This window comes from Ranitomeya variabilis, chromosome 4 (genome assembly GCF_051348905.1).
Source record: "Ranitomeya variabilis isolate aRanVar5 chromosome 4, aRanVar5.hap1, whole genome shotgun sequence".
In the NCBI taxonomy this organism is placed as follows: Eukaryota; Metazoa; Chordata; class Amphibia; order Anura; family Dendrobatidae; genus Ranitomeya; species Ranitomeya variabilis.
Window position 1 is genome coordinate 472,945,720 of NC_135235.1, and position 72,089 is coordinate 473,017,808.

Sequence of the window (72,089 nt, forward strand, 5' to 3'; positions counted from 1 at the left end):
GGCAGTGCTGCACATCTCCTTATCTATACTGGCAGTGCTGCCCATCTCCTTATCTATACTGGCAGTGCTGCCCATCTCCTTATCTATGCTGGCAGTGCTGCACATCTCGTATACACTGGCAGTGCTGCCCATCTCCTTATCTATGCTGGCAGTGCTGCACATCTCCTTATCTATACTGGCAGTGCTGCACATCTCCTTATCTATGCTGGCAGTGCTGCACACCTCCTTATCTATGCTGGCAGTGCTGCACACCTCCTTATCTATACTGGCAGTGCTGCCCATCTCCTTATCTATACTGGCAGCGCTGCCCATCTCCTTATCTATACTGGCAGTGCTGCACATCTCCTTATCTATGCTGGCAGTGCTGCACACCTCCTTATCTATGCTGGCAGTGCTGCACACCTCCTTATCTATACTGGCAGTGCTGCCCATCTCCTTATCTATACTGGCAGCGCTGCACATCTCCTTATCTATGCTGGGAGTGCTGCACACCTCCTTATCTATACTGGCAGTGCTGCCCATCTCGTATACACTGGCAGTGCTGCCTGTTTGGATGGTTCTGCTCAGCTGAGCTCTCTGCTGACGCCCACCTTCCTCCTCTGCACGCCCCTTCCTGTTCGCACTTGTCAGCACAGAGGTTTCACTTTCTTTTCCAGGCTCTGGAGCTGCACCTGCAGTTACAATGGAGGCGGGCGAGAATTTCTCCCACCTACTGAACGAGCTTATCTGCAGCATCTGTTGGGAGCTGTTCGCCAACCCCCTCACTCTTTCGTGCGGGCACAGCTTCTGCCTGACATGCATTAATAAGTACTGGGACAAGGAGATGCCTTCCTACATCTGCCCGGAATGCCGGTTCCCCTTCCCCCAGCGGCCGGAGCCTCAGAAGAACGTCAACCTCAGTAAGGTGGTGGATGGCATGAAGGCACTGGAGCTTGGCAGAGCCATGGTGCCCCCTGTGCAGGCAAGCCCCGGTGCCGACAATACCGCGCCAACGCTGTGCCAGCGCCATCACCAGCCGCTGACCATGTACTGCGCCACCGACAGTCGCAGCATCTGCGGCAAGTGTCTGCTGACAGGCTGCCGGCAACACGACGTGCAGGACGTGGAGGAGCTGAGTGGGCAGAAGAAGGTGAGGAGGACCCCCATAGCCTGCTAATGCTGGCACTATAATGTCCTGTGGGTGTAGTGCCATGCATGGTCTGTATATACTGTACATAACTGGGCATGGATGTGTATCAGCACAGGCGGCTAAACCCCTTCACCCCCGGAGCTTTTTTCGCTCCCCTTATTTCCAGAGCCATAACTTTTTTTCTCCGCCAATATGGCCATGTGAGGGCTTATTTTTTGTGGGACGAGTTGTATTTTTGAACGATACCATTGGTTTTACCATGTCGTGTAACAAAAAAACGGGAAAAAAATTCCAAGTGCGATGAAATTGCAAAAAAGTGCAATCCCACACTTGTTTTTTGTTTGGCTTTCTTGCTAGGTTCACTAAATGCTAAAACTGACCTGCCATTATGATTCTCTAGGTCATTACGAGTTCATAGATACCTAACATGACTAGGTTCTCTTTTATCTAAGTGGTAAAAAAAAAATTCCAATGTTTGCTTAAAAGGGAAAAAAAATGCGCAATTTTCTGATACCCGTAGCGTCTCCATTTTTCGTGATCTCGGGTCGGGTGTGGGCTTATTTTTTGCGTGCCGAGCTGGCGTTTTTAATTATACCATGTTTGTGCAGATATGTTCTTTTGATCACCCGTTATTGCATTTTAATGTATTCTCGCAGCGACCAAAAAACCGTAATTTTGGCATTTTTTAATTTTTTTTTTTCACTACGCCGTTTAGCGATCAGGTTAATCCTTTTTTTTTATTGATAGATCGGGCGATTCTGAACTCGGCGATACCAAATATGTGTAGGTTTGAATTTTCTTTTGTTGTTTTATTTTGATTGGGGTGAAATGGGGGTGATTTGAACTTTTATATATTTTTTATTTTTTTTAATATTTTTAACCCCTTCATGACCTTGGGATTTTCCGTTTTTCCGTGTTCGTTTTTCACTCCCCTCCTTCCCAGAGCCATAACTTTTTTTTCCCCTCAATTTGGCCATGTGAGGGCTTATTTTTTGCGGGTCGAGTTGTACTTTTGAACTACATCATTGGTTTTAGCATGTCTTGTACTAGAAAACGGGAAAAAAATTCCAAGTGCAGTGAAATTGCAAAAAAAGTGCAATCCCACACTTGTTTTTTGGTTGGCTTTTTTGCTAGGTTCACTAAATGCTAAAACTGACCTGCCATTATGATTCTCCAGGTCAGTACTAGTTCATAGACACCTAACATGACTAGGTTATTTTTTACCTAAGTGGTGAAAAAAAATTCCAAAGTTTAAAAAAAAACAAAAAACGCGCCATTTTCCGATACTCGTAGCGTCTCCATTTTTCATGATCTGGTATCGGTTGAGGGCTTATTTTTTGCGTGCCGAGCTGACATTTTTAATGATAGCATTTTGGTGCAGATACGTTCTTTTGATCGCCCGTTATTACATTTTAATGCAATGTCGCGGCGACCAAAAAAACGTAATTCTGGGGTTTCTAATTTTTTTCTCGCTACGCCGTTTAGCGATCAGGTTAATGCTTTTTTTTATTGATAGATCGGGCGATTCTGAACGCGGCGATACCAAATATGTGTAGGTTTGATTTTTTTTTTATTGATTTATTTTGATTGGGGCGAAAGGGGGGTGATTTAAACTTTTATATTTTTAACTTTTTTTTTTTTTTACTTTTGCCATGCTTCAATAGCATGGCAAAGCAGGCCATTTAACTAGTTAATAGGCGCGGACAGATCGCGATTCTGCCCGCGCCTATTGCGGGCACATGTCAGCTGTTCAAAACACCGCCGGAGCCCGCATCAAAGCGGGGCTTCTGACCTCGGACGTACTATCCCGTCCGAGGTCTGAAAGGGGTTAAACACTTTTTTTTTATTTTGGCATGCTTCAATAGCCTCCATTGGATCATCTACTGCTCGATTGCCTCTGCTACATAGAGGTGATGCACAGATCACCTCTGTGCAGCAGAATTACAGGCTTGCTATGAGCGCCTACCACAGGGTGGCGCTCATAGCAATCTGCCATCAACAACCATAGAGGTCTTGAGGAGACCTCTGGTTGTTTTGGCAAAGCACCGATGACCCCCGATCACGTGACGGGGGTCAGCGGTGCGAGTACTTCTTATTAAATGCCGCCGTCAGAGTTTGACAGCAGCATTTAACTAGTTAATGGGCGCGGGCGGATCGCGATTCCGCTCACGCCCATTGCGGGCACATGTCAGGAGCCCACCTCAAAGCGGGGGATACTGCCAGCTAACATACTATTCAGCTGGCAGAAAGGTGTTAAAGGGTTGCATAAAGTTTCCATGGGGTAGGATACTTTCCTGACCGTTGGGACCCCCACCGATCTGGAGAACTTCAGCTAATGTAACAGTGATCGATCATGTGCACCTCCACCCCATTCATTATCAAAACTGATATATCTGCAGTCACTCTGTGTGACTGCAAACTTATGATTTCCCCCCAGCACAGAATTGGTGATTCGTCGGTTTCAGACTAGCAGCACTGGCTATCCATGTCACTGGTCGGGGCGCAGCCTTGGCTCTATACATGTGTATGTTGTAAGGCTGCAACTAGTGATGAGCGAGTATACTCGTTGCTCGGGTGATCTCCAAGTATTTGCTAGTGCTCAGAGATTTAGTTTTCCTTGCCGCAGCTGCATGATTTACGGCTGCTAGACAGGCTGAATACATGTAAGGAATGCCTGTTTGTTAGGGAATTCCCACATGTGTTCAGTTTGTCCAGCAGCCGTAAATCATGCAGCTGCGGCGAAGAAAACTAAATCTCCGAGCACTAACAAATACTCGGAGATCACCCGAGCGTGCTCGGGAAAACCCGGGTAACGAGTATAATCGCTCATCACTAGCTGCAACCATTGGCCGGGGGTATGTATAACTCATACATACCCTCTGGTCCCTGGCACTGTGCATAAGTCTTCAGTCACACAGAGTGACTGTAGACTTATCAGTTTTGAACAGACAACCCTTAGGGAGTGCTGTAGATCTGCAAAACGCTGAGTTCGCATTAAGAAAGAATGGAACGGTGGTGCGCATGATCGACCATGGCTCCCTTTGTCCCTGTTATCAGGAAAGTTAGGTTTCCCAGTGTTCGGTAGGGGATAGGCCCAAACTTGGTACAACCCCTTTAAGGACCAGGGGTAACCTTTACAATGAACAACCGTATAAAAATAGATAAAAAAAGTGGCAAAAAACTATGGAATAAGGCACAATTAAAAAGGCTTATGTAAATAAAAACGTCATCTTGTCTCGCAAAAAAACAAGACTCCATACAGCTGTGTGAGTGGAAAAATATATATAGCTCAGAACACAGATGCAAAAACAATATTTTTTAAATAAAATTATTTTATTGTGTAGAAGCGGCAAAATCTCAAAAATATAAAACTGGTATTGCTGTAATTGTACTGAACCAAAGAATAAAGTTGTCTAATTATTTTTATTATATTATATTATTTATTTATATAGCACCATTGATTCCATGGTGCTGTACATGAGAAGGGGTTACATACAAATTACAGATATCACTTACAGTAAGCAAACTAACAATCACGGACTGATACAGTGGGGCGAGGACCCTGCCCTTGCGGGCTTACATTCTACAGGATTATGGGGAAGGAGACAATAGGTTGGGGGTTGCAGGAGCTCCGGTGTTGGTGAGGCGGTAGCTCCGGTAGTGGTGAGGAGGCAGCGAGGTCAGTGCAGGCTGTAGGCTTTCCAGAAGAGATGGGTTTTCAGGTTCCGTTTGAAGGATCCGAATGTGGTTGATAGTCGGACATTTGGGGCAGAGAATTTCAGAGGATTGGGGATATTCTGGAGAAGTCTTGGAGGCGGTTGGATGAGGAGCGAATAAGTGTGGAGGAGAGAAGGAGGTCTTGGGAGGACCGGAGATTATGTGAGGGAAGATATCGGGAGATTAGTTCAGAGATATATGGAGGAGACAGGTTATGGATGGCTTTGTAGGTCAGTATTAGTAATTTGAACTGGATACGCTGAGGGAATGGGAGCCAGTGAACAGATTTGCAGAGGGGGGAAACGGACGAGTAGCGAGGAGAGAGATGAATTAGTCGGGCAGCAGAGTTAAGGATGGACTGGAGAGGTGCAAGGGTGTTAGCAGGTAGGCTGCAGAAAAGAATGTTGCAGTAGTCAAGGCGGGAGATGATGAGGGCATGCACAACCAGTTTAGTAGATTGACGGTTGAGGAAAGGACGGATTCTGGAGATATTTTTGAGCTGGAGGTGACAGGAGGTGGACTGTTGTGAATTTGCTTTTTGCTCCCTCTAGTGGTTACTAGTTTTTTGACTCTGGTTTTTCTGTCATTCCTTTTATCCGCACCTGGGTCGTTAGTTAGGGGTGTTGCTATATAAGCTCCCTGGACCTTCAGTTCAATGCCTGGCAACGTAGTTATCAGAGCTAGTCTGCTGTGCTCTTGTCTACTGATCCTGGTTCCAGTTATATCAGCTAAGTCTGCCTTTTGCTTTTTGCTATTTGTTTTGGTTTTGTATTTTTGTCCAGCTTGTTCCAAATCTATATCCTGACCTTTGCTGGAAGCTCTAGGGGGCTGGTGTTCTCCCCCCGGACCGTTAGACGGTTCGGGGGTTCTTGAATTTCCAGTGTGGATTTTGATAGGGTTTTTGTTGACCATATAAGTTACCTTTCTTTATTCTGCTATCAGTAAGCGGGCCTCTCTGTGCTAAACCTGGTTCATTTCTGTGTTTGTCATTTCCTCTTACCTCACCGTCATTATTTGTGGGGGGCTTCTATCCAGCTTTGGGGTCCCCTTCTCTGGAGGCAAGAAAGGTCTTTGTTTTCCTCTACTAGGGGTAGCTAGATTCTCCGGCTGGCGCGTGTCATCTAGAATCAACGTAGGAATGATCCCCGGCTACTTCTAGTGTTGGCGTTAGGAGTAGATATATGGTCAACCCAGTTACCACTGCCCTATGAGCTGGATTTTTGTATTCTGCAGACTTCCACGTTCCTCTGAGACCCTCGCCATTGGGGTCATAACAGTTTGCCAGGTCAGTATTAAATGTTTAATGCATTGCAGAAGAGGGATTATAAGAAAGAAGATTCTGAGTTTTTTTTTTTTTCTTTCTCTTCTTCCCCTTTACCTCAGAGTGGCTATGCTTGCTGCAGACATGAATGTCCAGACCTTGATTACAAGTTTGGACCAGCTGGCTACTCGTGTGCAGGGCATACAAGACTATGTTATCAGAAATCCTAGGTCAGAACCTAAAATACCGATTCCTGAACTGTTTTCCGGAGACAGGTTTAAGTTTAGGAATTTCGTGAATAATTGTAAATTGTTTTTGTCCCTGAGACCCTGTTCATCTGGAGATTCTGCTCAGCAAGTAAAAATTGTGATTTCGTTCTTACGGGACGACCCTCAGGATTGGGCTTTTTCGCTGGCGCCAGGAGATCCGGCATTGGCTGATCTTGATGCGTTTTTTCTGGCGCTCGGTTTACTTTATGAGGAACCCAATCTTGAGATTCAGGCAGAAAAGGCCTTGCTGGCTATGTCTCAGGGGCAGGACGAGGCTGAAGTGTATTGCCAAAAATTTCGGAAATGGTCCGTGCTGACACATTGGAACGAGTGTGCACTGGCCGCTAATTTTAGAAATGGCCTTTCTGAAGCCATTAAGAATGTTATGGTGGGTTTTCCCATTCCCACAGGTCTGAATGACACTATGGCACTGGCTATTCAAATTGACCGGCGGTTGCGGGAGCGCAAAACCGCAAATTCCCTCATGGTGTTGTCTGAACAGACACCTGATTTAATGCAATGTGATAGAATCCTGACTAGAAATGAGCGGAAAATTCATAGACGCCGGAATGGCTTGTGCTACTACTGTGGTGATTCTACACATGTTATCTCAGCATGCTCTAAACGTATAGCTAAGGTTGTTAGTCCTGTCACCGTTGGTAATTTGCAACCTAAATTTATTCTGTCTGTAACTTTGATTTGCTCACTGTCATCTTATCCTGTCATGGCGTTTGTAGATTCAGGTGCTGCCCTGAGTCTCATGGATCTCTCATTTGCTAAGCGCTGTGGTTTTACTCTTGAACCATTAGAAAATCCTATTCCTCTTAGGGGTATTGATGCTACACCATTGGCAGCAAATAAACCGCAGTATTGGACACAGGTTACCATGTGCATGACTCCTGAACACCGCGAGGTGATACGTTTCCTGGTTTTACATAAAATGCATGATTTGGTTGTTTTGGGGCTGCCATGGTTACAGACCCATAATCCAGTCCTGGACTGGAAGGCTATGTCAGTCTCAAGTTGGGGCTGTCGTGGTATTCATGGGGATTCCCTGCCTGTGTCTATTGCTTCTTCTACGCCTTCGGAAGTTCCGGAGTATTTGTCTGATTATCAGGATGTCTTCAGTGAGTCTGAGTCCAGTGCACTGCCTCCTCATAGGGACTGTGACTGTGCTATAGATTTGATCCCAGGCAGTAAATTTCCTAAGGGAAGACTGTTTAATCTGTCGGTACCTGAACATACCGCTATGCGTTCATATATCAAGGAGTCTCTGGAGAAAGGACATATTCGTCCGTCTTCTTCCCCTCTTGGTGCGGGATTCTTTTTTGTGGAAAAAAAAGACGGATCTTTGAGACCTTGTATTGATTATCGGCTTTTAAATAAGATCACTGTCAAATTTCAGTATCCTTTACCGCTGTTGTCTGACTTGTTTGCCCGGATTAAGGGTGCCAAGTGGTTCACCAAGATAGACCTTCGTGGTGCGTACAACCTTGTGCGCATTAAGCAAGGTGATGAATGGAAAACCGCATTCAATACGCCCGAAGGTCATTTTGAGTACTTGGTGATGCCTTTTGGGCTCTCCAATGCGCCTTCAGTTTTTCAGTCCTTTATGCATGACATTTTCCGGAAGTGTCTGGATAAATTTTTGATTGTTTATCTGGATGATATTTTGGTTTTTTCTGATAATTGGGATTCGCATGTGGAGCAGGTCAGGTTGGTCTTTAAAATTTTGCGTGAAAATTCTTTGTTTGTCAAGGGCTCAAAGTGTCTCTTTGGTGTACAGAAGGTTCCCTTTTTGGGGTTCATTTTTTCCCCTTCTGCTGTGGAGATGGACCCAGTCAAGGTCCGAGCTATTCTTGATTGGACTCAGCCCTCGTCAGTTAAGAGTCTTCAGAAGTTCTTGGGCTTCGCTAACTTCTACCGTCGTTTTATCGCTAATTTTTCTAGCATTGTGAAACCTTTGACGGATATGACCAAGAAGGGCTCCGATGTAGCTAACTGGGCTCCTGCTGCCGTGGAGGCTTTCCAGGAGTTGAAACGCCGGTTTACTTCGGCGCCTGTTTTGTGCCAGCCTGACGTCTCACTTCCCTTTCAGGTTGAGGTGGATGCTTCGGAGATTGGGGCAGGGGCCGTTTTGTCGCAGAGAGGCCCTGGTTGCTCTGTTATGAAACCTTGTGCCTTTTTCTCTAGGAAGTTTTCGCCTGCCGAGCGAAATTATGATGTGGGCAATCGGGAGTTGTTGGCCATGAAATGGGCATTTGAGGAGTGGCGTCATTGGCTCGAGGGTGCTAAGCATCGTGTGGTGGTCTTGACTGATCACAAAAATCTGATGTATCTCGAGTCTGCTAAACGCCTTAATCCGAGACAGGCCCGCTGGTCATTGTTTTTCTCCCGCTTTGATTTTGTTGTCTCGTATTTACCAGGTTCAAAGAATGTGAAGGCCGATGCTCTTTCTAGGAGCTTTGTGCCTGATGCTCCTGGAGTCGCTGATCCTGTTGGTATTCTTAAAGATGGAGTTATCTTGTCAGCTATTTCTCCGGATCTGCGACGTGTGTTGCAGAGATTTCAGGCTGATAGGCCTGAGTCTTGTCCACCTGACAGACTGTTTGTCCCGGATAAGTGGACCAGCAGAGTCATTTCCGAGGTTCATTCCTCGGTGTTGGCAGGTCACCCGGGAATTTTTGGCACCAGAGATCTGGTGGCCAGGTCCTTTTGGTGGCCTTCCTTGTCAAGGGATGTGCGGTCATTTGTGCAGTCCTGTGGGACTTGTGCTCGAGCTAAGCCTTGCTGTTCTCGTGCCAGCGGTTTGCTCTTGCCCTTGCCTGTCCCGAAGAGACCTTGGACACATATCTCCATGGATTTCATTTCTGATCTTCCGCTATCTCAGGGCATGTCCGTTATCTGGGTGATATGTGATCGCTTCTCCAAGATGGTCCATTTGGTTCCTTTGCCTAAGCTGCCTTCCTCTTCCGATCTGGTTCCTGTGTTTTTCCAGAACGTGGTTCGTTTGCACGGCATCCCTGAGAATATTGTGTCAGACAGAGGATCCCAGTTCGTTTCCAGGTTCTGGCGATCCTTTTGTAGTAGGATGGGCATTGATTTGTCGTTTTCGTCTGCTTTCCATCCTCAGACTAATGGACAGACGGAGCGAACCAATCAGACTTTGGAGGCTTATTTGAGGTGTTTTGTCTCTGCTGATCAGGACGATTGGGTGACATTCTTGCCGTTGGCTGAGTTTGCCCTTAATAATCGGGCTAGTTCCGCCACCTTGGTTTCGCCTTTTTTCTGCAACTCTGGTTTCCATCCTCGCTTTTCTTCGGGTCATGTGGAGCCTTCTGACTGTCCTGGGGTGGATTCTGTGGTGGATAGGTTGCAGCAGATCTGGAATCATGTGGTGGACAACTTGAAGTTGTCACAGGAGAAGGCTCAGCGCTTTGCCAACCGCCGCCGCGGTGTGGGTCCCCGACTACGCGTTGGGGATTTGGTATGGCTTTCTTCCCGCTTTGTTCCTATGAAGGTCTCCTCTCCCAAATTTAAACCTCGTTTTATTGGGCCTTACAAGATATTGGAAATCCTTAATCCTGTATCTTTTCGTCTGGATCTTCCTGTGTCGTTTGCTATTCACAATGTATTTCATAGGTCCTTGTTGCGGCGGTACATTGTGCCTGTAGTTCCTTCTGCTGAGCCTCCTGCTCCTGTGTTGGTTGAGGGCGAGTTGGAATACGTGGTGGAGAAGATCTTGGATTCTCGCCTCTCCAGGCGGAGGCTTCAGTACCTGGTCAAGTGGAAGGGCTATGGTCAGGAGGATAATTCCTGGGTGGTCGCCTCTGATGTTCATGCGGCCGATTTAGTTCGTGCCTTTCATGCCGCTCATCCTGATCGCCCTGGTGGTCGTGGTGAGGGTTCGGTGACCCCTCACTAAGGGGGGGGTACTGTTGTGAATTTGCTTTTTGCTCCCTCTAGTGGTTACTAGTTTTTTGACTCTGGTTTTTCTGTCATTCCTTTTATCCGCACCTGGGTCGTTAGTTAGGGGTGTTGCTATATAAGCTCCCTGGACCTTCAGTTCAATGCCTGGCAACGTAGTTATCAGAGCTAGTCTGCTGTGCTCTTGTCTACTGATCCTGGTTCCAGTTATATCAGCTAAGTCTGCCTTTTGCTTTTTGCTATTTGTTTTGGTTTTGTATTTTTGTCCAGCTTGTTCCAAATCTATATCCTGACCTTTGCTGGAAGCTCTAGGGGGCTGGTGTTCTCCCCCCGGACCGTTAGACGGTTCGGGGGTTCTTGAATTTCCAGTGTGGATTTTGATAGGGTTTTTGTTGACCATATAAGTTACCTTTCTTTATTCTGCTATCAGTAAGCGGGCCTCTCTGTGCTAAACCTGGTTCATTTCTGTGTTTGTCATTTCCTCTTACCTCACCGTCATTATTTGTGGGGGGCTTCTATCCAGCTTTGGGGTCCCCTTCTCTGGAGGCAAGAAAGGTCTTTGTTTTCCTCTACTAGGGGTAGCTAGATTCTCCGGCTGGCGCGTGTCATCTAGAATCAACGTAGGAATGATCCCCGGCTACTTCTAGTGTTGGCGTTAGGAGTAGATATATGGTCAACCCAGTTACCACTGCCCTATGAGCTGGATTTTTGTATTCTGCAGACTTCCACGTTCCTCTGAGACCCTCGCCATTGGGGTCATAACAGTGGACAGAGCTTGGATGTGCGGTTTGAATGACATGGTAGAGTCAAAGGTTACTCAGAGGCAGCGGACTTCCGGTACGGGGGAAAGCATGATGTCGTTGATTGCGATAGATAGGTCAGGTATGGAAGATCTATGGGATGGAGGAAAGATGATGAGTTCAGATTTGTCCACATTGAGTTTGAGGAAGCGAGAAGAGAAGAAGGAGGATATGGCTGATAGACGCTCTGGGATTCTGGGCAGCAGAGCGGTGACGTCTGGGCCAGAGAGGTAGATCTGAGTGTCATCAGCATAAAGGTGGTACTGGAGTCCATGGGACTTTATGAGTTGTCCCAGGCCAAGTGTATAGATTGAGAAGAGTAGGGGTCCTAGAACAGAGCCTTGGGGGACTCCAACAGAGAGAGGGTGGGATGAGGAGGTAGTGTGGGAGTGGGAGACGCTGAATGTGCGTTTGGAAATGTACGCGGAGATCCAGGATAGGGTCTTTGATGCCAAAGGAGGAGAGGATCTTTAGTAAGAGGCAGTGGTCAACTGTGTCGAAAGCAGGGGACAGGTCTAGGAGGAGGAGTACAGAGTATTGTCCGTTAGCTTTGGCGGTAAGTAGGTCGTTAGTGATTTTGGTCAGGGCTGTCTCAGTTGAGTGATGGGGGCGGAAACCAGATTGTAGATTGTCAAAGAGCAAGTTAGACTAGAGGTGGGAGGAAAGTTCAGAGTGGACATGCTGCTCCAGGAGTTTGGGAGCAGCGATATTGGGCGATAGCTGGACATAGCAGTTGTATCGAGGGTTGGCTTTTTAAGGATAGGCGTGATTGTGGCATGTTTGAAAGCAGAAGGGAAGGTGCCAGAAGTTAGTGATAGGTTGAAGAGGTGGGTTAGGGATGGGATAAGTGTGGTGGTGAGGTTAGGGAGGAGATGGGATGGGGTCAAGCGCACAGGTGGTGAGGTGCGATTTGGAGAGGAGACAATTAAGCCCCCCTTCAGTGATGTTGGATAGGGAGGTTATGGGGTCACTTATACCGCATGAGGAACGACGTAAAAAAAGCAATCTCTGAATTGCTGGTTTTTGTTTATTCTGCCACCCAAAAATTGGAATACAAAGCGATCAAAAAATATTCTGTTTCCAATAAGGGTTAAACTAAAAACTCCGACTCATCCTGTAAAAAACAAGCCCTCACATTACTGTTGGCAGAAACATAGGAAAAAAGGGGTCTTTTAGTGTGTGATATTAGCAAAACCTAAAAAAAACTTTATAAATCTAGTATTGCTGTAATCGCATAAAACCCGAAGAATAAAGTCAACTAATCGCTTATACTGCACGAGGAGCGGCGTAACAAATAAATAGAACCAATTCTTCACCTGCTGTTGATTTGTTCATTCTGCCTCCCAAAGATCGCAGTAAGGCTCAGCTCACATTTATCCTGCACTCTACACTGTGCGCTTATACCGGGGTTTCTGTGGAAATCTCTGAGATAAGTGATCCCCCAGCAGAAGATTCCCTATCATGAGGCAGGTGGAGGCACTGCGAACTTTGTCTGGCTTGTGATCTGTCGGTGTCTGACTTTTTAGTCGTGCGTAAAAGCACGGTCTTCCACAGTTTTCAGTTTTGTGCACTTCTGAAATGCCGAACAGAAGCCACACACAGTCCAGAGTAACTCTGCTGCCTCATTAGTGAATTGATCCCTCGGGAGTTGCATCCAAATCATGTATTTTGTAGCTTTAGATGAAAACCTTTATGTAAGTGCTCAATGTAGAACGCAAGATAAATGTAATCTGATCCAAAATACCACCAATAAAAGCTTCTACTCAATACACAAAAAACAAGTTCCTACTTAGGTCCGTCATCTGTTAACTGAAATATATGGGTGTCCACATTACTGGTATTACAAAGGCTTTGGAACACTTTACATGGCTCCCTCCAAAAAAAAATCCAGCAAAATCTTTGCTCCCAAATCCAAACGCCCCCTCCTCCTGAGCCCCACATGTGCCTAATCCACAGTTAGCATCCATATGTGTGGTATTACTGTAGCTATGAGAGCCCACTTCATTTAGGCCGGGTTCACACTTGCGTTTGGGTAGAGTGCGTAGGGCTGCGTACTTCCTCCCTTAAGCTCCGCCTACTTCTGCACTTCTTCCCTTAAGCTCCGCCTACTTCCGTATGCGTCCTGCGCACAGACATGTGTTGTATGCGGATGCGTCCGCATGAGTCGTTTTGACATGCACGAAGTTAAGGACTGGCTGGCGGCTCTCCTGACCTGAATGTGACAGCTTCATGTATTTCTATTCAGCTGTCATGCTCGGGTCAGGAGAGGTGATGGTCAGTCCGTGCACTGCTAAGCTATAATCGCCTGTGTTATATGGCCATCTGGCAGCTTGCAACTTTAGGGCGCAATTAGTTATACAGCTGTCTGACATATACACATTGTGCATGGAAAACTGACAATCAGTCGTGTGAGTGGGGTTGTAGAGAGCTCAGCTTTCAGAGCACTGTTAAATCTGCAGCAGAATAAAAAGTTATTTTATCAAAACTGCAGCAAGCAGCCCAGTAAGTGCTGTATCATTAGAATCAGGGTCTCTGCCTCTACATCATGCTGCTCGTAGGTGGGGTAGCTAAAACCTGGTGACAGATTCCTTCTAATGTGGATTTCTCAATAGATTGCACTATCGAAATTGTGTATGTTATTAAAATAGAAATGTTTGACCTGATGGGACAGGTGTACTCCCTGTCAGAATGTTTTTTTCCTGATATTAAGATGAGCATTTTATGATCTTAGCTATACAGTGAAATAGATCATGTGTACATGTGTATGCAGTCTCCACTCTCACCTGCAGCTTGTACTGAAATGTGTGAGATCTCAGCAAGAGGAACACTGAGGAGTTGCCAATCAGGCTAGGTAAGTTGAGATTGAGGTAAACTTTCAAAAAGGATTATACAGCCATTTTAACACCGATTTTTAAAGTAAGTACAGCATCCTTATGATGTCTAGGATCTATTTAAAAATATATGCAGTTTACATTTGGGGATTGGGTGACAGACCAGCTTTAAGGGGCATCTGTCAGTAGGATCAACCCTTGTAAGCCATTTATATGGGCATGCATCTCATAGAAAGTTTATACATGTAATGACTGACACTTTGCTCTCATAATCATACGCAGCGTTACAATGACATCAGATTTAACACAGTACAGCAGAGCTAACACAGTAGAACAGAAGTGAACTTTGTCTCATTACAAACATTTGCAGCAGCATTTGTCCTCTCATTGTGCTGTCAGCTCTGCTGCAGAGCTGTGTCTGATTATAACTAACACAGTGCAGCAGAGTTGAACCGTGTCTCATTACGAATAAGCACATTTGCAGCTGTCGGCTCTGCTGTGCTGCCCTTCCCCCACACTAGCTGCCTGTGAGAAGGAAGCTGAAGTACGGTACTGTGAGTGGACCGCAGCTGCAAATATTTTTCTATTGAGGCACAGTTCACTGCTGTTGTGCTGTGTTAGTTCTGATCTCACTGCAGAGCTGTGTATGATTATGAAAGCAAAGTGTCAGTAGTCATTACATGTCTCACTGGTAATGCTTTCTTTTATTTAAAATAACCTCTGGAGGCAGATTCTCAGGGAGATCTATGTCCGGCCCATAGCGCTGAACAGCTTATTTACATATAAGAAAAAGGGTGGATTACTGTGGAATAAGACATCAGATCGCAGATATCAGGGTGTCACTTTATTCAACTTCCTATGACCTACATGCCCATGTAGACAGCATGGGAGGGTTGATCCTATTCTTTTTAAGTCAACCCTATTGCTAGATGTGACAAGTGATCCATTCATCCTGTACCTGTATAATGCTGTTTTTTATTTCATACATTTTCTTTATTTCCACACAAATAGAAGAAACTCTCAAATGACTTGATAGCCAGCGTCCATCAACAGAAGCATACGGAAGAAGAGATTGAAAAATGGAAGTGTAAAATAGAAGGCATTAAGGTAGTATGCATGCAGCAGGGTTACTGTACCTGTTATTGTGCCAGGTGATTAGAAATGCTTTGCTGGAGATTTCTGGTGAATGGGGCACAGCAGTGCTGGGGGTTCTGTGCTTTTTAGAGCATTTTTGCTTCAGTGTGAGATCGAAGCTCAAAGACAATGTTATATGATTATTTTATATATGACGTGCTAGAAGGCTTCTACTTATAAGTGCCGTTTTAAGGTGGCTGTGCCGTGCCGTGCTTCTCAAACTCTGAGACATGTCTTGTCATCTGGTGTGGCACAGGTTCGTTCTTGTGTTAGGCTTTTCGAAAAGCAGGGACTCCAGAGCACAAACTACACATTTAGCAAGCAGGCAAAGGGAAGAAAGCCCCTCTGTCCTAGAATCGGAGACCCAGCAATGTCATCACGGGGTCCAGATCGTGGCCATGGTGACCTAATGTCATCATGACGACATCCGGGTCACCAAGCACTAGCAAGTTAGTTAGATCATGTGCTGTGCTAAGCAGTATTGTACAGCCACATATGGGGTATTTCTATATTCAGCAGAAATTGTAGGACAAATTTTGGTGCCATTTATACCCATTTCCCATTGTGAAAATGTCAAATCTGGGGCTAAAACAAAATTTGCGTGGTAAAAATGGAATTATTTTTTTCTTCATTGCCCAATGGTATAAAATTTTGTGGTGTCAATATGATCACTGCACCCCTAGATGAATTCATGGAGAGGTTTAGTTTGTAAAATGGGGTCACTTATGGGGGGGTTCTGCTGTTTTGGCACCTCAGGGGCTCTGCCAATGTGACTTGGCACGCAACTTCTCTTCTGAGCTTTGCACTGTGCCTCAAAAGAAAGTTTTCAACCACATGTGGGGTATTGGGACCCTGCCCTGTCCTTCATACCGCACATCCAAGCTCTTTCCACCTCCTGTCGCCTCCAGCTCAAAAATATCTCCAGAATCCGTCCTTTCCTCAACCGTCAATCTACTAAAATGTTTGTGCATGCCCTCATCATCTCCCGCCTTGACTACTGCAACATCCTTTTCTGCGGCCTCCCTGCTAACACCCTTGCACCTCTCCAGTCCATCCTTAACTCTGCTGCCCGACTAATTCATCTCTCTCCTCGCTACTCCTCCGCTTCTCCCCTCTGCAAATCTCTTCATTGGCTCCCATTCCCTCAGCATATCAAGTTTAAATTACTAGTACTGACCTACAAAGCCATCCATAACCTGTCTCCTCCATATATCTCTGAACTAATCTCCCGATATCTTCCCTCACATAATCTCCGGTCCTCCCAAGACCTCCTTCTCCTCCACACTTGTTTGCCCCTCACCCAACCACCTCCAAGACTTCTCCCGAAAATCCCCCATCCTCTGGAATTCTTTGCCCCAACACAACCGACTATAAACCACATTTGGATCCTTCAGACGGAACCTGAAAACCCACCTCTTCAGGAAAGCCTACAGCCTGCACTGACCCAACTGCCTCCTCATCACTACCGGAGCTACCGCCTCCCCAACACCGGAGCTCCTGCAACCATCAACCTATTGTCTCCTTCCCCATCATCCTGTAGACTGTAAGCTCGCAAGTTAGTGATAATCTCCTTCTGATAAAACACTCATCTTATTGAAACAAACACACAGCCCAGTAAGTGATCCATCCCTGTAACCAGGGTCCCATCACCTACATAATGCTGCTCTCAGATTACATAGTAAAAACCTGGTGACACATTCCCTTTAAAGCTATGTGCACATGGCGACTTATCGCTGAGTTCTATAGGAAGAAGTTATGGGAAGCATCTTCTTTGTGATTTTTTTATCATTGTGGCGGCTTGGCTGCTCAATTTGTTAACTACCGTATATACTCAAGTATAAGCCAACCCGAGTATAAGCCAAGGTTCCTAATTTTACCACAAAAAACTGGGAAAACTTATTGACTCGAGTCTAAGCCTGGTATGCATTGTCCCCTCATCCTCATCCTGGTATGCATGGCCTCCTCATCCCCATCCTGGTATGCATGGCTCCTCAGCCCTATCCTGGTATGCATGGCTCCTCATCCCCAACCTGGTATGCATTGTCCCCTCATCCCTATCCTGGTATGCATGGCTCCTCATCCCTTTCCTTGTCTGCATGGCTCCTCATCCCTATCCTTGTCTGCATGGCTCCCCATCCCTATCTTTGTATGCATGGCTCCTCATCCCTATCCTTGCATGCATGGCCCAATCCCTATCCTTGTTTGCATGGTCCCATCCACATCCTGGTATGATTGTCCTCCATCCCTATCCTTGTATACATGGCTCCATCCCTATCCTTGAATGCATGGCTCCATCCCTATCCTTGAATGCATGGCTCCATCCCTATTCTTGAATGCATGGTCCCATCCCTATCTTGGTATGATTGGCCTCCATCCCTATCCTTGTATGCATGGCTCCATCTCTGTCCTTGAATGCATGGCCCCATCCCTATCTTTGTATGCATGGCTCCATCCCTATCCTTGTATGCATGACCCCATCCTTATCCTGGTATGATTGGCCCACATCAAAAAATATAAAAAAAATAAACCATTATACTTATCTTCTTGTGCTCCCTCGCAGCGTCTTGTTCCAGTGCCAGCAGCTGCTGTATGCTTGTAAGCAGCACATGGCAGGGATGTCATGCGCTGCTCACAAGCAGAGCACAGCTGCCGGAATACTCACCGCTCCCCACTCAGGAACTATGTGTGTGGAGGGCAGTGAGTATTAAGTAGCGTGCACAGTGTCAGCCACTGAGCGGTCACGTGTGCTGCTACTTAAGAGAAATGAATATTCATTTATATCCATGCCCATGAGAGTGGAGAGAAATGAATATTGATTTATCTTAAGTAGCGGTCACACGTGACCACCGGGCAGCTGCAGGAGACGGTTGTGGCTGACACTGTGCGCGCTTTTACAGAGAACTACGTATTAATTGCCAGTGCAGTGAATATTCATTTCTCTTTAGCTTCTGGAACATGAGTGACCCACTGCTGCTGCTCCCCCTCCCATCTTGTGGACACCTCACTTGAGTATAACTCAAAAAATGTATAGAACAGACCAAGTCCTCCAACACAAATTCTCAAAATGAATAAGTAATTTTATTAATTTACATAATTTTAAGAACCATTAAAAAATTATGCACCCCTTCTGAGGAAGATTCAACATCGAAACGTGTGTCAAGGGGTACGCTTGACGTGACCACACACAGGGTATCTATACTGGCTCTTGGTATCTATATTGTTTATTGTCACTGTTGTATTTAGCTACCTTGGGCTATGGTGTGCACATTACTGTCTCTGTTTTCCCCTGGAAGCTGTGTACTTCTTATTGATACTCTGTGCTCCCAGGTGAAATCTGACACAGCTAATATAACATTATATAGATAGGTAGATATCACCCCTAATTGTGCTTGACCATCTCTTATAAACCTTGCATCCTTGTACACCATTCAACGATTTTGCATTATGCACCTTATTTTGCATGTAATCTATATATATAATTGTCTAAGGTCCATTTCCATCTGTTTGTCTGTAACGGAAATCCCCCGTCGCTGATTGGTCGCGCCCGGCCGGCCGCGACCAATCAGCGACAGGCTTTACTATTGATGCTACCTATGCAGCATCAATAGTAAAAAGGTATGTTAAAAATAATAATAAAAAAAAAAATCGTGCTTTTCTCACCTTCCGGCTGCCCCCGAGGCCTTCCCCATCCTCGCAGTGCTCTCGGCAGCTCCGTTCCCAGTAATGCTTTGCGAAATGACCCCAGATGACGTAGGATCACGCGAGACCGCTACGTCATCACGGGTTATTGCCGCAAAGCATCACTGGGAACGGACCTGGCGAGAGCATTGCTAACTCCTGGGCTGGAGCCGGGGGCCGCCGGAAGGTGAGTATATAACTATTTTTTAATTTTTTTAACAGGGATATGGTGCCCACACTGCTATATACTACGTGGGCTGTGCCATATACTACGTGGGCTGTGTTATATACTCTGTGGCTGTGCTATATACTACGTGGCTGCTATATACTATGTGGCTGTGCTATACACTATGTGGGCTGTACCTGTGCTATATACTACGTGGCTGTGCTATATACTACGTGCACTGTGCTATATACTACGTGGGCTGTGTTATATACTACGTGGACTGTACTATATACTACGTGAACTGTACTATATACTACATGGATTGTGCTATATACTATGTGGACTGTACCATATACTACGTGGCTGTATTATATACTACGTGGACTGTACTATATACTACGTGGGCTGTGTTATATGCTACGTGGGCTGTGTTAGATACTACATGGCTGTGCAATATGCTACGTGGGCTGTGTTATATGCTACGTGGCTGTGCTATATACTACGTGGGCTGTTATATGATATGTGGTTGTGCTATATGCTACGTGGCTGTGCTATATACTACGTGGGCTGTTATATGCTACGTAGGCTGTGTTATATATTACGTGGCTTTGCTATATGCTACGTGGCTGTGCTATATACTACTTGGCTGTGTTATATACTACATGGCTGTGCTATATACTGCGTGGGCTGTTATATGCTACATGGTTGTGTTATATGCTACGTGGCTGTGCTATATACTACGTGGCTGTGTTATATACTATGTGGCTGTGCTATATACTACGTGGCTGTGCTATATACTACGTGGGCTGTTATATGCTACATGGCTGTACTATATGCTATGTGGCTGTGTTATATACTACGTGGCTATGCTATATGCTACGTGGGCTGTGTTATATGCTACGTGGCTGTGCTATATGCTACGTGGGCTGTTATATGCTATGTTTACGTTTACTGAACAAGTTCTGTCATACATATTCTAGAATACCCGATGCGTTAGAATCGGGCCACCATCTAGTATTATATACAGTGGGGAAAAAAAGTATTTAGTCAGTCAGCAATAGTGCAAGTTCCACCACTTAAAAAGATGAGAGGCGTCTGTAATTTACATCATAGGTAGACCTCAACTATGGGAGACAAACTGAGAAAAAAAAATCCAGAAAATCACATTGTCTGTTTTTTTAACATTTAATTTGCATATTATGGTGGAAAATAAGTATTTGGTCAGAAACAAACAATCAAGATTTCTGGCTCTCACAGACCTGTAACTTCTTCTTTAAGAGTCTCCTCTTTCCTCCACTCATTACCTGTAGCAATGGCACCTGTTTAAACTTGTTATCAGTATAAAAAGACACCTGTGCACACCCTCAAACAGTCTGACTCCAAACTCCACTATGGTGAAGACCAAAGAGCTGTCAAAGGACACCAGAAACAAAATTGTAGCCCTGCACCAGGCTGGGAAGACTGAATCTGCAATAGCCAACCAGCTTGGAGTGAAGAAATCAACAGTGGGAGCAATAATTAGAAAATGGAAGACATACAAGACCACTGATAATCTCCCTCGATCTGGGGCTCCATGCAAAATCCCACCCCGTGGGGTCAGAATGATCACAAGAACGGTGAGCAAAAATCCCAGAACCACGCGGGGGGACCTAGTGAATGAACTGCAGAGAGCTGGGACCAATGTAACAAGGCCTACCATAAGTAACACACTACGCCACCATGGACTCAGATCCTGTAGTGCCAGACGTGTCCCACTGCTTAAGCCAGTACATGTCCGGGCCCATCTGAAGTTTGCTAGAGAGCATTTGGATGATCCAGAGGAGTTTTGGGAGAATGTCTGTTATGGTTCTCAATGGCAAGAGAACATAGCCCAGCAAACATAAGAACTAGCTCTTGGAAGGATGGAAACTAAACTGACCATGAACTAAACCTGCCGCACAACTAACAGTAGCCGGGTAGCGTAGCCTGCGTTTTATCCCTAGACGCCCAGCGCCGGCCGGAGGACTAACTAATCCTGGCAGAGGAAAATATAGTCCTGGCTCACCTCTAGAGAAATTTCCCCGAAAGGCAGACAGAGGCCCCCACAAATATTGGCGGTGATTTTAGATGAAATGACAAACGTAGTATGAAAATAGGTTTAGCAAAATTGAGGTCCGCTTACTAGATAGCAGGAAGACAGAAAGGGCACTTTCATGGTCAGCTGAAAACCCTATCAAAACACCATCCTGAAATTACTTTAAGACTCTAGTATTAACTCATAACATCAGAGTGGCAATTTCAGATCACAAGAGCTTTCCAGACACAGAAACGAAACTACAGCTGTGAACTGGAACAAAATGCAAAAACAAACAAGGACAAAGTCCAACTTAGCTGGGAGTTGTCTAGCAGCAGGAACATGCACAGAAAGGCTTCTGATTACAATGTTGACCGGCATGGAAGTGACAGAGGAGCAAGGCTAAATAGCGACTCCCACATCCTGATGGAAACAGGTGAACTGTCATGATCTCAATGGCAAGAGAACATAGCATAAGCATATATAGGAACTAGCTCTTGGAAGATGGGAACTGAGCTGACCATGAACTAAACCTAACGCACAACTAGCAGTGGCCGGGTAGCATGCCTACGTTGATTCTAGATGCCCAGCACCAGCCGGAGGACTAAATAATGCTAGCAGAGGAAAATATCAGTCCTAGCTCACCTCTAGAGAAATACCCCGAAAGGAGACAGAGGCCCCCCACATGTATTGGCGGTGAATAAAGATGAAATAACAAACGTAGTATGAAAATAGGTTTAGCAAATTTGAGGTCCACTTACTACATAGCAGAAGACAGAAAGGACACTTTCATGGTCAGCTGAAAACCCTATCAAAACACCATCCAGAAATTACTTTAAAACTCTGGCATTAACTCATAACACCAGAGTGGCAATTCCTGTTCACAAGAGCTTTCCAGACACAGTAACGAAACTACAGCTGTGAACTGGAACAAAAATGCAAAAACAAACATGGACAAGAGTCCAACTTATCTAGTAGTTGTCTAGGAGCAGGAACAAGCACAGAGAGGCTTCTGATAACATTGTTGACCGGCAAGCAACTAACAGAGCAGCAAGGTTATATAGCGACTCCCACATCTTGATGGAAACAGGTGAACAGAGAAGATGAAGACACCAGTTCAATTCCACCAGTAGCCACCGGGGGAGCCCAGAATCCAAATTCACAACAGTACCCCCCCCCTCAAGGAGGGGGCACCGAACCCTCACCAGAACCACCAGGGCGATCAGGATGGGCCCTATGAAAGGCACGAACCAGATCAGAGGCATGAACATCAGATGCATTCACCCAAGAATTATCCTCCTGGCCGTATCCCTTCCACTTGACCAGATACTGGAGTCTCCGTCTGGAAACACGAGAGTCCAAGATTTTCTCCACAACGTACTCCAACTCACCCTCAACCAACACCGGAGCAGGAGGCTCAACGGAAGGCACAACCGGTACCTCATACCTGCGCAATAATGACCGATGAAAAACGTTATGAATAGAAAAGGATGCAGGGAGGTCCAAACGGAAGGAAACAGGGTTAAGAATCTCCAATATCTTATACGGGCCGATGAACCGAGGCTTAAACTTAGGAGAAGAGACCCTCATAGGGACAAAACGAGAAGACAACCACACCAAATCCCCAACACAAAGCCGAGGACCAACACGACGGTGGCGGTTGGCAAAAAGCTGAGTCTTCTCCTGGGACAACCTCAAATTGTCCACCACCTGCCCCCAGATCTGATGCAATCTCTCCACCACAGCATCCACTCCAGGACAATCCGAAGATTCCACCTGACCAGAGGAAAATCGAGGATGAAACCCCGAATTACAGAAAAACGGGGACACCAAAGTGGCAGAGCTGGCCCGATTATTGAGAGCGAACTCCGCCAATGGCAAAAAAGCAACCCAATCATCCTGGTCAGCAGACACAAAACACCTCAGATATGTCTCCAGGGTCTGATTAATCCGCTCGGTCTGGCCATTCGTCTGAGGATGGAAAGCGGACGAAAAAGATAAATCTATGCCCATCCTAGCACAGAATGCCCGCCAAAATCTAGACACGAATTGGGTCCCTCTGTCAGAAACGATATTCTCAGGAATACCATGCAAACGAACAACATTTTGAAAAAACAGAGGAACCAACTCGGAAGAAGAAGGCAACTTGGGCAGAGGAACCAAATGGACCATCTTAGAGAAACGGTCACACACCACCCAGATGACAGACATCTTCTGAGAAACAGGCAGATCTGAAATAAAATCCATCGAGATGTGCGTCCAAGGCCTCTTAGGAATAGGCAAGGGCAACAATAATCCACTAGCCCGAGAACAACAAGGCTTGGCCCGAGCACAAACGTCACAAGACTGCACAAAGCCTCGCACATCTCGTGACAGGGAAGGCCACCAGAAGGACCTTGCCACCAAATCCCTGGTACCAAAAATGCCAGGATGACCTGCCAACGCAGAAGAATGAACCTCAGATATGACTCTACTGGTCCAATCATCAGGAACAAACAGTTTATCAGGTGGGCAACGATCAGGTCTATCCGCCTGAAACTCCTGCAAGGCCCGCCGCAGGTCTGGAGAAACGGCTGACAATACCACTCCATCCTTAAGGATACCTGTGGGCTCAGAGTTACCAGGCGAGTCAGGCTCAAAACTCCTAGAAAGGGCATCCGCCTTAACATTCTTAGAACCCGGTAGGTATGACACCACAAAATTAAACCGAGAGAAAAATAATGACCAGCGCGCCTGTCTAGGATTCAGGCGCCTGGCGGTCTCAAGATAAATCAAATTTTTGTGGTCAGTCAATACCACCACCTGATGTCTGGCCCCCTCAAGCCAATGGCGCCACTCCTCAAAAGCCCACTTCATGGCCAAAAGCTCCCGATTCCCAACATCATAATTCCGCTCAGCGGGCGAAAATTTGCGGGAAAAGAAGGCACAAGGCCTCATCACGGAGCAGTCAGAACTTTTCTGCGACAACACTGCCCCAGCTCCGATCTCAGAAGCGTCGACCTCAACCTGAAAAGGTAGAGCAACATCAGGCTGACGCAACACAGGGGCAGAGGAAAAACGGCGCTTAAGCTCCCGAAAGGCCTCCACAGCATCAGGGGACCAATCAGCAACATCAGCACCCTTCTTAGTCAAATCGGTCAATGGCTTAGCAATATCCGAAAAACCAGCAATAAATCGACGATAAAAGTTAGCAAAGCCCAAAAATTTCTGAAGACTCTTAAGAGAAGAGGGCTGCGTCCAATCACAAATAGCTTGAACCTTGACAGGATCCATTTCAATGGAAGAGGGGGAAAAAAAATATCCCAAAAAGGAAATCCTCTGTACCCCAAAAACACACTTAGAACCCTTCACACACAAAGAATTAGACCGCAAAACCTGAAAAACCCTCCTGACTTGCTGGACATGAGAGTCCCAGTCATCCGAAAAAATCAGAATATCATCCAGATACACAATCATAAATTTATCCAAATAATCACGAAAAATATCATGCATAAAGGACTGGAAAACTGACGGAGCATTTGAAAGACCAAAAGGCATCACTAAATACTCAAAGTGGCCCTCGGGCGTATTAAATGCGGTTTTCCACTCATCCCCCTGCCTGATTCGCACCAAATTATACGCCCCACGAAGGTCAATCTTAGAGAACCACTTGGCCCCCTTTATGTGAGCAAACAAATCAGTCAGCAACGGCAATGGGTATTGATATTTAACAGTGATTTTATTCAAAAGCCGATAATCAATACATGGTCTCAAAGAGCCGTCTTTTTTTGACACAAAGAAAAAACCGGCTCCTAAGGGAGATGACGATGGACGAATATGTCCCTTTTCCAAGGACTCCTTTATATATTCTCGCATAGCAGCATGTTCAGGCACAGACAGATTAAATAAACGACCCTTTGGGTATTTACTACCTGGGATTAAATCTATGGCACAATCGCACTCTCGGTGCAGAGGTAACGAACCAAGCTTGGATTCTTCAAAGACGTCACGATAGTCAGACAGGAACTCAGGAATTTCAGAGGGAATAGATGATGAAATGGAAACCACAGGTACATCCCCATGAGCCCCCTTACATCCCCAGCTCAACACAGACATAGCTCTCCAGTCGAGGACTGGGTTGTGAGATTGCAGCCAAGGCAATCCTAGCACCAAATCATCATGTAGATTATACAGCACCAGAAAGCGAATAATCTCCTGGTGATCCGGATTAATACGCATAGTTACTTGTGTCCAGTATTGTGGTTTTTTATTAGCCAATGGGGTGGAGTCAATCCCCTTCAGAGGAATAGGAGTCTCCAAAGGCTCTAAATCATACCCACAGCGTTTGGCAAAGGACCAATCCATAAGACTCAAAGCGGCGCCAGAGTCGACATAGGCGTCCGTGGTAATAGATGACAAAGAGCAAATCAGGGTCACAGATAGAATAAACTTAGACGGTAAGGTGCAAATGGAAACAGATTTACCAAGCTTTTTAGTGCGCTTAGAGCATGCTGATATAACATGAGTAGAATCACCACAATAGAAACACAACCCATTTTTCCGTCTAAAATTCTGCCGCTCGCTTCGGGACAGAATTCTATCACACTGCATACTCTCTGGCGACTTCTCAGTGGACACCGCCAGATGGTGCACTGGTTTGCGCTCCCGAAAACGCCTATCGATCTGAATAGCCATTGTCATGGACTCATTCAGACCCGCAGGCACAGGGAACCCCACCATAACATCCTTAATGGCATCAGAGAGACCCTCTCTGAAAGTCGCCGCCAGGGCGCACTCATTCCACTGAGTAAGCACAGACCATTTACGGAATCTTTGGCAGTAAATTTCCGCTTCATCTTGCCCCTGAGATAGGGACATCAAAGTTTTTTCTGCCTGAAGCTCCAAATGAGGTTCGTCATAAAGCAACCCCAAGGCCAGAAAAAACGCATCCACATTGAGCAACGCAGGATCCCCTGGTGTCAATGAAAAAGCCCAGTCTTGAGGGTCGCCCCGGAGCAAGGAAATCACAATCCTGACCTGCTGTGCAGGGTCTCCGGCAGAGCGAGATTTCAGGGACAAAAATAATTTGCAATTATTTCGAAAATTCTGAAACCCAGATCTATTCCCCGAGAAAAATTCCGGCAAAGGAATTCTCGGCTCAGATACAGGTGCATGACAAACAAAATCTTGCAAATTTTGTACCTTCGTGGCGAGATTATTCAAACCTGCAGTTACACTCTGAAGATCCATTACAAACAGGTGGACACAGAGCCATTCAAAGATTAGAAGGAGAGAAAAAAAAAAAAAAATTTCAGCAGACTACTTATTTCTCTCCTTTCTCAGCCAAGGATTTTAACCCTTTAGTGGGCCGGTCAAACTGTCATGATCTCAATGGCAAGAGAACATAGCATAAGCATATATAGGAACTAGCTCTTGGAAGATGGGAACTGAGCTGACCATGAACTAAACCTAACGCACAACTAGCAGTGGCCGGGTAGCATGCCTACGTTGATTCTAGATGCCCAGCACCAGCCGGAGGACTAAATAATGCTAGCAGAGGAAAATATCAGTCCTAGCTCACCTCTAGAGAAATACCCCGAAAGGAGACAGAGGCCCCCCACATGTATTGGCGGTGAATAAAGATGAAATAACAAACGTAGTATGAAAATAGGTTTAGCAAATTTGAGGTCCACTTACTACATAGCAGAAGACAGAAAGGACACTTTCATGGTCAGCTGAAAACCCTATCAAAACACCATCCAGAAATTACTTTAAAACTCTGGCATTAACTCATAACACCAGAGTGGCAATTCCTGTTCACAAGAGCTTTCCAGACACAGTAACGAAACTACAGCTGTGAACTGGAACAAAAATGCAAAAACAAACATGGACAAGAGTCCAACTTATCTAGTAGTTGTCTAGGAGCAGGAACAAGCACAGAGAGGCTTCTGATAACATTGTTGACCGGCAAGCAACTAACAGAGCAGCAAGGTTATATAGCGACTCCCACATCTTGATGGAAACAGGTGAACAGAGAAGATGAAGACACCAGTTCAATTCCACCAGTAGCCACCGGGGGAGCCCAGAATCCAAATTCACAACAGTGAACAGAGAGGATGATGCACACCAGTTCAATTCCACCAGTGGCCACCGGGGGAGCCCATAATCCAATTTCACAACAAATGTCCTATGGTCTGATGAAACCAAACTGGAACTGTTTGGTAGAAACACAACTTGTCGTGTTTGGAGGAAAAAGAATACTGAGTTGCATCCATCAAACACCATACCTACCGTAAAGCATGGTGGTGGAAACATCATGCTTTGGGGCTGTTTCTCTGCAAAGGGGCCAGGACGACTGATCCGGGTACATGAAAGAATGAATGGGGCCATGTATCGTGAGATTTTGAGTGCAAACCTCCTTCCATCAGCAAGGGCATTGAAGATGAAACGTGGCTGGGTCTTTCAACATGACAATGATCCAAAGCACACCGCCAGGGCAACGAAGGAGTGGCTTCGTAAGAAGCATTTCAAGGTCCTGGAGTGGCCTAGCCAGTCTCCAGATCTCAACCCTATAGAAAACCTTTGGAGGGAGTTGAAAGTCCATGTTGCCAAGCGAAAAGCCAAAAACATCACTGCTCTAGAGGAGATCTGCATGGAGGAATGGGCCAACATACCAACAACAGTGTGTGGCAACCTTGTGAAGACTTACAGAAAACGTTTGACCTCTGTCATTGCCAACAAAGGAAATATTACAAAGTATTGAGATGAAATTTTGTTTCTGACCAAATACTTATTTTCCACCATAATATGCAAATAAAATGATAAAAAAACAGACAATGTGATTTTCTGGATTTTTTTTTCTCAGTTTGTCTCCCATAGTTGAGGTCTACCTATGATGTAAATTACAGACGCCTCTCATCTTTTTAAGTGGTGGAACTTGCACTATTGCTGACTGACTAAATACTTTTTTTCCCCACTGTAAATAGGTAGATATACCTCTAATTGTGCATGACTATCTTTTATATACCTTGCATCCCTGTACACCATTCAACTATTTTGCATTATGCACTTTATTTTGTATGTATTGATCTTGTTTACCTATATTTCCAGATTGGTTGAAAAATGTCTTTCATGATGTGATATACTCTGTTAGGGCACAAATCTAGTATTCTTCATGTCCAGTGTTTGCTTTTTTCCATCACCTGTATGGTTAGCTTGCATTTCCAAATTTTTAATGGTTCTTAAAATTATGTAAATTAATAAAATTATTTACCTTCTGACAAGGGAGGTGCAATAGTCATGATGAACACATCAGACTATATGAAGGAAGCAAACAGACAACTTATGGACACACGCTACTACAAAAAATTGGAGTCGGATCCTACACAGGACTATTACAAGGAACTAAACAAGTTGGTATCTTGTCTGCCCGACGAATCCATAAGAGCCAATGACCTGATACCAGAAAGTCCAAGAACAGGGACATTCTACATGCTTCCCAAAATCCACAAATCTGGAAATCCAGGAAGACCAATTATTTCATGTGTGGGCACCCTTACTGAGCAGGTATCTGGATGGGTAGAGGGTGTTCTTAAACCCCTGGTAAAGGATACACCCAGCTTCATTCAGGACACAACTGACCTATTGAATAAACTATCAGCAATAGGTCCTCTACCAGAAGGAACCATCCTGGCCACCATGGATGTGGAATCTTTGTACTCCAATATCCCACACCAGGATGGATTAAATGCCTGCAAATTCTTCCTGGAAAACACAGGGACTGATGCAAATTCTGTGGTGAAACTTATAAAATTCATCCTCACCCACAATTACTTTGAATTTGACAAGAAGATCTATCTACAGGAGACTGGCACAGCAATGGGAAGTAAAATGGCAACACAGTATGCAAATCTTTTCATGGCCAAGCTTGAAAGCGACTTTTTGTCCTCATGTCCCATCAGGCCTCTGGCCAACTACCGCTACATTGATGACATTTTAATCATCTGGACGGAGTCTGAGCCACAGCTAAAGACGTTCCATGAACAGTTTAATCAATTTCATCCTACCATCAACTTGACACTCAACTACTCCTGCACTGAAATTAACTTTTTGGACACCATCATTAAGCTGCAGAACAATAAAATAGAGACATCCCTGTATCAGAAGCCAATCAACCGTCCAACATACCTTAAATGGGACAGTTTCCATCCAAAACACATCAAAAACTCTATTATCTACAGCCAAGCCATCAGATACAATCGTATATGTTCCAACCCAATGGATAGGGATGAACACCTTGGTCGCCTCAGAAAGACCTTTTTGAATCAGGGCTACCATCCAAGAACAATTGAAAACCAGATTACAAGAGCCACCAGAATATCAAGGAATCACCTGCTACATTACAAAGCTAAAGAAGAAAATAACTGGGTACCTCTAGTAGTTACCTACAATCCAAATCTGGAGGTGCTAAGGGGAGCTGCACAGAAATTACAACCTTTACTACAAAAAGATGCCCGACTACAAGCAATTTTTCCAGACCCCCCACTACTGTGTTTTAGGCAGCCCCCAAATCTAAGAAGCATCATTGTCAAGAGCTCCCTGTCTTCTCCAACAGCTGCAGGTACCTTTCCTTGCAACAAGAAAAAATGTAAAACCTGTCCATTTATAATGACTTCTAATGTGGTGTACCTAATTATTTGTACTAAATGTCCAACTGGAGGTCTGTATGTGGGGGAGACAGGGCAAAAGGTTAGAACAAGAATGAATTCTCACCACCACACAATAAGAGAAATGGATCTACCTGTGGTAATACATTTTTGTCTCCCAAATCATAACATTATGGACATGAAATTACTTGTGTTAAAAGGTAGCTTCAAATCTAAGAGAGACAGAAGAGTCTGGGAATATAAGCTGAGGACGACCTTTGACAGTCTCACTGCTGGAATGAATGTGTCGCATGGATTTATGTCTTTTTACATCAACTAAGGAACTTGCCCCTCAGACTATGAGGGGTCATCACAACAGAATCAGACCCCGATCAGAGGACAATAAAACAATCCTTATCTAAGAACTGGCCCAATATTTATGGACATAACTGTTTATCACTCATGGTAATTCTGCTTCATATCACCTGTCTTATCCATGTTTTTTTTTTTTTCACTGTTCTATGTTGTGCATAAATATGTGATTCTTCAGAATTTCTTTTAGTCTTTGCCTGATGAAGAGACTTGTGTAGTCTCGAAAGCTTGCAATTTGTTACCATCTTTTCAGTTAGCCATTAAAAGGTATCAACCACTGAGGACTCTCAATTCTAAATATTTTTAAAATTATTTATTCATTTTGAGAATTTGTGTTGGAGGACTTTGTCTGTTCTATAAATTTTTTTGAGTTGCATACGGTCCTCCGTATATATTTCAGGGCCATTCATTTGTAGTTCACTCGAGTATAAGCCAAGGGAGGCGTTTTCAGCACAAAAAAATTTGCTGAAAAACTCGGCTAATACGCGAGAATATACGGTATATATAAAGTAGTGTAAAGAATGATCAGGTCGCTTCTTTTTAGCCACTTCACAGCTTTCAAAGCCTGAATCAGTTAAAAAAAACTGAAAAGGACTGAACACAGCAAGTATTTTGACATTGCCGTGGATGTGTTCATTATTTTTAACGTTTATTGAGCACTTTTTCTGGCACATTTCAGGCAAAATCTGCCAGAAATAGGCATCATGTGCACATGCAGAAAAAAAGGTACGGTATATTCAGCTCACCCTTTAGATGAATTTCCTTATGAGTCCAGGAAATCTTGAGCACGGATTCATGTCTCTGCCAGACACGCAGATCTACCTATCCGGACCTGACCTCACCTCCTTACTTACCAAAATCCCGCACTGTCTGTCTGCCATTTCAGCCTTCTTTTCTGCTCGCTTTCTACAACTGAACATGGACAAAACAGAATTCATCATCTTTCCCCCATCTCACTCTACCCCTCCACCAGACCTATCCATCAATGTCAATGGCTGCTCACTTTCCCCAGTCCCACACGCCCGGTGCCTCGGGGTGATCCTCGACTCTGCCCTCTCTTTCAAGCCACATATCCAAGCCCTTGCCTCCTCCTGCCGCCTCAAACTCAAAAACATTTCCCGGATCCGCGCATTCCTTGACCGCGACACCGCAAAAACACTAGTGCATGCCCTTATCATCTCCCGCCTCGACTACTGCAACCTCCTACTCTCTGGACTCCCCGCTAGCACTCTGGCACCACTCCAATCCATCCTACACTCTGCTGCTCGACTAATCTACCTGTCTCCCCGCTATTCCCCAGCCTCTCCCCTATGCCAAGCCCTTCACTGGCTTCCTATCGCCCAGAGACTCCAGTTCAAAACCCTCACAATGACCTACAAAGCCATCCACAACCTATCTCCTCCATACATCTGTAACATGATCTCCCGATACCTACCAACACGCAACCTCCGATCCTCTCAAGACCTCCTTCTCTACTCCCCTCTCATCTCTTCTTCCCACAACCGCATCCAAGACTTCTCCCGTGCTTCCCCCACACTCTGGAACTCTCTAGCCCAGCACATCAGACTCTCGCCTACCATAGAAACTTTCAAAAAGAACCTGAAGACTCACCTCTTCCGACAAGCCTACAGCCTGCAGTGATCCTGAACCTACTGAACCGCCGCACAACCAGCTCTACCCTCTCCTAGTGTATCGTCACCCATCCCCTGCAGACTGTGAGCCCTCGCGGGCAGGGTCCTCCCTCCTTATGTACCCGTGTGCATTGTTTTTGCTCATGTTTAATGTATTTGTCTATATTTGCCCCGTATTTCACATGTAAAGCGCCATGGAATAAATGGTGCTATAAAAATGAATAATAATAATAATAATAAGATGCACATGTGGTAAAAAGGGAATCCAGTTCCAAGAGATAAAATCACTTAACTTTAAGGCCGGTATCACACATACGCGAGATACGGCCGTGTCTCGCAGGTGAAAACCCAGCTGTGGCGCCGGCACTCCGGAGCGGAACGTGCAGCCGCATAGCAATACATGGAGCCGCACGCTTCACTCCGGAGTGCTGGTGCCAGAGCTGGGTTTTAACCTGCGCGACTCGGCCGTATCTCGCGTATGTGTCATCCCGGCCTAATAGTATTCATTTAAAATAGAAATAGGCTATAAGACATACAAAAGCACAGGAGAGTGCCTGTGTAAACTGTACGCACTTGTGTGTTCGAAACGCATACAGTTTACACAGGCATGCTCCTTCCGGTATATCCGTTTTTTGTATGTCTTTTAGCCTATTTCTATTTTAAATGAATACTATTAGGCTGCCGTCAAACTAGCAGTATTTGGTCAGTATTTTACATCAGTATTTGTAAGCCAAAACCAGGAGTGGGTGATAAATGCCGAAGTGGTGCATATGTTTCTATTATGCTTTTCCTCTTGTTCCACTCCTGGTTTTGGCTTAGAAATACTGATGTAAAATACTGATCAAATACTGCTAGTGTGACGGCAACCTTAAAGTTGTGATTTTATCTCATGGAGCTGGATTTCCTTTTTTCCACATGTGCATCGTGTGCACGTACCTAATAGAGAGAGACACATCACCACTTCTGCATGTATCACCCACTCCTGGTTTTGGCTTACAAATACTGAGGTAAAAAACTCATCAAATACTTAAAGTTTCTACGTGACCTAATGGACATATGGAAAGGCATTATCTTGGTGGGATTTGCCTCAGGTTGTGGGAATTCACAGGGAGACTAAACATTAGAATTCAGATGGAAAATTTCACATGTGTCTGGAGATATGCTAGAAATCCAAAAGCTTTGCTAAACCCAGTGATGTCCGCCCTGCTTTTATAACCTTTTTCGTTTCACTACCCTGTAGGATTCTTATGAAAAGATTGTGTCCGGAATGACAGGGAAATTTAATCAAGTGCAAAAGACTTTGAATGAATGCCACATTCTGGCTGTAGAAGCTGTGGACTGTGAAAAGATTGTGGCACTTACACAGGCAGAAAAGCATGTTCTGCTTCTACAAAGCCACCTGCAAAAGCTGGAAAAGCATCACATGGAGGCGTCAGTGCTGCTGAGGAATGATGGAGTGGCATTTCTTGAGGTAAAGTGGTTATTTGCTGAATTAAAGGGTATTGAAATGTAGTGTAAAACTTATTTTTATTACAGATAAAAACTAGTGATGGGCAAACGTGCTTGGATAAGAAGTAGTGATGAGCGAATATACTCGTTACTCGAGATTTCCCGAGCACACTCAGATGACCTCCGGGTATTTTTTAGTGCTCGGAGATTTAGTTTTCCTCACCTCAGCTGAATGATTTACATCTGTTATCCAGCTTGTTTACATGTGGGGATTCCCTAGCAACCAGGCAACCCCCACATGTACTTATGCTGGCTAACAGATGTAAATCATTCAGCTGAGGTGATGAAAACTAAATCTCCGAGCACTAAAAAATACTCTGAGAACACCCAAGCGTGCTCGAGAAATCTCGAGTAACGAGTATATTCGCTCATCACTAATAAGAAGTTATCAGAACATGCTTGGGTGCTAACCGAGGGTCTTTGGCATGCTCGAAATATATGTTTGAGCATGCCAAAGACACTTGGTTAGCAAACGAGCATACTCTGATAACTTCTTATCCGAGCACGTTCGCTCATCACAAATCAAAACCTATTTAGCACATTTTTCATTGTACTATGAACTTTTATACTCTGATAAAAAAGGGTACCCAGTCTGAAAATGATCCTAAGGGCTCATGCAGATGACAATAGTTTCAGGCCAAGTGGATTCCGTCAAAATATCAAATCGCACTCGGACCAATGTTAATCAATGAGGCAGTGCACACGTCGGATTTTTTTTTCTTCGAACCAAGTCGTCTGAGGAAACAAAATCGCGGCATGCTCTATTTGCCTCCCTGGTTTGTTGCCACTTTCTGAGAGCCATAACATTTTTACATTTTCTGTCAATCCAATTTTGGGAAGGCAGATTTTATTGGTACCATTTTTATGTCCCATATGACCTTCTGATCTCTTTATTCCATAATAATTATTATGATATTTCAGTATTTCGGACTATTAGGCATGCAGCAATACAAATATGTTATTTTTTTTAGTTTACTATTTCTAAAAAAAATATCAGGGTGATTTTAACCCCTTTCTGCCAGCTGACGGAATAGTAAGTCAGCTGGCAGCATCCCCCACCTTGAGGTGGGCTACGGCGGTGAGCCCACCTCAAAGCCGTGACATGTCAGCTGTTTTCAACAGCTGACATGTGTCCACAATGAGCGTTAGCAGAATCACAATCTGCCCGCACCTATTAACTAGTTAACTAGTCAAACTCTGACAGCGGCATTTAACAATCGCTGCCGTCCGCGTGGCCTGAAGTACGCGCACCGCTGACCCCGTCACTTGATCGGGGGTCATCGGTGCGTTGCCATCACAACCAGAGGTCTCCCCAAGACCTCTATGGTTGTTGATGATGGATTGCATCCTGTGGTCGCCGCTCATAGCAATGCTGTAATTCAGCTACATAGAGGTGATCTGTGCATCACCTCTTTGTAGCAGAGGCGATCGAGAAGTGGATGCTTCTAGCCTCACATGGAGGCTATTGAAGCATGTCAAACTTTAAAAAAAGTGTTTAAAAATATAAAAGTTCAAATCGCCCCAATCAAAATAAACAATTAAAAAAATATCAAACCTACACATATTTGGTATCACCGCATTCAGAATCGCCTGATTCATCAATAAAAAAAAGGATTAACCTAATCGCTAAATGGCATAGAGAGAAAAAAAATCAAAATGCCAAAATTACGTTTTTTTGGTCGCCGCGACATTGCATTAAGATGCAATAACGGGTGATCAAAAGAACGTATCTGCACAAAAATGGTATAATTGAAAACGCCAGCTTGGCACACAAAAAAGAAGCCCTCACCCGACCCCAGATCACGAAAAAAGGAAAAGCTACCGGTATCGGAAATTTGCGCAAACTTTTTTTTTTGTAGCAAACTTTAGAATTTTTTTTTACCACTTAGATAAAAGAGAATCTAGAATCTCATGTTTGGTGTCTATGAACTTGTAATGACCTGGAGAATCATAATGGCAGGTCAGTTTTAGCATTTAGTGAACCTAGCAAACAAGCCAAACAAAAAACAAGCGTGAGATTGCACTTTTTTTGCAATTTCATCGCACTTGGAATTTTTTTCCCGTTTTCTGTTACACGAGATGCTAAAACCAATGGTATCGTTCAAAAGTATAACTCGTCCTGAAAAAAATAAGCCCTCACATCGCCATATTGACAGAAAAATAAAAAAGTTATGGCCCTGGATAGAAGGGGAGCGAAAAACGAAAAAAGCTCCGGGGGTTAAGGGGTTAAGCCTTTTTAGATTTTTTTTAAAATACATTTTAAAAATAATTTTACATTATCTCTAAATTCATTCCATCTTGAGAAGAGATGTTGTCTAAGGGGGCACACGATTATGGTAACTTGTATAAGTACATAAATGCAAAAATATGATCAAAAAGATGTAGAACCCTCAAAAGACAAGGGTTCTATCTCTCCACCTGGAGAAAGAAAGGTTCAATCTCCAAAGCAGACATGCCTTCTTTACGAACTGTCAATCAATGGAATAATCAACCTCAGGAGCTGGCTACAGCGGGGACCATTGAAGGTTTCAAAAAAGGCTTACCATAAATTCTTTTTTAGAAGAAAATAACATAAATTTATTTAGTAAATGTTTGGTCCAGTGGATCAACTATTGGGAACTGCAGGGAAAGATTAGCTCTTCTGGAGCAGATCGGATCAAGTCTAATGGCTGTACATACTGTAGAACACTTCTTTTTATCCTTTCTCATTCTTTGGGTGAGCTGGATGGACATTTGTCTTATTTCAATCATATTAATTATGTGACTTTTTTTTGTCTGCATCCAATCACTGAGCTTGGTGTCTTGTGTCCTCTCCATCGGCAGATAAATAACAAAAGCCTGACCATCACATCCAAACGTAAATAGGTCTGAACAGGTGCTTACCTAGAGTCGCCAACTCATATACATTCAAGCAAAAAGCAGCACACTGTAACGCTAAAACATGAAATATAAGATATGAAAAATGAATTGCATAACTGCACTAGAAATATGAAAAATTGAGTATACTTAGCGCATAAATTGGCCAATTCATATGTACCTGGCAGCCATGATAAGGCGATTCTCGTTGCCAGGACGTAACTACATGCCAATCCTGTCTTAGACTGAAGTCTAAATCTCTATGGAGGGGTAGGATCCTGCTGCAATTAAAAACTCCTGAAGCTAAGGGGCAGAGTGCTCAGTCAGAAGGCTAATGCATACAAATATCAAAAGACTGACCGTCACATCCAAACATAAATAGGTCTGAACAGGTGCTTACCTAGAGTCGCCAACTCTTATACATTCAAACAAAGAGCAGCACACTGTAACGCTAAAACATGAAAAATGAATTGCATTACTGCACTAGAAATATGAAAAATCTCCATCGGCAGAGCTGTGGAGCTCAGTGGTTGGCTGAATTGGTGATGTTAACTGTCAACACCCTGCACCACAAGCATTATCCAACTACGCTGTATTGCTCTCTCATCCACGTCACTGTGGTTGGCCCATGGTAAATCCTCTCCAACACGTCCATTTGAAGGATGCCTTACAATTAATCCCTAAACAGGATATCCCAGGATCATCAGTGTGCATGCTAAAGGTCTGTGTTAGTCCAAAACGTCACGTATTGTACACACTGTTTGGGCCACATAATACTTTTTTCATCTGATTTCACCATGTTCCCCAGTCAAATGGCGGATTTTTTCTATTCATCAACTGTTAATGCTACATCATCACTGCAGCCAAAACTTTGACACTGGAGCAGCGTCAAACAGTCGACACTGACCCCAGGGAGGGTGAGTACCTGCTTGCTTTGTTATGTTACACAAGTTAACAGGACAATAAATATGTGGTAAGATCTTCATCAGACCAGATAATCCTGACTAGCATACTTCACAGGGAGTAAATATAGATTCAAATTAGACACTTGTAGCTATGCAGATCAAGATGACTTAGCTCTGTAGCACTTCACATGGGAATTCATCTTAAAGGGCATGTCTCAGTAAGGATTTATTCACATTACATCAAGAATAGTTCCAGCTATATACGTCTGACAGAGACTCATACTTGCTCTGTTATATAGCCTAAGGGCTCGCTCACTCCAGTGTATAACATGGCTGAGTGCTATGCGATAAAACAACGCGTAGCACTTGGACCAGTGTTATACTATGGGGCAACTCACATCTGCAATTATTTTCTAATGCCGATTTGGTATGAGACTTACCACGGATACCGGCAATAGAGGAGTCTCCTCCGTACCCGTGCTGTGATTCTCTCATGTGAGACAATCGGAGCACAATGCACTGACACTTGGCTCACACTCACAGCAGAGTTTGAGCCGAGTGTCATTAGCATATCGCATCCGATTCTCTCACATGGGATGCTACACGCTAATGTGACACATTTTGTGTCAATACATATAACCAATTTAATTTGCACTGCCCAGGTCCAATGTCCAGTCCGTTACTATTTGGCAGGCAGTATTCATTTCTGTGGCATCCTTGGCTCCTCTGGCGCTTATTTGGCCACATGACAACACATGAGGTCTAGTGACTAGGCTGGGTACACAAGTGAAGACTGCCTGCCATGTTGGACCAGACTAGATGCCAGGCCAGGCCAAAGCAGTACGAATTGAATTTCTTCTCACTATTGGCCGACCATTTACCCAAATGCAACTTTGAAAAAGGCTTCAGATTACAAACTCAAATGTTGCACCGCAGTGAATAAATCCCACACATTTTTTCACCTTATATCTTTGGAGTGCTGCCTTTATTTTTGTGTATGTATATTGGAATGTTCCTGAGCAGATCAAGTTTGCACCCACAGCTGTGCATAGTGTTGCTGCTGAGGCCTTCATGAGGGAATATCACACGGGTTCTACTCCCATAATTATGGTGTGGGGTGGCATAATGGATGGTAGCCAAACCTCTCTACACTTCATTCCAGGTACACTAACAGCTTGATGTTATATTGATTTGGTCTTGGAAAAAGGGGTATGGCCATTTCTCCATAGTGGCCCAGTAACAGTTTTTCAAGATGACAGTGCCAGGCTACATGTTGCTTGTGCTACTATGAGTAGTTTGTGTGGACCAAAACTTGCTACCATGTCCTGCAGCATCTACGGACTCATCTCTCATCGAGCACATCTGGGTCATAATTTGTTAGCAATTGCAAAGGGAGCTGTCAGCAGCGGATCTTGATGATTTGCCAAAGTGTATTTAGTGTGGCAGAACATTCCTCTGACAACCATTAATAACCTCATTGGTAGCAGCCAAGGTGGTGTAACTGGAGGGATTTCTGCATGTGTTCATTCTTAATGCTGAAAATATCGAGACATTTTGAAAACATTTTTTCCATCTTTTTACCATTTACATATCAGGAACATATTTATTCATGCTGTGATTTCCATAATTCCATGACTTTTCCATCTTGGTGTTTGCAATTTAATTGTTGAGGAGAAAAGGTATATATATATATATATATATATATATATATATATATATATATATATATATATATATATATATATAGTACAATTGTGCACTACTGTCAATAAATAAAATTGTACTTATTATTTTCTTGTACGCATAGCAGTATGCATGGATGTCTAAATCCCACAATGTAACTGTTTCAGGGTCTTCCGAAACTTGTACCAGTCGGAATTGCTCCAGCATCCCCAAATGTTCCGTTGTATGGTAACTTACAAATGGAAGCAGTAACTAGGATTCTTCCAGAAGTCACCAGGCTGCTTCAACAGGAATTTCCTAATCTGTTACACCCTCCAAGCCCAATAGGTAAATTTAAAGGCTGGTGCAATGGCTTGAATAATGGAAGAGATGTGCATTGCTTTATATCATATAACACATTTCACACTCTGTTCTCTAGAGGCCTCAGTTACTCCTTCTGGTATTACTGTAAATGACCCCTGTTGTATAGCAGTACCATCTTTGAGTGAACATAAAACATCTCCTCAGAAATCTGGAAGGATCAGTGCCCTCAGAACACAGCTTTGTAAAGGTAAATTACAAATCCTATGAGAAAAATTGGCCACACGTTTATAATGAATAAAATGTAATATTTATTAAATCTTGCTAAAAACACGTTATTATATTAAAAAGAGTTCCAGTAGAGTCAGCACAATGAGCAGATCACAGGGAACTGGAAAAGTGATGCTTAGGACATGTATATATTTAAAAGGGGCTCCAAATCACGTAAATAGCCATCTCATAAATACAATCAGAAAATCATAGATATCATAAATATGAAGTGCAAGTGCATTGATATATTTAGAACTAATCATAGATATTTATAAAGTGCAAGTGCATTATTATAGTCAAACGTGATCATGTGCAACTAAATTGATTAACTCATGATTGTCTAGAAGGAATGCATAATTTATGACCCATTACAGTGCCTTACGAAAGTATTCAGCTCCCTGGAACTTTTCAACCTTTTCCCACATATCATGCTTCAAACATAAAGATACCAAATGTAAATTTTTGGTGAAGAATCAACAACAAGTGGAACACAATTGTGAAGCTGAACAAAATTTATTGGTTATTTTAAATTTTTGTGGAAATTCAAAAACTGAAAAGTGGGGCGTGCAATATTATTCGTCCCCTTTACTTTCAGTGCAGCAAACTCACTCCAGAAGTTCATTGTGGATCTCTGAATGATCCAGTGTTGTCCTAAATGCCTAATGATGATAAATATAATCCACCTGTGTGTAATCAAGTCTCCGTATAAATGCACTTGCAATATTATTCGGCCCCTTTTACTTAATACTTTATTGCGCCACCTTTTGCTGCGATTCAAAATAACCAATAAATTTCGTTCAACTTCACAATTGTGTTCCACTTGTTGTTGATTCTTGACCAAAAATTTACATTTGGTATCTTTATGTTTGAAGCATGATATGTGGGAAAAGGTTGAATAGTTCCAGGGTGCCGAATACTTTCGCAAGGCACTGTAAATAAATATAACAGTGAGTAATATCAACTAAAATAGATATGAATGTAAAATATGATATATAACCCATACCAATCTGCGGCAACCTGTGCCCTGACGCGCATTTCGCATCTAGCTTCCTCAAGGGGGAAAGGTAAAGGATCATTACCTAGATCAGTGCTGCTTAGTATTATGTGCTATATTACCCAATACATTTGCAGCATGGTTTACCTGGGATTGTTCTTAACCACTTTTCTCCATAAATCAGTTGCACATTGTCTATTGAAGGTCATTCCTCCTTTACCTAGAACATTTGGAATTTGCCACTTGTCTTAATATCAATTATGAGTATTGGTGAGGGTTGAGCTTGAGAAATGTGGCATAATTGCCTTAATATAAAATGACTGCTCATGGCAATTATTGACATCAATATGCAATAAAAAAATCTTACTCTTAGTGTATTCATTAAAAATAAACTTTAAAGCGCAGAGATCATGGGCTTTCTTTCATGACTTTTGACATTCAAGGACTTTTTTGCAGTTTTCATGTCATGGTTACAGCAACTTGGAAGTCACAACGCAACCACATTCACTTACATTATGCTGTGATGTTGCAATTGCATAGTACAATCTTTGGTTGTGTCATGGTCTAAGATCATCAAATAGCCCTAGGTATAGATATTATATTATGATCAGCAAAGATCTGACTGTCTCAACCCCTACCAGTCCAGAAAATTAGGGGACCACAGCCGTAATTTGGCACCGCTGGACACTTTTTTTTATTGAGAGAACTGCAGGATGGCCTCAATTACTGTGCAGGAGAAAAATGTTCAGCGCCAAACCTGCACTGAGGTCCTTTCATTCTCAGGATAGATAGGGGCAACAGTCGGACCCCCAAGAATAACAAAGTGAAGGCATATCCAAGCAATATGAGTGGCAGGAGTTACCCTTTAATTTTTATTTAATTTGGACATTTTTCACTGGTTGCAAGTGACCTAAAACTGACAATTGAAACCAGAAGTTTACATACACTATATAAAAAGACACATATGCATGGTTTTCTCAATATCTGACATGAAATCAGAATAAACCTTTCCCGTTTTAGGTCAAGTAAGATTACCATAAGTATTAATATTTTCCAAATGCCAGAATAATGAGAGGGAATGTTTTAAGTCCTTTTTATTACTTACTGCAAAGTCAAAAGTTTACATACAATTCATTAGTATTTGGTACCATTGCCCTTAAACTGAATGACTTGGGTTAAACGCTTGGGATATCCTTCCACAAGCTTCTCACAATAGTTGGTCGGAATTTGGGCTGTGATACAGTGACCCCTGTAACAGGTAGGGGGCACTGCATGGTTTCCCCAGTATGCGCACGGACTCGTATTCAGGCCGTGAGAATCCATGGCAGTTGTATGCGTGGATGTAATTATGAGACAGTGTCCGGCATGGTGGTTAATGGAAGGTATGTGTCGCAGAGGAGGAGGTCCTCTGTACTATAAGTAGTCTCCCTTGATGTGGGGTCTGGCGACCCATATTCCTCACCACTGTGTGAGGGCACTCACTGTACCTTGTTCCTTGCAGGATTATGAGGACCTGCAGTGATGTCAGGATCACATGACCAGCCCATGTGATCCATTACTGTGGGCGTGGTTACAGGTACATAGTGTGGCCAGGGTGTGGGTCACATGTTCTCCCTGAGGGCCCGGTGTACGGGCTGTGTATGTTCCTGTGTTGGAAGCCTGGGAGGAGGCTTCCTGGAAAGCGCGTGCTGGCGTGGGAGGTCCTGGGAGGAGGACCGGATCCCTGAGCCGCGCACAGTGGAACTTGGGGAAGCTACAGTTCTCCGGAGGGTCTGGACTAACGAAGTTATGCCATAAAGGCAAGTTGGGGATTCCCGTGAGGCAGCTTCCCCAGAGGACTGACAAGGAGTCAGCAGTTGGAGCAGGAGCTCCCATAAGGTACCTCCACGAATGGTTGGTGCTTGTAACGTACTGTGTGATGTTAGCTGGGAGGGAGCAGCCCCCCCAGTTGTTAGTTTAGTAACGCATTGGTTGAGTTAGTGCCGGACAGGCTAGGGTTTATTTTTATGTTTTGTTTTGTTGCTTTCACATTAATAAACCTGACCTGAGGTCAGCTTACTCGAAACCTGCTGTACGCCTCGGAGTTCAATGCGCAAACCACGTGACCTTTGACCCCAGCAAAGGCGATCCCGGAGTGTGTTGTCACAGGGCCCATTCCTCCTGACAAAACTGGTGTAACAGATCCAGGTTTGTAGGTCGCCTTTTTGATGGCCAGTCCAAAACATTGACTTTGATATGCTTAAGCCACTTTCTTACCATTTTGGCAGTATGCTTTGGGTCATTGTCCATTTGGAAGACCCATTTGCGCCCAAACTTTAATTTCCTGGCTGATGTCTTGAGATGTTGCTTCAGTATTGCCACGTAATCTTTTTTCTCATGATGCCATCTATTTTGTGAAGTGCACCAGTCCCTCCTGCAGAAAAACAAACCCACAACATGATGCTGCCACCTCCATGTTTCACAGTTGGTATGGTGTTCTTATGCTTCCAAGCTACTACCTTTTTACTCCAAACGGAACTCTGGTCATTATGCCCAAAAAGTGTTCAATTTTAGTTTCATCACACCACAGACAATGTCTCCAAAAATTAAGCTCTTTGTTCCTGTGTGCATTTGCAAATATCTGGCTTTTTTATGTTCCTTTTGGAATATTGGCTTCTTCCTGGCAGAGTGGCCTGTCAGCACAGGTTGGACATTCCCATATTGTTTGTACTTGCATATAATTGTTTGTACATATGAAGGAGGCACCTTCAGGTATCTTGAAATTGTACCCAAGGATGAGCCCACAATTCTCTTCCTGATATCTTGGCTGATTTCTTGAGACTTTGCCATGATGCTGCACAAAGAAGCAGTGTGTTTCAGGTGTGCATTAAAATACATCCACAAGTGTGTCTCTAATTAACTCAGATGTGGCCAAAAAAACTATCAGAAGCTTCCAAACACGACATCATCATATGGGCAGTCCAGAATTGTTTAACCCCTTAACCCCCAAAGGTGGTTTGCACGTCAATGACCGGGCCAATTTTTACAATTCTGACCACTGTCCCTTTATGAGGTTATAACTCTGGAACACTTCAACGGATCCCAGTGATTCTGACATTGTTTTCTAGTGACATATTGTACTTCACGATAGTGGTAACGTTTCTTTGATATTGCTTGCGTTTATTTGTGAAAAAATGGAAATTTTGTGAAAATTTAGCAATTTTCCAACTTTGAATTTTTATGCCCTTAAATCACAGAGATATGTCACACAAAATACTTAATAAGTAACATTTCCCACATGTCTACTTTACATCAGCACAATTTTGGAACCAAAATTTTTTTTTGTTAGGGAGTTATAAGGCCGGCGTCACACTAGGCGTAAGACAATACGGTTCTTTTTTACGGCCGTAATACACATAAATGTTCCCAAAATAGTGATCTGTATGTCATCCGTAGGCAGGGAGTGGCAGCGTATTTTGTGCATGGCATCCTCCGTATGTAATCCGTATGGCATCCGTACTGCGATATTTTCTCGCAGGCTTGCAAAACCGACATCTAATGGATTTATGGGCTCAAGTGTTCGTTAAAACATATATACAGTATCTATATATATATATATATATATATATATGTAATTGAGACACATATATATATATGCTGTATTTATATTTAATTCAGCGCGAGATAGCACAAAAGCCAGTAATTCAATTGCTGGCTTTTGCTATCTCCTTCACAAACCCGACAGGATATGAGACATGGTTTACATACAGTAAACCATCTCATATCCCTTTTTTTTGCATATTCCGCACTACTAATGTTAGTAGTGTGTATGTGCAAAATTTGGGCACTGTAGCTTGAAAAATAAAAGGTTAAATTGCGTAAAAAATTGGTGTGGGCTCCCGCGCAATTTTCTCCACCAGAGTTGATTTTTTTATTTTTCCTTTTTTACAGAACGAGGGTCTTCAGGTGGATTAAGAGAATAATAAAATATTAAAACACCCTGTGTCTTTATTTCATTAAAGTACTTTGTAAAAATGTGTGTGTTGTATTAACCATTTCGTACTATTGGATTAATAATGGATAGGTGTCATAATTGACGCCTCTTCATTATCAATCTGGCTTAATGTCACCTTACAGTAGCAAGGTGACATTAACCCTTCATTACCCCATATCCCACCGCTACACGGGAGTGGGAAGAGAGTGGCCAAGTGCCAGAATAGGCACATCTTCCAGATCTGCCTTTTCTGGGGTGGCTGGGGGCAGATGTTTTTAGCCAGGGGGGGGGCAATAAGCATGGACCCTCTCTAGGCTATTAATATCTGCTCTCAGTCACTGGCTTTATCACTCTGGCGGAGAAAATTGCGCGGGAGCCCATGCCAATTTTTTACGCAATTTAACCCCTTTATTTTTCAAGCTACAGTGCCCAAATTTTGCACATACACACATTAGTAGTGTGGAATATGCCAAAAAAAAGGGATATGAGATGGTTTACTGTATGTAAACCATGTCTCATATCATGTCGGGTTTGTGAAGGAGAGAGGAAAAGCCGGCAATTGAATTACCGGCTTTTCTATAGAACACCGCTGCGTATTTATCGCAAGTCACACTGCTGGTCCGTGTGTAATCTGTATTTTTCTCGCCCCCATAGACTTTCATTGGCGTATTTTTTGCGCAATACGCTGACAAACGGAGCATGCTGCGATTTTCTATGGCCGTACAATACCGTATATTACGGATACGTAATATACGGCTGATAGGAGCAGCCCCATAGAGATTCATTGGGCCGTGTGTAATGCGTATTTTACGGACGTATTTTCTGCTCTCATACGTCCGTAAAACTCGCTAGTGTGACACCGGCCTTAGGGTTAAAAATTGACCAGCAATTTCTCATTTTTACAACACCATTTTTTTTTTAGGGACCACATCACATTTGAAGTCACTTTGAGGGGTCTATATGATAGAAAATAGGCAAGTGTGACACCATTCTAAAAACTGCACCCCTAAAGGTGCTCAAAACCACATTCAAGAAGTTTATTAACCCTTCAGGTGTTTCGCAGGAATTTTTGGAATGTTTAAAAAAAAAATTAACATTTAACTTTTTTTCCCCAAAAATTTACTTCAGCTCCAACTTGTTTTATTTTACCAAGGGTAACAGGAGAAATTAGACCCCAAAAGTTGTTGTACAATTTGTCCTGAGTACGCCGAAACGCCATATGTGGGGGTAAACCACTGTTTGCACATGGCAGAGCTCGGGAGGGAAGGAGCGCCATTTGACTTTTCAATGCAAAATTGACTGGAATTGAGATGGGACACCATGTTGCGTTTGGAGAGCCCCTGATGTGCCTAAACATTGAAACCTCCCACAAGTGACACCATTTTGGAAAACACCCCCTAAGGAACTTATCTAGATGTGTTGTGAGAACTATGAACCCCCAAGTGTTTCACTACAGTTTATAACGCAGAGCCGTAAAAATAAAAAATATTTTTTTCCACAAAAATTATTTTTTAGCCCCCAGTTTTGTATTTTCCCAAGGGTAACAGGAGAAATTGGACCCCAAAAGTTGTTGTCCAATTTGTCCTAAGTACGCTGATACTCCATATGTGGGGGGAACCACCGTTTGGGTGCATGGCAGAGCTCGGAAGGGAAGGAGCGCCGTTTGGAATGCAGACTTAGATGGATTGGTCTGCAGGCGTCACGTTGCATTTGCAGAGCCCCTGATGTACCTAAACAGTAGAAGCCCCACACAAGTGACCCCATATTGGAAACTAGACCCCCCCAAGGAACATATCTAGATATGTTGTGAGAACTTTGAACCCCCAAGTGTTTCACTACAGTTTATAACGCAGAGCCGGGAAAATAAAAAATCTTTTTTTTTTTTTCCACAAAAATTATTTTTTAGCCCCCAGTTTTGTTTTTTCCCAAGGGTAACAGGAGAAATTGGTCCCCAAAATTTGTTGTCCAATTTGTCCTGAGTACCCTGATACTCCATATGTTGGGGTAAACCCCTGTTTGGGCGCACGGGAGAGCTCGGAAGGGAAGGAGCACTGTTTTAGTTTTTCAACGCAGAATTGGCTGGAATTGAGATCGGACGCCATGTCGCATTTGGAGAGCCCCTGATGTGCCTAAACAGTGGAAACACCCCAATTCTAACTGAAACCCTAACCCAAACACACCCCTAACCCTAATCCCAACCATAACCCTAACCACACCCCTAACCCTAATACCAACCCTAATCCAAACCCTAACTTTAGCCTCAACCCTAACCACACCCCTAACTCCAACACTAACTTTAGCCCTAACCCTAACTTTAGCCCCAACCCTAACCCTAATTTTAGCCCCAACCCTAACCCTAATGGGAAAATGGAAATAAATAAAGTTTTTAAATGTTATTACCGTACTTTTCCCTAACTAAGGGGGTGATGAAGGGAGATTTGATTTACTTTTATAGTGGGGTTTTTAGCGAATTTTTATGATTGGCAGCCGTCACACCACACACTAAAAGACGCTTTTTATTGCAAAAAAAATAGTTTTTGCGTCTCCACATTTTGAGAGCTATAATTTTTCTATATTTTGGTCCACAGAGTCATGTGAGGTCTTGTTTTTTGCGGCACGAGTTGACGTTTTTATTGGTACCATTTTCGGGCACGTGACATTTTTTGATAGCTTTTTATTCCGATTTTTGTGAGGCAGAATGACCAAAAACCAGCTATTCATGAATTTCTTTTGGGGGGGAGGGGGAGCCTTTATACTGTTCCACGTTTGGTAAAATTGATAAAGCATTTTTATTCTTCGGGTCAGTACGGTTACAGCGATACCTCAGTTATATCATTTTTTTATGTTTTGCCGCTTTCATACGATAAAAACTATTTTATTTAAAAAATAATTATTTTTGCATCGCTTTATTCTGAGGACTATAACTTTTTTTATTTTTTCGCTGATGACGCTGTATGGCAGCTCGTTTTTTGCGGGACAAGATGACGTTTTTAGCAGTACCATGATTATTTATATCCGTCTTTTTGATCGCGTGTTATTCCACTTTTTGTTTGGCGGTATGATAATAAAGCGTTGTTTTTGCCTTGTTTTTTCTTTTCTTTTTTTTACGGTGTTCACTGAAGGGGTTAACTAGTGGGACAGTTTTATAGGTCTGGCTGATCCGGACGCGACGATACTAAATATGTGTACTTTTATTGTTTGTTTTTTTTTATTTAGATAAAGAATTGTATTTATTGGAACAATATTTTTTTGTTTTTCATTATTTAGGATTTTTTTTTTTTTACACATGTAATTTTTTTTTTTTTACTTTGTCCCGGGGGGAAATCATGGTAAAGTGTCAGATCAGCGATCTGACAGGCAGTGCAGGGAGGCTTCCTGGCGCCTGCTCTGAGCAGGCGCTTGCAAGCCACCTCCCTGCAGGACCCAGAAGGAGCCCCGTGGCCATTTAGGATCCGGGGCCTGCAGGGAGGAGGAGGTAGGAGACCATCGCGTTGCTCCGAGGGTCACAGGGAAGCATGCAGGGAGCCCCCTCCCTGCGTGATGCTTCCCTATGCCGCCGTAACGCTGCGATCATGTTTGATCGCAGTGCTCTGGGGGTTAATGTGCCGGGAGCGGTCCGTGACCGCTCCTGGCACATAGTGCTGGATGTCAGCTGTAATAATCCCCCCGTGAGCGCGGCCGATCTCCTATGACGTACTATTCCGTCCATGGGAAGTAGGGCCCGGGTCACATGAACGGAATAGTACGTCTAATGGCAGAAAGGGGTTAAGCATTCTCTCTCTCTCTCTCATTATTCTGGCATTTGGCAATTATTAATTATTATGGTAATCCTAACTGACCTAAAACGGGAAAGGTTTATTCTGATTTCATGTCAGATATTGAGAAAAACATGCATATGTGTCTTTTTATACAGTGTATGTAAACTTCTGGTTTCAACTTTAGCTGTCTACATGGCTACTGTAAATCAAAATTGACATTCATGACTGAATCTGCTTTAATCCACAGATTACCGCAACTTAAAATTTGACCCCGAGACTGCCAACAAACACATAGCAATATCACATGAGAACTGCAAAGCCACACACAAAGAATGGTTCCGGAAAAATGATGTGGAAGATTCCCCAGACAGATTTCAGAACTGGCATGTAATGTGCACTGAGGGTTTTTCTGAGGGAAGTCACTACTGGGAGGTTGGTATATCCACCTACTTTGTAGATTTAGGAGTAGCGTATGAATCCTTGAAACGTACTAAGGAACAGGAAAATAAAATTGGACATAACAGTTCCTCATGGAGCTTGCAACTGCGTAGCATGCGCCAGTCTGTTTGGCATGACAAGAAAGAAACTAAGCTTCAGTCATCAATGTTCACAGAGATTGGCATTCATCTTGACTTGACAGCTGGCAGTCTGACGTTCTACGGAGTTAATGATGGTCGCCTGCATCTTCTGCATTCTTTCTCATGCCTCTTCTCTGAGAAAGTATTCCCAGTTTTTTGGATTGGAGAAGATGCAAATGTCACTATCCGCACTGTCCCAAATTTTGAAATAAATGCTGAAAACCAAGGATAAGATCAGTTTGGATAAATAGGATTCTGTGCAGCATGGTGGCTCAGTGGATGTTGCTGCAGCCTTGCAGTGCACTGGTCATGGGTTCAAATCCAATAAAGTACAACATCTACAAGGAGTATTTCTCCCCATGTTTGTGTGGGTTTCCTCTGGTTTCCTCCCACACTCCAAAAACATACTGATAGGAAATTTAGGTTGTGGGCCCCAATGGGGACAGTGCCAATAATGTCTATAAAGCACTGTTGAATTAATGATGCTGTATATGTGGTAAAATAAATATTGTAAGGCTAGAGTCACACAACTGGTTTCTCTCATCCGAGAAATTGGGGCGAATTATACTAATCACGCTCTGATCAGAGTGTAGTCTAATTCTCTCGGTTGTGGAAAATAAAACAACAAACCTCCATCTTCTCCATTCTGCCAGGCTGTGAAAATTGGACCGCATTTGGATATCATCCAAGTGCACTCTGATTTTTCCCACCGACCCATAGACATGAATGGCTGAGTGCAATATGAATCGGAGGCAAATCGAGCATGTTGCAAATTTTTCCTGGGACTGACTGTTTCTGAGGAAAAAAAATCGTACATGTGCACTGCCCCAGGATACAAATAACATCAAAATGATGGAGAGCTGTCGTCCAATTTTTACATTCATGTGCACGAGCACTAAAAATAATAACACCATATATGCATTATTGGCTGGCACTATTTTAGTAATTAAATACCTCTCAGACCAGTTGCGGTCCTTATGGGGATAACAAGACAACCCCTTTCCTCGTGCCTTTTCTGGGCATATGGACTTCATTGGGGAGGAGTCCACACCTGGCACACCACATCTGCCATAGTGGAGAGCTGCTCAGAAAGCTTGTCTCCGAGGTATGTATTTTGTGGTTGGTGGCCATTCAGTTGAATGGCTGTAATTTAAAAATACATTGTCTCTGAAGCCCCAGAATGTTTTAAAGCTGCAACTATGAAAGTCCAGTCCCAGACTGAATACTGGGCAAGTTTAATACAAAGTATATTATTCAAAACTAAATCTTTACTATAAAATGACAATGGTAGGAAAATACAACATCTCCGGAGGGAAATTGGTAGCAAAAAAAACACAATAAAGTAGAGTGTAATAATGTGTTAAGCTAAGAGATATGTGCAGACAAAAGTATATTAAATTCTGAACAAACATAATTACCGTATATACTCGAGTATAAGCCGAGATTTTCAGCGCATTTTTTTCATTGTCGGGAGGGGGAGCGGGAGCGGCTGATGTGACATACTCGCCTGCTCTTGGCGCGGTCCCTGCATCTCCGATGGTCTCCGGGTGCTGACAGCTTCTTCCAGAGTTGAGCGGTCACTGATACCGCTCATTACAGTAATGAATATGGACGCGACTCCACTCCCATAGGGGTGGAGCCACATATTCATTACTATAATGAGCAGTATCAGTGACCGCTCAACACTGGAAGAAGCTGTCAGCACCCGGAGACCATCGGAGATGCAGGGACCTCGCCAGGAGCAGGTGAGTATAACGGGGAGGGTGAGCCCTGCACAATATTCACCTTTCCCCGTTTCACAGCCAGGCTCCGTCTTCTGTATCCTCTGCAGTGACTCTTCAGGTCAGAGGGCGCGATGACGTGTATAGTGCGCGCCCTCTGCCTGAACAGTCACTGCAGAGGATGCGGAAGACAGAGCGGCGCCCGGCGGTGGAACGGAGACAGGAGAATATTGCAAGTGCCGGGGGCCTGAGCGACGAGAGGGGAGTATGTCATGTTTTTTTTTTAAATTGCAGCAACAGCATATGGGGCAAATGTTTCTATGGAGCATCTTATGGGGCCATAATCAACATTTGTGCAGCATTGTATGGGGCAAATGTCTCTATGGAGCATCTTATGGGGCAATAATCAACCTTTATGCAGCATTATATGGAGCACATTTTCTATGGATCATCTTATGGGGCCATTATTAACCTTTGTGCAGCATTATATGGGGCATATTTTAATATGGAGCATCTTATGGGGCCATCATGAACTGTATGGAGCATTATATGGGGCTCCTGATTCAATATGGATATTCAAAAACACTTAACCTACTGATGTCCCAATTAGTTTTACTTTTATTAGTACCTATTTTTATTTTTGACATTTACCGGTAGCTCCTGCATTTTCCACCCTAGGCTTATACTCGAGTCAATAAGTTTTCCCAGTTTTTGTGGCAAAATTAGGGGTCTCGGCTTATACTCGGGTCGGCTTATACTCAAGTATATACGGTAGTAGCTAGAAACGCATATGCACAGCTGCAGGCTTCTAGATTAAGTGGCCAGGAGAATGGACATTCAATGGCATCTAATAAACCTTACTAAAAGAAGCAGACTACAGCATGTGATATGGATCAGAGCACAGATTGTCGTATTTATGTAATGCAAATATCCTTTACAAAAACATGATGATTCTAAAAGTATAATGTAATGAATAAAGTACATATGGGAAAAAAAATAAATGATGACTAAAATATGTATACGATGAATGAATACATACAATGATTAGATTATAATGTACATGATTGGTGAAATAAATACATGATAAATTAATAAATGCCATTGTCTGGCTTGCTGCCATTAAAATTGGTCTTGTCTTCATGAGAGAACCCTTTTAAATCACAATATTTTTATTTCATGCTTTTTCATTATATGCTATAGTTTGAAATCTAGAGAAATATGCAAGGAGACATCCCACCTGGATAGTTCATTAGATGGGTATAGATTACTTTTATTTTTGATTCACTTTACAGCAGAAAGTGATTCATAAAGTGTCGTGGGCATGCACTGTGACATGTGCAGTGGTCATTGGATACTGGGGGAGGGGAGGTTAGCTGTGTCCACACATTGACAATGGTATGATTCTGTGTCACCTGCTTCCATAGTCCAATCTTAAAGGGGTTGTTGTGCCATATGTCTGCATGATGCAGTGGGTCATTAATAGCAGATCGGTGGGGATCTGACGCTCCCACTGATCTGTTATATGCTTGGGTAGTTCCATTGAAAGTGCAGTGTCCTCTGCCAGTTATTGCCAGCTCTGATTCATGCTGTCTACAGTTTGGGCAGTATGAATCAGGTGACAGGATCCCTTTAAAAAAAAAATACTGTCAGCTAATTTCTACATAAGGAAATACTGGTATGACTGTATAGGCGATTGTCCCCCTTTTCTACTTTTTATATACCGGATATGCCATTTGTGAGAAATCTACTGGAGAACACTTCAGCAACTCAGGCTTGAAGTGCACTTTGCAAGCTAATGCACGTGGAAGACGCGCTTCCAGCCTTATTTACATGCCTCGTAAGATTTTTCATGATTGGTACATCGGATTTCTGCAAAAGAGATATTTCCTAAGTGGAAAATTGCTTATAGAGCCAGAATACAGCTTCCATATGTAAAAAATGAGCTGACAATTTCCCTTAGAACTGCACAACACATTTTTGACATATTATATATAACCTCTTTGATGCAGTGTTGATTGATCAAGGTCCAGGTCACAGGATTTATGTTAATTGCTAATACTATGGGGCAGAGGAGTTCAGCATGAGAGTGTTCATGGGTCTTGTGGAGTAAATTTGTTAGATTAAGGAAGACAGCAGGTCAAAAATTGGCAAGTTTTTGCTCTTATTTTATTCCTGCTGATCACTTGATTATGCTGTTTTTTCACTTTATTTGGTATTGCTTGATTTAATATATATTCAATAGATTATTTTTTTAATTTTTTTTTCCAGCTATTTTACGTTACTTTTTATTACCATTTTCAAATTCCATAATGAGCTTTTCATTATTTATGATTTTATATAATAAGGTACTTGCATATGACTACTTGCAAAACAATAAAATCACTCACGGGTGAAAAGGATAACAATGATTATATTGTTTTAATGGTATGTCAAGGGGCTGGATGTATTGGGCAATGAGTAAACAGACATTTCTTGAAGCTGATATTTTAGAAGCTGGAAAAATGGACAAGTGTAAGGGTACCGTCACACAGTACCATTTTAATCGCTACGACGGCACGATCCGTGACGTCGCAGCGATCGTATGATTATCGCTCCAGCGTCGTAGACTGCGGTCACACGTTGCAATCACGGCGCTGGAGCGATGCCGAAGTCCCCGGTAACCAGGGTAAACATCGGGTAACTAAGCGCAGGGCCGCGCTTAGTAACCCGATGTTTACCGTGGTTACCAGCGTAAACGTAAAAAAAACAAACAGTACATACTTACATTCCGGTGTCTGTCCTCCGGCGTTCTGCTTCTCTCCACTGTGTAAGTGCCATAGCCGGAAAGCACAGCGGTGACGTCAGACGTCACCGCTGTGCTCGCTTTCCGGCTGGCAGACGCTCACACAGTGGAGAGAAGCTGAGACGCCGGAGGACAGACACCGGAATGTAAGTATGTACTGTTTGTTTGTTTTTTACGTTTATGCTGGTAACCACGGTAAACATCGGGTTACTAAGCGCGGCCCTGCGCTTAGTTACCCGATGTTTACCCTGGTTACAAGCGAACACATCGCTGGATCGCTGTCACACACAACGATCCAGCGATGTCAGCGGGTGATCAAGCGACGAAAGAAAGTTCCATACGATCTGCTACGACGTACGATTCTCAGCAGGATCCCTGATCGCTGCTGCGTGTCAGACACTGCGATATCGTAACGATATCGCTAGAACGTCACGAATCGTACCGTCGTAGCGATCAAAATGGTACTGTGTGACGGTACCCTAAGGATTTGAGCAAAATAAACATAAGCAAAGTGTGATCACTAGATGACTAGAACACATCTCCAAAATCACTGGTCTTTTGGGGAGTTCCTTGTAGTCAGTTGTTAGTCCCTACCAAACAGTGGTCCAAGGAACAACTGGTGAACCACTAACATTGTCAAGAGCACCAAAAGTTTTTGATGAATGTGGGAAGCAAAGCCTATCCCTTCTCATGTAATTGCACAGAAAAGCTGCGGAATAGTTACTACTGGCTATGATAGAAAGGTGTCACACATCATAGAGAATCTCATCCTGCAGTGTATGAGGTGATGTAGGTACACACCAGTCAGATCGCTCATGCTGACACTCTACATTGTGCACATATTCATCCGACCTGGACCATGGAGCAACAGAAGAATTGGTTTGATAAGTGTTTTCCTTTATATTATGTTCTGTGCAGGTAGTTGCAAAACTAGAGTCTAATGGGCAGTGGTGTGAAATTTGGACCTGGCCTCCTCTTGTATGCGCCCTTGTAAATCCTATAGGGACATACATGTTGCCTCCTCCATCCTGTACTAATGTCCCCCATTCTAGTCCCTTCCTGGAATATATGTCTCAACCTGATATATATTTCCTGTGCTCATCCTGAAATATAGCGCCCATCTTGATATATGTCCTCCATCTCGGGCCCCTTACTGGTATATATGTCCGACATCCTGGTATATACAGCTCCGGCAAAAATTAAGAGACCACTGCACAGTTTTATAAAACCCAGCTTCTCTACATGTCTGACAGCCATTCCATTCCAGAGTCAGTTGAATTCCAACCAGAGTACACCTCATTCTACTTAATGTGCTTCTGATTAGGTGATCACCTGAACCAAATCTTATTTAACGAAGGAAAGTATAAAAAACCCTGCTGTGGTGTTCACAATCCTCTTGCAATAGGACAAGCTGGATGGCAAAACAAGTGCTAGTAATATCTCAAAAGTAACAGTAATGAAAAAATAACTTTTAACCATGTCAAAGGAGTTGAAAACAAAAGTCTTGAGTGAGGAAAAGAAGGGCTTAATTCTGGCTTTACTAGCAGAGGGACACAGTGAGCGTCATGGTGCCTCCATCCTTAAAATTTCAAGGACGGCAATCCATTACAACGTCAAGCAACAGACATTGGGGGGGACAACGAAGCTACAGACCGGCAGAGGGCGAAAACGACTCTCCACTGACTAGGATGACCGTCATCTTTTTTGAATGTCACTCAGCAACCGCAGGATCATATCAAGTGACCTTCAAAAGGAATGGCAAATGGCAGCTGGGGTGAAGGGCACGGCAAGAACAGTTCATAACAGGCTCCTAGAGGCAGGGCTTAAGTCATGTAAAGGTAGAAAAAAGCCTTTCTCCTTCGCTTCATTTAGTCCATGAGCCAAGAACCAAATTTGACGATATCGGTACCAAGCGGAGTGACTAATTCTCTTTGGTATTTTTAGGTAGATGCATGTCTGTAGTTTATTTTTTGATATGATAGCCCTTACATATACGTAGCTTATTAACCCCTTCAGCCCTAGGCCTATTTGTACCCAAGTGCCTAAGCCAATCTAACCTGTGCCACTTCATGGGCTAATAACTTTGGAACGCTTTCACCTATCCAAGCCATTCTGAGATTGTTTTCTCGTGACATATTGTACTTCACGTCAGTGCTAAATGGGAGTCAATATATTTTACCTTTCTATATAAAAAAATGCTAAATATTCGGAAATTTTGGAAAAATCGGCAATTTTTTAACTTTGAAATTCTCTGCTTTTTACAAAAATACTGATACCCCCCATAATAGTTATTAATTTACACTCCCCACATGTTTACTTCATATTGGCATCATTTTGAAAATGAAACCTTATTGTTTTACGACGTAATAGGGCTTATAGTTTTATGCGCAATTTTTCACATTTACAGCAAAACCCACTTTTCAAAGGACCAAGTCACTTCTGAAGTCACTTTAAGGGGCTTACATAACAGAAACCACCCATAAATTACCCCATTTTGCAAACTACACCCCTCAAGCTGTTCAAAACTCATTTTTAAAAACTGTTAACCCTTTAGGTGTTCCACAGGAATTTTAGCATGAGCCAAGAACCAAATATGACGATATCGGTACCACCCGGAGTGACTAGATGTAGTATTTGTAACAAAATTTAATCCAAGTTATGTAAATACACACTGAACATGTCATGTGCATATATATATATATATATATATATATATATATATATATATATATATATATATATATATATATATATATATATGTTACTCCATAATATCTTCAACATCGGACTCTGAATCTGACTGTTGTTCTACTGGCTCGTCTTCAGTACCCTTGTTCTGGCATGTCTGTAATCTGCACATGTCTGTGCACTTCAGGCCATTGCTGAGGCAAGTACACTGAGGAAGTTCACATGACCGCACACACTTGCAGGACAGTAGCTGTATAATAGCTTCTGGTGCTGGTGCCCCTTGCATCCACTTGACAACAAGCTTTCCGTCGTTATCTATCATCCAACCGCAGTCTGTTGGGTTTGCAACCCATGGCTGGCTCTGCAGACTTCTCCTCCAGATCGCAGCCTGGTAGTTTGCACGCAGTGCATGCATGAAAAGGCAGTCCTGGCAAGGAGGGAGTTGACTTGACTCTACCACTCCACGTCTGGCACAGAACAGCTGATAACGGAGCCTGTTTACCTCAGTTGTTTGGGTAGTTGGCAGGTACATGTGGCAGGTGATTTCCTGTAACTTCTCAAAAAGTTCGGTAGACACTTCCCATGAACGACCAACTTCCTGAAAGGCATCCTGGTATGTCTTGTTCATCTTCAACTGCTTGAGTGTCGTCATCTTCCCACGGCCAGCGAATGCACTGACGGTGTCACAGCCTGTAAATGCATGCATACCAATCAATGAATCACATACGCTGCCTCCCAATGTTCGGCTCAGAGTGGTGATATCCAGGAATCTTGTCCGGTTCTGTGTACCGCATTTCTGGAACAGGTGGGATGGGATTTTGTGGCACATGCCCAGACACAGGACCATGACATCAGTATCCTCCGAAGTGATGATGACCGACTTGTAACCAGATTCTGCTGCATGAAGAGCATGGAGAAGGAGGCGTGTGTCTGCTTCTTCTTGATTTGACTTAAGGTCAGCAGCCTCTTCCCACTGTTCTTTGGTGATCTTAAAGCAGAGCTGCTCACATGTGACATACAGCTCCTTCTCCTCAAGCTTCTCCCTGTGGTGTTTCGCCTTCCATTCTTCTACCAGAAACTTTATGAGACTTGCCTTGTTGGAGGAACTACTTAGAAGCTTTTTCCACTGCTGGATGTTGTGCCCATGTTGAATGTTCTTGAAATGGATCCCTGTGCCTTCATATCTGTTGACTCTTTCTGTATCTTTGATGGATGTCTCCTTGTAGACGTCAAAGACAATATCAATGCGCTTGCTCTTAGCACCCTCATGGATAGCGCGACTCATTGCTGTGCCTGCTAGCTGGCCAAATGTTGCATTGTTTCCCTTCAGTTTCTGAACCAGGCTCATCCCATCAATGATGGTTGCAGAGGGCTCGGGGATCACTTCTGCAGGACGAGCATTCCTCTCCAACTCCCTTGCGAGGGCAGCCTTGTTGGTCTTGCGGATAGACCCATCACCATTGGCAAGTGCCCATGGCAATGGACCCAGGGGATGAGTCAAGACATCACTCATTTGTAGCTTTCTGTTCTCAGCTACAAGTATCATCTGGCCAAATAGGTTTCTGTCAGCCTTCAAAATTACCTCCTTGCCAAGACCTTGTCTGCGTGTCTTCATTTGGATGTTAGAGAACGTTTTAAGTTTGTTCTTCGTCATCTTGTCATGAAACAATGTAGTTGGCTTATCGGTACCCAAACGCTCATCCTTGAATGTTTGATATGCATCCTCTCCTATACTGTATGCCCCTTGAAGGTCTTTGGCTACATCTGGTGGTGCTACAGTCGCTGTTGACAAACTGATAAGTTCACCATTATGCTCTTTGTTGAAGGGGTTCACCCAACCTGTCTCCAGCAGTTGAACGAAAGATTGGACATCGGCTTCATCTCTTCTAATCCTAGACACCTGTAGGTCTGAATGGCTGAAGTCAGTATATTGTTGGCCTACCAGGGCCCTCAGCTGCCTCAAGTACATACTGCGGTACTCTGATGTCAGGTAGAACCTGGAAACAGCTCCAACTTTGAGGCTGAAGCCTTTTGTGCCCCCTGGTGTCTGGGTGTCTTTGTTGATTGTCTCTTCAATGGTCTGGTCCACAGGAATTCGTCCAAAAGGATTCTTGCTACCGATCTGGACCGAAAAGCCACCTTGCATGAAGTATTCATGGACCTCTGGGTGTTCTATGGGCAGCCGAGACATTGTGGCATAGTAATAGGTTAGGTATCGGGCATAGTTGACCTTGTCATAGGCAAAACACCATGGTATCATCTGTCGGATTGCTCCTAGGTGAAGCATCCAGTTGCCTTCTCTTGAAGCTCGAACCAGGGCCAGCATGGTCTCGACCATGTCCAAGTATGACATCCAGAATGCTGAGAGTTGTTCATTTCTGAGGGTCTCAAGATAAACTTGAAAGAGCTTCAGGGTAAGTGTGCAAGATTCATTATCCAAGAGCTTTTCGAAGGATCCCTGCGACACACTGATGCGAAAGTTTGTGATGTTCTTCAGTGTTTCATCCAGATGGTGAAGGTCCCTTGCATGGTTTTCTTCTAGCCATGGAAGGAAGTTTTTCCATGCAAGCCTCATAAGTGCTTCATAGACCAGCTTGTGTAGTCTCACTGCTCTGTTGTACCTCCGGCCGTCCACCATGCCGACCGGAGAGTCCTGTTCAGCACAGAACGTGTATGTGTCAGTGTGTGTGCGTGTGTTGGGGCACCTCAGGGTGTCTTCAAATGTGACATAGCCCCCTAGATTTCTTCCAGTAAAATTTGCACTCCAAAAGTCATTTGGCGCTCCTTCCCTTCCGAGGCCTGCCGTTCCCCAATACTGCAGTGTACGACAACATATCGGGTGTTGTTGTGTTCGGGAGAGATTGGTGAACAAATAGTGGGGTGCATTTTTTGCTGGTACACCTCTTAAAAATAAAAAAATGAGCCTAAAATGACACCTTCATGTAAAAAATGCACTTTTTCCATTTTCTCAACCAAGTGTTTCCAACTACTGTGAAACACTGGTTGGGTCAAAGTGGTCACTATACCCCCTAAAAGATTCCTTGGGGGTGTAGTTTCCAAAATCCAAATTTTGGGGTTTCCACTGTGGGGGTACCTCAGGCAGCCTTCAAATGTGACATGGCCCCCTAGATTTCTTCCAGTGAATCCGCCACCCAAAAACCACATAGCGCTCCTTCCGTGTTGAGCTGTGCTGTGTGCCCATACTTTAGTTTACGAGTACATGTGGGGTGTTTCTATAAACTGCAGAATTAGGGTAACCAAGTTTGGGTTTGCCGTTAACCCTTGCTAGGTTGCAGGTAAAATTGGATTACAATGTAATATCTGGAAAAAAAATGAAATTTTGAAATTTCGCCTTCATTCTGCTAAAATTCCTGTGGAACACCTAAAGGGTTAACAGTTTTTAAAAATGAGTTTTGAACAGCTTGAGGGGTGTAGTTTGCAAAATGGGGTAATTTATGGGTGGTTTCTGTTATGTAAGCCCCTTAAAGTGACTTCAGAAGTGACTTGGTCCTTTGAAAAGTGGGTTTTGCTGTAAATGTGAAAAATTGCGCATAAAACTATAAGCCCTATTACGTCGTAAAACAATAAGGTTTCATTTTCAAAATGATGCCAATATGAAGTAAACATGTGGGGAGTGTAAATTAATAACTATTATGGGGGGTATCAGTATTTTTGTAAAAAGCAGAGAATTTCAAAGTTAAAAAATTGCCGATTTTTCCAAAATTTCCGAATATTTAGCATTTTTTTATATAGAAAGGTAAAATATATTGACTCCCATTTAGCACTGACGTGAAGTACAATATGTCACGAGAAAACAATCTCAGAATGGCTTGGATAGGTGAAAGCGTTCCAAAGTTATTAGCCCATGAAGTGGCACAGGTCAGATTGGCTTAGGCACTTGGGTACAAATAGGCCTAGGGCTGAAGGGGTTAATAAGCTACGTATATGTAAGGGCTATCATATCAAAAAATAAACTACAGACATGCATCTACCTAAAAATACCAAAGAAAATTAGTCACTCCGGGTGGTACCGATATCTGGCCCGGCTCATGGACTAATTGGGGGACACAGGAACCATGGGTGTATGCTGCTGCCACTAGGAGGCTGACACTATGCAAATAAAAAAGTTAGCTCCTCTGCAGTGTACACCCCACCGACAGGAAGTAGGATATTCAGTTTAGCTTAGTGTCAGTAGGAGGTGGACACGGGTCTTTCATTAGACCCTTATCTACCTCAGTATGCATCGTTTTCTTTCAGGTTTTTCCGGAGGGATACAGGGTGAACAGTCACACCTGTTATCCCACAACACGGACTATGAGTACGGCGTGTACTGCCACCCCGTATCCTCATAGATCCCTCAGCAGGACCATGATCCTAGCACACAAGCGTGCTCGGAAGTCCACTCCTGGGCGCTCGGCAGACTCCGCCCTCCCCACTACACTTGGCAGGAAACAGAAAGCTGACGTCCTTCTCAGCGGTCACCATCTGCGTGTTCCCACTTCTTGGATTGCGGCAGGAGCTCACTTTGCCTTCCTGCCTAAAGGGCCACTTCCCCGGAGGTCCACCCGCAAGCCGGAGAGCTTCCTCCACCTGGAATTTTCGTCTGCCGTGAGTAGCTCTGTACTGCAGACTGACTCTCCCCTCTGACCCAGAGGTGTATCTAGCCTTTCCTGCACCCGGGGCAAAGGATCAGTTTGGCGCCTCCCCCCCCCCAAACCTCCCCCATTTGAACCTTAACTCTATTGAAACTGTATGAGCAAGCCAAGGTACATTCCTGATTCCCCATAATGTTAAAATAGATACCAATAAAAGTAAAATTAATTGAGACTTCAGTAGGTTAAGTGTTTTTGAATATCCATATTGAATCAGGAGCCCCATATAATCCTGCATAAAGGTTAATAATGGCCCCATAAAATGCTCCATAGACACATTTGCCCAATATAGTGCTGCAGAAACGTTGATTATGGCCCCATAAGATGCTCTATACAGACACTTGCCCCATATAGTGCTGCACAAACGTTATGGCCCCATAAGATGCTCTATACAGACACTTGCCCCATATAGTGCTGCACAAACGTTATGGCCCCATAAGATGCTCTATACAGACACTTGCCCCATATAGTGCTGCATAAACGTTATGGCCCCATAAGCTGCCCCCCCCCTGGATACGCCACTGCTCTGAGCCCCTGTCTCCTAACCCACTAAGAACCTGTGCAGCCACTGGCGTAATACATAATAGTACTGTGGAGCCATGCAGTCACTGGCGTGGTGGTATTCTAGAGCCGTGCAGTCACTGGCGTAATGCGTAATAGTACTCTAAAGCCGTGCAGCTCAGGAGCAGATGCTTGGAGGCCAACTTGTAAATTTTTTGGCCCAAGCCAGGATGGCCTTAGCATCTCAAACTGAAGCGAACGCGGGAGCCAGGGAGGCCCCTGCCACCTCGAAATTGAACGAGCCATGCGTTCTGCCTTCCGGTCTGCTGCGTCCCTGAGGGTTGAGCTATCTGGCAGTGAAAAGAGGGTCTGTGCTGCTAGTCTAGAGACTGGGGGGTCCACTTCGGGTGGATCTGTCCATTCCTTGGTGTCCTTCTGTGGAAAAAGGTACCTTGGCTCCAGATTAAGGATCGCTTTAAACTCTGGGTGGTTAGAGAAAACCTTAGGCGGAGGTCCTTCAAAGGAAATCTTGTGTTCTGGGGCCTCTGGTGGCAGATTAGAAATGTGCAGCACCCGATGATGGAAGAGATTATGTCCTCGACTAGCGCTGTATTGCTAGGGGGGATTGGGATCAGGGACCCCTCCGTTTCCCTGTCGGAGTCGCAGATGCCTTCCGAATCCTGTGTATCACTGAGGTGTCCCCTGCTGGGTGAGCTGGGGAGGAGGCCTTCTCTGGTCGGGGACTGCAGAGATTTGCATTGTCTGGAGAAGGCTGACGCCGTCCAGGGGTGTATACTGCAGAGGAGGAGCCACGGTTAAACTTTTTCAGATTATGCATAGTGTCGCCTCCTAGTGGACAGCAGCATAACACCCATGGTCCTGTGTCCCCCAATGAGGCGACAAAGTAAACAGGATTTTTTGTTCCTTACCTTAAAATCTGTTTCTCGGAGCCTTCATTGGGGGACACAGCACCCTCCCAAGTTGAACAGCTCTGTTTATTGTGTTATACTGTTAACGTTTGAGTTTTTCTCTTTTATACGTTGCTTCTCTTACTGCTTTCACACTAACTGAATATCCTACTTCCTGTCGGTGGGGCGTACACTGCAGAAGAGGAGCTAACTTTTTTATTTGCATAGTGGCAGCCTCCTAGTGGCAGCTGCATACACCCATGGTTTCCTGTGTCCCCCAATGAAGGCTCCGAGAAACAGATTTTACGGTAAGCAACCAAAAATCCTGTCTTCATCAATGAGAAGCAAAGGAGAGCCAGGCTGAAGATTGGACCATAGAGGACTGGAGTAAGGTAGTCTTCTCTGATGAGTCTAATTTTCAATTTTGCCCAACACCTGGTCGTCTAGTGGTTAGATGGAGACCTGGAGAGGTGTACAAGCCACTGTGAAATTTGGTGGAGGATCGGTGATGATCTGGGGATGCTTCAGCAAGGCTGGAATTGGCCAGGTTAATCATTCGAAGGACGTATGAAACAAGCCCCATACAAGGTTTCCTGGAAAAACAGTTGATTCCTGCTGCCCAGGCAATGTTTCCCAACTCTGTGGACTGTTTTTTGCCAGCAGGACAATGTGCCATGCCACACAGCTAGGTCAATCAAGGTGAAGGACCACCACATCAAATCCCTGTCATGGCCAGCCCAATCTCCAGACCTCAACCCCATTGAAAACCTCTGGAATGTAATCAAGAGGAAGATGGATAGTCACAAGCCATCAAACAGAACTGCTTAAATGTTTGTACCAGGAGTGGCATAAGGTCACCCAAAAGCAGTGTGAAAGACTGGTGGAAAGCATGCCAGGACGCATGAAAGGTGTGATTAAAAATCATGGTTATTCCACAAAATACTAATTTCTGAACTCTTCCTGAGTTAAAACATTAGTATTGTTGTTTCTAAATGATTATGAACTTGTTTTTTTTTGCATTGAGGTCTGCAAGCAATGCATTTTTTGTTATTTTGACCATTTCTCATTTTTAGAAAATAAGTACAAAATTTATTGCTTGGAAATTTGGAGACATGTTGTCAGAAGTTTATAGAATAAAAGAACAATTTACATTTTACTCAAAAATATACTTATAAAGAGAAAAATCAGACAAACTGAACAGTTTGCAGTGGTCTCTTAATTTTTGCCAGACCTGTATCTGTATGTACTCTATCCTGGTATATACAGTTAGGTCCATATATATTTGGACAGAGACAACATTTTTCTCATTTTGGTTATAGACATTACCACAATTTAATTTTAAACAAAACAATTCAGATGCAGTTGAAGTTCAGACTTTTAGCTTTCATTTGAGGGTATCCATATTAAAATTGGATGAAGAGTTTAGGAGTTTCAGCTCCTTAACCTGTGCCACCCTGTTTTTTAAAGGGACCAAAAGTAATTGGACAATTGACTCCAAGGCTATTTCATGGACAGGTGTGGGCAATCCCTTCATTATGTCATTCTCAACTAAGCAGATAAAAGGCCTGGAGTTGATTTGAGGTGTGGTGCTTGCATTTGGAAGGTTTTCCTATGAAGTAAACATGCGGTCAAAAGTGCTCTCCATGAAGGTGAAACAAGCCATTCTTAAGCTGTGAAAACAGAGAAAAAACCCATCCGAGAAATTGCTACAATATTAGGAGTGGCAAAATGTACAGTTTGGTACATCCTGAGAAGGAAAGAAAGCACTGGTGATCTCATCAATGCCAACAGACCTGGGCGCCCACGGAAGACAACAGTGGTGGGTGATCGCAGAATAATCTCCATGGTGAAGAGAAACCCCTTCACAACAGCCAACCAAGTGACCAACACTCTCCCGGAGGTCGGCGTATCAATATCCAAATCTATCATAAAGAGAAGACTGCATGAAAGTAAATACAGAGGGTTCACTGCACGGTGCAAGCCACTCATAAGTGTCAAGAATAAAAAGGCTAGACTGGACTTTGCTAAAAAACATCTAAAAAAGCCAGCACAGTTCAGGAAGAACATTCTTTGGACAGATGAAACCAAGATCAACCTCTACCAGAATGATGGAAAGAGAAAAGTATGGCGAAGGCTTGGTACAGCTCATGATCCAAAGCATACCACATCATCTGTAAAACACGGCGGAGGCAGTGTGATGGCTTGGGCATGCATGGCTGCCAGTGGCACTGGGTCACTAGTGTTTATTGATGATGTGACACAGGACAGAAGCAGCCAAATGAATTCTGAGGTATTCAGAGCCATACTGTGTGCTCAGATCCAGCCAAATGCAGCAAAACTGATTGGTCGTCGTTTCATACTACAGATGGACAATGACCCAAAACATGAAGCCAAAGCAACCCAGGAGTTAATTAAATCAAAGAAGTGGAATATTCTTGAATGGCCAAGTCAGTCACCTGATCTCAACCCAATTGAGCATGCATTTCACTTGCTAAAGACTAAACTTCAGACAGAAAGGCCCACAAACAAACAGCAACTGAAAACCACTGCAGTGAAGGCCTGGCAGAGCATCAAAAAGGAGGAAACACAGCGTCTGGTGATGTCCATGAGTTCAAGACTTCAGGCAGTCATTGCCAACAAAGGGTTTTCAACCAAATACTAGAAATGAACATTTTATTTAAAATTATTGAATCTGTCCAATTACTTTTGGTCCCTTTAAAAACAGGGTGGCACATGTTAAGGAGCTGAAACTCCTAAACCCTTCATCCAATTTTAATGTGGATACCCTCAAATGAAAGCTGAAAGTCTGAACTTCAACTGCATCGGAATTGTTTTGTTTAAAATTCATTGTGGTAATGTCTATAACCAAAATGAGAAAAATGTTGTCTCTGTCCAAATATATATGGACCTAACTGTATGTCCCTCATTCTGCTACTGTCAACGCAAAAAAACATTTCTACTCACCTTCTTCCACTCCAATGACGGGCGGAGTCCTTAACTGCAAGCGAAGGGTAACAGAATGTCACTGCCACGTGCCACCAGTAAGGCCGGGGGTCACACTAGACTGCAATACGGACAAGTGCAATGCGAGAAAAAAATCGCATAGCGCTCGACCCAATGTTAATATATGGGGCAGCTCCCATCATCCGATATTTTCTCGGCCGTATTCAGGATCCGAGTGAAATCGCAGCATGCTGCGATTGTCAGCGTATCTCGACCGAGAATCGCCAATGCAAGTCTATGGGGGCGAGAAAAAATCGGATTCCACACTGACCAGCAGTGTGACTTGTGAGAAATACGCACCGGTGTTCTATAGAAAAGACGGTAATTCAATTGCCGGCTTTTTCTTTCTCCTTCACAAACCCGACAGGATATGAGACATGGTTTACATACAGTAAACCATCTCATATCCCTTTTTTTTTTTGCATATTCCACACTACTAATGTTAGTAGTGTGTATGTGCAAAATTTGGGCGCTGTAGCTTGTAAAATAAAGGGTTAAATCGCGGAAAAAATTGGCGTGGGCTCCCGTGCAATTTTCTCCGCCAGAGTGGTAAAGCCAGTGACTGAGGGCAGATATTAATAGCCTAGAGAGGGTCCATGGTTATTGGCCCCCCTGGCTAAAAACATCTGCCCCCAGCCACCCCAGAAAAGGCACATCTGGAAGATGCGCTTATTCTGGCACTTGGCCTCTCTCTTCCCATTCCCGTGTAGCAGTGGGATATGGGGTAATGAAGGGTTAATGTCACCTTGCTATTGTAAGGTGACATTAAGCCAGATTAATAATGAAGAGGCGTCAATTATGACACCTATCCATTATTAATCCAATAGTACGAAATGGTTAATAAAACACACACACATTATTTAAAAGTATTTTAATGAAATAAAGACACAGGGTGTTTGAATATTTTATTATACTGGAAATCCACCTGAAGACCCTTGTCACCTGAAACAAAGTTAAACAAAACAAACAACAATATTCCATACCTTCCGTCGTTCCATCAGTCCCACGATGTAAATCCATCTGAAGGGGTTAAATCATTTTACAGCCAGGAGCTGTGCTAATGCACCCGCTCCTGTCTGTAAGGCCAGTCTCACACGTCCAGATAATTCCGGTACCGGAAAAATCGGTACCGGAGTTATCCGTGTCCGTGAGCTCACGTAGGCCATCCGTGTGGCACACGGGCGGCAGCCGTGTGCTGCCTGGGTACCACACGGACCGTGCAGGAGAGACAGCGCTACAGTAAGCGCTGTCCCCCCAGCATGGTGCTGAAGCCGCCATTCATCCGTTCTCTCCAGCGCTCGCTGGGGAGAAGGGATGAAAAATCTTTTTTTGTGTGTGTTTAAAATAAACTTTAGGGCATCCTCCCCCCTCCCACCCCCTGTGCGCCCGGCCGCCGGCATTAAAATACTCACCCGCCTCCCTCGACGCTTGCTCTCCGCCCCGCAGCTTCTCCTGTATGAGCGATCACGTGGTGCCGCTAATTACAGTTGATGAATATGCGGCTCCACCTCCCAAAGGGGTAGAGCTGCATATTCATCACTGTAATGGGCGGCACCACGTGACCGCTCATACAGGAGAAGCTACGGGGCGGAGAGCAAGCATCGAGAGGGGCGGGTGAGTATTTTAATGCCGGCGGCCAGGCGCACAGGGGGTGGGAGGGGGGAGGATGCCCTAAAGTTTATTTTAAACACAAAAAAAACAAAAAAGATTTTTCATCCCTTCTCCCCAGCGAGCGCTGGAGAGAACGGATGAATGGCGGCTTCAGCACCATGCTGGGGGGACAGCGCTTACTGTAAGCGCTGTCTCCAGCACGGCACATGGACTGCACACGGAAAACATCCGTGTGCGGTACGTGTTTTACACGGACCCATTGACTTTAATGGGTCCGTGTAATCCGTGCGCTCCCACGAACACTTGATTCGCGGTGATGCGCCCCCTGCTGGATGTCCTCATATGAACTCGAGCCTTTTTCCCAAGTTAGTGTGATGTGCTAGATAATGTTTTCCTGGCAAACCATAGGTCATTCACGTGGATGTTACTTTGGCATATACCCCCTACCTAACATTATTGCAGACCAAGTAGATTCCACCATGCCGCAGTGTTCCATTGCTCAGAAATGGTTTGAAGAACCGCACATCTAATTTAGGTGTTGACTTGCCTTTAAATTCTCCAAATCTCAAATGACTGTAACTGAGCGTGTGTGATATCTGGGAAAACACATTCAATCCATAGAGGACCACCTTTCAACATGTAGGACTTAAAGTATTTTTCTAAAGTTAGTATCTTCAGGAAGGCACCGATCCCGGACTCTAACAGCTTGTTTTCCTAGGGGCAGTTTACTACCGAAGAAAGAATTCAACCTCCCTCTAAGGCTATGTGCACACAGTGCATTTTTTCCATGCAGAAATGGAACAAAAACGCTATGGAAACTTTATACATGCTAATTCAATGCCAATCCTGAGGTGTTGTGCACATTATTGAGTATTTGCAGTGTTTTTTTTCTGCATGCCAATTCTTTGTGCGGATTTGTAGTGTTTTCCACACATTGACTTCAATTGAGTCAAATCCGCAACAAAAACGCAGGTATAAAAAGGTTTGCGGATTTGTTGAATTTCGTTTGTGTTTTTACTGGCTTTCTATGGTTTTTCCCACGCTATCATCTGTGTGACAGCGTGGGAAACACTGGCGCGGTGGTTCTTATTGGCGGTAACGTTACCGCTGGTAAGACCGTCGTTCAGACCACTGCGGGGAAAGCTGTCAGATGTCAGTGTGACCCTGTAGCTGTGACCCGCGGTATAAGGCTATGTCAGGCTATGTCTCTTGTCACTGATAACAGTGATGGCAGGAGCCGCTGATGGGAGTAGTCTCTCGTCAGCTGACACCAGTACTGACACTCAGGGCCGGGGTCAGCACCCGGACAAGTGCCGGGGCCCTGAGCAGGCAGGGGGCCCACTCGCCGGCGGGTACGCTGGCGTTCTATAGTGCCGGACTATGTGGTGCCAATTATACTGTATAGGGCACTATATGGGGCCATTATACTGTATGGGGCAATATATGGGGCTCATTATTCTGTTTGGAGCAATATATGGGGCTCATTATCCTGTATAGAGGACTATACTGTCCGGTTTCTGAGCTAATGTAGAATGCACAATAGATATCACTCATGTAATGCAAGAAGTAAGTGAAATCTTTAGCATTGTACTATAACTATATTTCTCTGCCGTATCCGTGCATTATGAATTGTGGTATGTGTTAAAGGGGCCCACCGGGACTCTTTCGCCCAGGGCCCATGAAAACCTGGAGCCGGCCCTGCTGACACTTAAAAAAAAACAAAAAAAACCATGTAAAATAATTACATATTTAAATAAAAATAAAAACACATTATACTCACCTAACACCAAATCCTGATGCCCTCGTCTCCTAGAAAAAATATAAAATAAAAAAACAACATATACCGAATTTTCCGAACTATAAGACGCACCCCAAATTTGGGGGGTGGAAAATAGCACAAAAAAGATTTTTATAAGATGGGGGTCCGTCTTATTGTCTGAATTTAAGGTATCCTACCTGAGGGACGGCGGTGGTACAGCAGGGTCACAGAAGGCATGGTCCTTTCCTCAGGAAGCTGGCGGCAGAAGTGGGGCAATGCTGCAGTCCCGGGGTGCGATGCTGCGGGTTCGGTGTCGGCGGTGAGGCAGAGTTGGAGGAGGGTCCCTTCTTCAGGATGCCGGCGGCAGAAATGTGGCGATGCCGCGGTCTGGTGTCCACGGTGAGCAGAGCTGAGTGTATCTCCGGTTTCCCTGCGGCCATCTTCCTGAAGCCGTGGGCTGCCGGAGCCTGCGCGTGCGCACATTGAGATCTTGTTGGCCATTTTCTTGAAGCCAAGTGCCGCCAAGATCTCAATCTGCGCATGCGCGGCCTCCGGCGGCCATTTTTCTGAAGCCTCCAGCGGCCCACGACTTCAGGAAGATGGCCGCAGGGAAACCGGTGATGCACTCGGCTCTGCTCACCATGGACACCGTGCCGCGGCGTCACCACATTTCTGCCGCCAGCATACTCAAGAAGGGACCCTGCTCAGGTGCACTCCACAATACCCACCGCCGCAGCATTGCCACGCCTCTGCCGCAACCCCCCGGTAAGCCTACATTCACTCTATAAGATGCACTCCCCATTTTCCTCCCAAATTTTTTGGGGAAAAAGTGCATCTTATAGTCCGAAAAATATGGTACTCACCTTGATGCCCAATCGCCATGTCTCCTAGAAATAATAAACCACCATATACCCACCTGTCTGCCATAGGCCACATAATCCCGAGTGTCCCACGGCGATCTCGCATGAAGAACAGTCACATCGGAAGATGTGACTACTCTACCCGGCAACCGGCGATACACAGACAGGAGGTAATCGCTCCTGCAGTGTATCATTGAGCTGCCATGAGAGAGTTCACCAGAGCTCATCAGCTGATCAGCTCCGATGCGCTCACAGCACCACTGCTGCATGAGAACTTTCACATCAGTGACTGTCCTCAAAGTCATCAGGATCGTCGTGGGACATTATGGATTATTATCATCTCTGGGGAAAGGTGAGGAATATTGTGGTTTATTATTTTATTTTTGCTGCAAGAGATGTTAGCAGCAATGGATTAGGTGTTCGGCGAGTATGGTTTAAGTTAGATTCAATAAAAGAGTCGGTATCATTATTTCAAATAAAGGACTTTCTGGGTGTGTGTTTTTATTATATGACTATGGGGTTAGTAATGGGGGCGTCTTACAGACATCTCTCCATTACTAAATATAAAGAAACCCGGCACTCAACTTGTTAGATTTATTTAAAGCAAGAAACGTTTCGGCCTATATTGGCCTTCTTCAGTCAACTATATACAAAAAATTGAGAAATAATATAATGAGTTAACATCACTCAGAAAGGAAAAAATAAAGTATATACACAAACAAAGAATACAATGGAACGGTCATATAAATGAATATATGGTGTAGTATTACAGAGGTGAACCAGACCATTACACAATAAATACAGATCTCTGACTCAGGGTGTAAGACCTCCCATACACAGAATGTGCTATTGTACCTGTTATAGTAACAAAAAACAGATGTGTAAAGTCGCTAAGTGGACTATAGGACATACCGTGCTGCCTGTCGGAGCTGTAGAGAATAGGGCAGGAAAGATCTGCCAGTGCTGTTTGTCTATAGGGAAAGTGAAACAGCGCCAGTAAATAAGAGGCAGTGAGGTACAGAAAAAACCTTTGTGGGTAATATATGTAAGCATACCAGAGGATTGTAATGTGCGCAGGCTCACTGGGTCCGGCTGTAATAAAGATTAATGGAGTCCTCAGTAGCCTGGATGGGGGGAGTATACAATTAGTGCCACTGCTGTACATAGCGTGCGGTGCCTGGGTGTGAGGGTACAGACCTGAGAGGAGGAAGAACGGAGGGCGTGCGAGTCCTGGCGACGCGGTATCCACCGCTTGTCTGTCCGGACTGTGAGCGCGCCGAGACTGTTGTAAGAGAGTGGGCGTGGCTTAGGTCCGTGATTGGAGCAGTCCTAGCATGGAGTGAGTGAGGGAGGCTGGGCGTGCGCACTGTGTGCGTTCCAGTGACCTCATTATGCGTTCCACAGGACTATGGTGGCTCAGAACGGTCAAATGTAGGTCCCAAAGGTGTAGGAAGGGGCCGTGAGTGATTTACGTGGATCCTAAGTAGTGAAGATCAATACCGGTGACTCCATTACTAACCTAGGGGCTTGATGTCACCTGACAATACAAAGGTGACATCATCCCCCCCAACCATCACCTCACTTGCCACCGCTACAGTGCAAGTGGGAAGAGCGAGGCTAAGTGCCAGATTTGGCGCATCTTAGAGATGCACCTTTTCTGGGGTGGCTGAGAGCCGATGTTTTTAGTCTGGGATGGGGGCAATATCCATGGCCCCTTCCTAGGCTATTAATATCAGCCTGCAGCTGTCTGCCTAGCCTTTGGCAGGTTACATTTTTATAGGGGGACACTATGTCAATTTTTTCTGGGGTCCTCCTGTAAACTAGCCAGTAAAGGCTAAGCTGACAGCTGTGAGCTGATATAATAGCTTGGGAACCTTTATGGCTATTGGCTCCTTAAAGGGAACCTGTCACCCCCTCAGGCATTTGTAACTAAAAGAGCCAACTTGTGCAGCACTAATGCTGCATTCTGACAAGGTGGCTATTTTAGTTATGCGCCCTGCACGCTGAAATAAACGCTTATAAAATGTGCCCCCTCATACTGTGAAATTGTCCCGGGGGCGGATCTTTCCCCCCTAATCAGACGCAGCACAGCCGTCACTCCAGGCCTCTGCGCGCCGCCTCCTCTTGCTTCATTAGAGTTCCCGGCGCCTGCGCTGTAAGTATTTTTTTCCGGGCATGCGCAGTTGCGCTGCCCTTTGAACTTACAGCGCAGGCGCCAGGGACGCTGATGAAGCAAGAGGAGGTGGCGCCCAGAGTGACAGCTGTGCTGCGTCTGATTAGGGGGGAAAGACCCGCCCCCGGGACAATTTCACAGTATGAGGGGGCACATTTTATAAGCATTTATTTCAGCGTGTGCAGGGAGCATAACTAAAAGAGCCACCTTGTCAGAATGCAGCATTAGGGCTGCACAAGGTGGCTCTTTTAGTTACAAACACCTGAGGGGGGGGGGTGACAGGTTCCCTTTAACAGAATATTAACATCATCTCTCAGGCGACGGCTTTCCCTATAGCTTGTTATGAAAAATAACGTGGAAGCCCACAATTTTTTTTTCTTTAAATTAAGAGTTGCTGTTTGGTTACAGCCTATGTAGGTTCATTCTGATCATGCACCTACATAGGCTGGTGACAATGTGTGCGTGTTTTATGTGGATGTGTTTAATTATCGGCTTAGAATCGCTATTAATGCTTCAAGTAGAAATTCTCTTTATTTGTGTAACAAGCACAAAACACCTGGTAATTACATTTAGCACAAAAACATGATTTAAATATACAGTATGTCGTCTTAATGATGACACTTTCCATTTAAAACAGCCTCAAATGGAAATGTGTACTTGTGTGTGGCAAGTTGGGCTCACAGAAGCCATGGGGCAACCATTCATTGGATACAATATATGTCAGTAACACTGCTTAGAATTGGTGACAGTGAGCAGCCAGATGGCCCCGCATTATAGACGTCCCTGCACTGTACACGGCCCCACACTGTACATACAAGGTTCCGCACTGGACACGGCCCATTACACACGTGCACCGGCACTTCCTGTTATTGATTCCTTGCTCTGAGCCAATCACATAACAAGCTCACGTATCTGTAGAAAGCAGAAAGGTGGGGCTATAGCGTTGCTACGTAACCACGCAGCTGTGCACGCTGATTGGCTGCATCCAAGGTGTGGGTGGTGAGTTACTGCAA

General features: G+C 44.1%; 2 protein-coding genes across 2 annotated transcripts in view; both read left to right on the top strand.

Annotated features, from left to right (window-relative positions):
- Positions 1 to 525: 525 nt before the first annotated feature.
- TRIM65 (tripartite motif containing 65) lies at positions 526 to 49,743 on the top strand. Its single transcript, XM_077251772.1, has 6 exons — positions 526 to 1,129; positions 14,946 to 15,041; positions 32,833 to 33,063; positions 38,713 to 38,872; positions 38,964 to 39,095; positions 48,088 to 49,743. Exons 1-6 carry the CDS (start codon positions 683 to 685, stop codon positions 48,648 to 48,650), a joined length of 1,629 nt encoding a protein of 542 aa, XP_077107887.1. The 5' UTR covers positions 526 to 682; the 3' UTR covers positions 48,651 to 49,743.
- A 22,263-nt stretch (positions 49,744 to 72,006) lies between these two features.
- Positions 72,007 to 72,089, top strand: part of WBP2 (WW domain binding protein 2) — a 19,681-nt gene continuing 19,598 nt past the window's right edge. Inside the window, exon 1 of the mRNA XM_077251774.1 lies at positions 72,007 to 72,089. This exon is cut by the window's right edge and continues 68 nt beyond it. The gene's annotated coding sequence lies outside the window, so the exon portion shown is untranslated.

Bases quoted from the DNA above. Each gene is read 5' to 3' on its own strand.
- TRIM65 (XM_077251772.1), top strand. From the start codon at position 683: ATGGAGGCGGGCGAGAATTTCTCCCACCTACTGAACGAGCTTATCTGC. The intron at 15,042-32,832 runs GTAGTATGCATG...ACTACCCTGTAG, and splicing joins GTAAAATAGAAGGCATTAAG to GATTCTTATGAAAAGATTGT. The intron at 33,064-38,712 runs GTAAAGTGGTTA...TAACTGTTTCAG, and splicing joins ATGGAGTGGCATTTCTTGAG to GGTCTTCCGAAACTTGTACC.